Source organism: Pelobates fuscus, chromosome 11 (genome assembly GCF_036172605.1).
Source record: "Pelobates fuscus isolate aPelFus1 chromosome 11, aPelFus1.pri, whole genome shotgun sequence".
Classification (NCBI taxonomy): domain Eukaryota; kingdom Metazoa; phylum Chordata; class Amphibia; order Anura; family Pelobatidae; genus Pelobates; species Pelobates fuscus.
Window position 1 is genome coordinate 36,518,776 of NC_086327.1, and position 71,740 is coordinate 36,590,515.

The following is a 71,740-nucleotide window of genomic DNA, read 5'->3' on the forward strand; positions in this document are numbered from 1 at the left end:
ATGTAGGGCATTTAACAGGGCACTTCATACCGGAAGCTTCCCCGCAGAGTATTTAGCGGCCAGAATAATCACCCTCCCGAAACCGGGCAAGCCACCAACACACTGCCAGAATTTCCGCCCTATATCTCTCCTAAACTCAGACACCAAGATATACGCGAAAATTTTGGCCAACCGACTCAAAGACATCCTCCCCACTATAATCTCGGATGACCAAGTAGGCTTTGTACATGGGAGACAGGGATCGGACAACACACGTAAAGTAGTAGACGTTTTACAAGCGATTCACATAGATAAAACCCAAGGACTCATAGTCTCCTTAGACGCGGAGAAAGCCTTCGATCGACTAAATTGGCTATTCTTGGAGGCTACCCTCACTAAATTTGGATTTCCCCCCACATTTCTCAAAGCTATCAAAGCCCTATACAGTGGCCCAAATGCAGCGGTATCGACGTCCGGGTTCCAATCAGAGCCATTTGACATCACTAATGGTACCAGACAAGGCTGCCCCTTATCACCGCTCCTATATGTATTGGCCCTTGAACCACTTGCGGAATCAATCAGACGCAATCCAAACATACATGGTATAAACATAGGAGACAGAGAATACAAGATTAATCTTTTCGCGGACGATGTCCTACTAACACTATCCCAACCGTTGATATCACTCCCGAACCTCCAACACGAACTCCAGCATTATAGTACACAATCATACTATAAACTTAATATCTCCAAGACTCAAGCAATGGGGATAGGAATAGCGAGGGACACACTAGACAGACTGAAATCAGCATTCCACTATGACTGGAGGGAAGACTACCTTATGTTCTTGGGTATCAGACTTACTAAATCGCACAACTCGCTCTTCTCCATGAATTACCAAAAACTTTTCACGGAAATAGAGTCCACACTGAAGAAGTGGGATGGAAAGTATCTATCATGGTTGGGCAGGTGCGCAGCAGTCAAAATGATGATTCTGCCAAAAATACTTTATCTATTCAGATCGCTGCAAATTCAGGTCCCCGCTAGATACCTCAAAGCACTACAGACGACTTTACTCAAGTTTGGGTGGAGAAACAAAAAACCCAGAGTATCCTGGAAACTCCTATCTAGAAAAATAGAGGACGGAGGGTTGGGGTTCCCAGATGTGAAAGAGTACCATAGAGCTACACACTTGGCTAATATCCTGGGATGCCACCAAATGATCCAACCCCCTCAATGGCTATCTCTGGAATCCAGCAGACTAGAAGGGTCCCATTTAACATATCTCCTATGGGCACCCAAAAATAGGAGACCCCACATACCCAAGATGTTGCCGACAACCAGGCTAATGTTGTCCATATGGGACAAAAATAGGCATAGAGTATGCTCGAAACAAAAATGGTCCCCGGCAACCCCCCTGAAAACGCTGCACGCTGTGAACCCTACATTTAATTATAAACTATGGGCAGAACACAACATAACACATGTCCACCAAGTGACCCGAAAGGGATTAGTTCAAAGCTTCCATGACCTACAAACACAATTCCTGATACCAAACAAGGCCCAATTCTCATATATGCAAATGTATCACACCCTGCGCCCAGAGGGCACAGGAACACGGCCAGGACGAGGGGAGACAAAATTGACCCACTTTGAATCTAAATGCTTAGACACTAGACAACAGGGTAAATCTCTGTCTATGTGCTATAACCTACTAATTAGGGAACCACAGCCGCAGCTATGGAAATTTCAAAGAGAATGGAATAGAGATCTGGGGAGAGACCTTACACCTCAGGAATGGAGCTCGGCATTCACAGCCCATAAGGGAATGACCAGCTGTGCGTCACACATTGAAACAGCTAGAAAAGTATTGTACCGGTGGTACCTCACGCCAGATAAATTGGCACGAATGTATACTAACACAGATGGCCTATGCTGGAGATGTGGGGGACCTGATGGGGATATGCTACACATATGGTGGAAGTGCCCGCAGATACAGCCGGTATGGGAATTGGTGGGAGACATTATAACTCAAAGCACGGGCTGGGAGGTGACGCCTTCTATAGAAACATGCCTTCTACACATCCTCCCAACTATCATCCCGAAACACATACGCAAAACGATATACCTCATACACATAGCAACAATGACAATCATAGCAAAATACTGGAGAACGTCAGCAGTTCCAACTGAACTAGAACTAAAGAACCTCGTTTCCACAAACGTGGCCTATGAAAAATTCACAGGAACGCAGGGTCGAAGGAGTTGTATGAGGGCGGACTCATACACCCTTTGGCATACATACTTAGCTGATACCCAATCAGGAAATCAGAACAAAATCCATGAACCCCCTTGACGGGGAAACACACTAAACTCAGAAGACAATAACATAATCAGACGATTACTGGTTGCACAAGACGAGACCCCCAACAGGGAATCACCGATGGCTATGAATAGCCACAGGGACCAGCCCCCATGAAAAAACCATAACCGGAGACATGGGCGTACAATAATAATAATAGGAAACATAGGATGTAGACAACACTTGTATATAGTTCTTCTTGTTTTCATATTGGGATCTCACATACCGACGACCATACACCACGGGACATTCAGAGATAAAACGCAGAAATACCAAGGTTGGTAACATGGTCCATGGGGTAAGAGGCGTAATTGCAGACAAATCAATTGCATAAACAATGTAGTAGGAAAACCTGCAATGTTAAACATGTTCCCTCACCCCCACTGTGTTTTTCTTCATTCTGTATCCCCTGAAATGTTATTGTTGCTGCAAACAGAAAATAAAAACTATTAATTATAAAAAAAAAAAACACGAGCCAAGACTTAGTAAAGGGTGAAGTAGAACTGTGTTATCCAGTGTGTGGTGGCCACTCGGGTACGGGCAGAACTCTCCCAGCTACTCTGTGTCCCAGATACCGCACTTCAGCCATACCAATGTGACACTTGTCTGGCTTCAGAGTTCAGCCAGCTGCTCTAATTCGTCCGAGAACCGTCCCTACATGGGTCAGATCCTCCTCCCAGGAGTCACAATTGATAGCTATGCTGTCCAGGTACGCACGTGCAAATTCCTGGAAGCCATTGAGGAACCTATCCACCATACGTTGAAAGGTGGCTGGGACATTCTTCATCTAGAACGGCATGACCTGATATTGGAATAGGCCAAACGGGGTGACGAATGCCGACTTGGGGATAGCCTCCTCTGCCAGGTGAATCTGCTAGTAGCCCTTGCATAGGTCTGTTGTGGCGAGATACCGTCCCCAAGCTATATGATGCAATAGTTCCTCCAGGGCATGGGATAAGAGTTGGTAAGAGTCCGATCGTTCAGTTGCCTGTAGTCCACGCAGAAGAGTGTTGTTCCGTCCCGCTTCGGTACTAGGACTACAAGCCAAGTCTGAAGCCTCAATCACTCCTAGTCACAGCATTTACTGTATATCCTTCCGCATCTCTTACCGGACTGCCTCGAGAATGTGGTAGGGGTGGTTGCCTCATAGGTGCTTGTCCTGGGGTTTCCACGTTGTGTACAGCCAGGGTGATGTACCCAGGGTCTTGGGAGAAGGTCTTTCGCTTAGCCTTCAATAATTCGTGGGCCTGAACTATTTCTTTATCAGTCAGTTTGTCTCCTAGTTTGACTTGAGCGATAAGGTCAACTTGGGAGTCTCCCTCTAGCAAGTCAGGTAATGCGAGGCTGTCTAGATCCTCAGAAGCTGGGGCGCACACTGCAGTTACATCGTCCTTCCTTTTTTTGTACTCTTTAAGCATATTAACGTGGAAGGAGCAGTTTACTCTCTCATCTGCACAGCTGGCTACCACATAGGTGGTATTGCAGATATGCTCCACCACCTTGTAGGGACCCTGCCATGCCGCCTGTAATTAATCATGTCAGACCGGTTTAATATTTTGTCCAACACGGAAACTACGCAGTCGGGTACCCCGGTCATAGAAGAATTGTACCAGGGCATCTGCTACTGTCTCAGCATGGATATTGGTCAGGGTGAATGCTTCTGGAAACCGGGTAGCATAGTCCACTACGGTAAGGATATACTTCTTACCGCAGGGACTAGGCTTCAGTAGGTGTCCTTTAATATGTACCGCTACCCGGCTGAACGGTTCCCATAATGATCAGCATGGCTTGAAGCCGAGCTTTGGTGTGTCACCGTTTTTCCCCACCCGTTGGCAAACATCACAATGTCTGGCATTACTACCAGATATCTCGGGAAATCCCCGGCCAGAAGAAGTTCTGGGTTACTCTATACAAGGTCCGGCGTATGCCTAAATGTCCAACCAGGGGTACACATTATGTTCGACCCGCAGGATTCCCAGCCTCTATTTCCTGTTTCCTGTTGGTATTTCTGCACCGGGAGACAATGCACCGGGAGATTTTTCTGCACCGGGAGATATTTCTGCACCGGGAGACAATAGGGTTCACAGGTGGTCATGTATATGTGGTATTTGCCGGTTAGTGAGAAGCTAATTTCCTCCATTGTTCTAATGCTTTCTACTCTCCGTACCCAGTCCCTAATGGTAGGTGGGGCTGTTTTTTTTTTTTTTTTTTTTCCAGTGGAGGGTGATAAGCAGATTTGCTGCTTTGAGCAGATGTATGTCTAGGGTCCTAGTGTCCCTTGGTATGGAGGGAGGCAATATAAGATATAGGAGTGTTTCAGGTGGGTAGGGTATGGTGGTTCCCGTTATGATGTGTATGATACTGGAGATCCGTGACCAGAACTTTTGGTTCACCGTGCATGACCACCAGATGTGAGCCGTGTCCCCAATGGCCTCTAGTCATCTACAGCAGTTATTGGACGTGCCTGGGAATGCCCGTTTGAGTTTGGATGGGGTGTAGTGCCATCTAGCTATCTTCTTATAGTTACTTTCTTGTGTCGCTAAGCTGGTGGATGATTTTTGTGTCAGGAGGAATATTTGCTTCCAGTCATTATCTGCGAAAGATAAGTGCAGTTCTTGTTCCCAGTGTTTTTTGTAGAGTAGGTTGATTGGTTGGCTAGTGTCCTGTAGTAGGCATATGTGGTTTTGACCTGTTTCTTTTTGAGTGTGCATTGGGTGCACGTAAGTTCGAATTTGGTCAGTCCTCGGTGACCTTGTTGGGGGTATTTGTTGGTCCGCAAAAAGTGAATGAGTTGATCGTAGAGAAATTTTTGAAGGGTCGTGGGAGTTCCCTGCGGGTGTAGGGACGACAGGGGCCTAACTCCCTCATTGTCAAGGAGGTCTCGTGAAGGTAGGTATGCTGTGGTATGATATTCTCGGTATGCCGCTCCCGATTCACCAGGCTTGAAGAGCGGATTGTGAGTCAGTGGATATAGCGGTGATGGGTATGGTGATATGTCCGCCGCCAATGACTCATGTGTGACCACATTCTCAGTGTCGGAGTAATGGTCGGGTGTTGTTTGTGCATAAGGAAGGATTGGCCAGAGTTGTGCCATGGTATTTCCTGTTTCCTGTTTCCTGTTGGTATTTCTGCACCGGGAGACAATGCACCGGGGGATTTTTCTGCACCGGGAGATATTTCTGCACCGGGAGACAATAGGGTTCACAGGTGGTCATGTATATGTGGTATTTGCCGGTTAGTGAGAAGCTAATTTCCTCCATTGTTCTAATGCTTTCTACTCTCCGTACCCAGTCCCTAATGGTAGGTGGGGCTGTTTTTTTTTTTTTTTTTTTCCAGTGGAGGGTGATAAGCAGATCTGCTGCTTTGAGCAGATGTATGTCTAGGGTCCTAGTGTCCCTTGGTATGGAGGGAGGCAATATAAGATATAGGAGTGTTTCAGGTGGGTAGGGTATGGTGGTTCCCGTTATGATGTGTATGATACTGGAGATCCGTGACCAGAACTTTTGGTTCACCGTGCATGACCACCAGATGTGAGCCGTGTCCCCAATGGCCTCTAGTCATCTACAGCAGTTATTGGACGTGCCTGGGAATGCCCGTTTGAGTTTGGATGGGGTGTAGTGCCATCTAGCTATCTTCTTATAGTTACTTTCTTGTGTCGCTAAGCTGGTGGATGATTTTTGTGTCAGGAGGAATATTTGCTTCCAGTCATTATCTGCGAAAGATAAGTGCAGTTCTTGTTCCCAGTGTTTTTTGTAGAGTAGGTTGATTGGTTGGCTAGTGTCCTGTAGTAGGCATATGTGGTTTTGACCTGTTTCTTTTTGAGTGTGCATTGGGTGCACGTAAGTTCGAATTTGGTCAGTCCTCGGTGACCTTGTTGGGGGTATTTGTTGGTCCGCAAAAAGTGAATGAGTTGATCGTAGAGAAATTTTTGAAGGGTCGTGGGAGTTCCCTGCGGGTGTAGGGACGACAGGGGCCTAACTCCCTCATTGTCAAGGAGGTCTCGTGAAGGTAGGTATGCTGTGGTATGATATTCTCGGTATGCCGCTCCCGATTCACCAGGCTTGAAGAGCGGATTGTGAGTCAGTGGATATAGCGGTGATGGGTATGGTGATATGTCCGCCGCCAATGACTCATGTGTGACCACATTCTCAGTGTCGGAGTAATGGTCGGGTGTTGTTTGTGCATAAGGAAGGATTGGCCAGAGTTGTGCCATGGTATTTCCTGTTTCCTGTTTCCTGTTGGTATTTCTGCACCGGGAGACAATGCACCGGGGGATTTTTCTGCACCGGGAGATATTTCTGCACCGGGAGACAATAGGGTTCACAGGTGGTCATGTATATGTGGTATTTGCCGGTTAGTGAGAAGCTAATTTCCTCCATTGTTCTAATGCTTTCTACTCTCCGTACCCAGTCCCTAATGGTAGGTGGGGCTGTTTTTTTTTTTTTTTCCAGTGGAGGGTGATAAGCAGATTTGCTGCTTTGAGCAGATGTATGTCTAGGGTCCTAGTGTCCCTTGGTATGGAGGGAGGCAATATAAGATATTGTGGTGGAATCTCGGTAAAAATAAATTTAGTAGGCCGAGATTACCACGTGGCATGTGTACGTGCATATGCTGACGTATCGATCAGTTGGTTGCACGAGGCAAGATACGATCAGTAGTGTACGGAGCATGTGCAAGAATACAGGATGTAGTATTCCCCTCCTCCATTGTGCTGGACAAGCCATGCGGTCAAGCAGGAAGTTAATTCTTATTTGTATTGATTGGTCAAGAGAATGTGCGGGTGGAGCTTAATATGGGAGGAGTTATGTGCCTATATAAGGAGCTTGCACTATTGTCCGGGGCTCAGAACTTGTGGTATTTTGGTGACGCTAGTCCCTCTGAGTCCCGATCGGTGATCCAATAAAGAATCTCTTCCTTCCTGAAGAAACCTGTGTCCATCTCTCTGTGCTTCGCTTCCGTCAGTTTCTCCGGTATCATTTGGTGCATTGGCCGGGAAGCTCATCGTTCAACGGTAGCTGAGAGGCAGAGGCGTGAGACGGTCTATCTTTGCCCACGGCTGCACCCCTGAACTTCTGCGTGGACCTCCCTTTGTCTCGGCGCCACTGGTCTGTTGTCCAGGAGATCATCGGCCTCTACGTGAGAAGTGCTGGGGTGTCCCCGTCGATGAGTGTGAACTCAGGTTCAGGAACGAGGAGGTAAGACAACTGCTGTTTTAGACGGCAGACCCACTAGGGGTATACCGATTGTGCGGTAGGCCCATAAGGGGTTATTTGTGTATGGAATCTGCCCCCTCTGTCGGAGGGAAGGAGCGAAGGCGCACCGCTCGATCGAACGCTCTTTAGTCAGACCGTTTGATTTTGTTAGTCAGGCGGGGCTCTGGTGTAAATAGCCCTAGCCGGACACCGGTGTCTTATCTAGACTAGCGTTCTAGGGTGTATATTTTGTTCGCTAGGTCGGAGGGACCGGGAGACTAAGCGGCGTCTGTGTAAATTCGGTTCGCTAGCTCTCAACCTATCTTGGCTAAGTGGGAAGGCGTGTAAATTTGGAACCCACTAGATTTTTGATAGTAATCGACTAAGAGGCGTCTGTGTAAATTCGGTCCTCTAGCTCGCTATATGTGGTGCTTGGGCAGTGTGGCTAACCAAAACGTATGTAGATTGTTTTTGGTAGTCCATTCAAGGTACTGGCCAATAGTTTAGTTGGGAATTGTAAATGTGATAAAGATTGTTTAGTAAAGTGTATATCTTGTTAGATAGCGCGAGCTCAGCCGTCTAGCGAGAGTGTTAATAGTGTGTTGCTGTATTATAGTGCACGGTACCATAACCCTGTATATTTACTGACACTGTATATAAGTACTAATCATTGTCGTCCATTGCATGTTTAACACCATAACCACTAATAATTGTATTGTGACCTTAACTTGTGCTTTGACCTATGCTAACCGTACTGTAACCGCTATTTGTAAAAGACGATGTTACTGGGGTGTGTTATAGACGGGTAATTCATATATAGAGAATTATAGCGTGGGTGACTGTATAGTTACGCCAAAGGGCATAATATTGATTATTTAGTGACTGGTGTAACAGCTGTGTGTGTACGGGAATTCCCTGAGTGTTTATTGTGTTATTGTATACGTTTCACTTGGTAACTGTACCACGTGGTGCTGTTGCCAGAGGAAACGGGTGTGACTGTTGAATAGTACGCGTGCATAGTATTCGTTGTCAACGACGTTCCATTGATAAGTATGGGCGCGTCGCAGTCAACGATTCCGGATCCCTTAGGTTGTATGGTGAAGAATTTTAAAAAGGGATTCAAGACATGTGATTTTGGGGTTAAAATGTCTCCTGTACGTTTGGTCACTTTGTGTACTAGGGAGTGGCCTACTTTGGTTGCGGCATGGCCGCCACGTGGCAGTTTGGATCCAACTCTGGTACAGCGCTTACACGTGGCTGTATCGGGTAGGCCTGAACTTTACGGCCAGTTTCCTTATATTGATTGTTGGAGACAGGCCGTAAATGACTCGCCAAAATGGCTTCAGACATGCCACGAGGAGCAATGTCGCCTCATGGTAGCTAGGACTTGTTTGTCCACTAGGACTGGTGTTAGGCCCATTTTGGACACGCCCCCTGAGTCCGAGATCCCTTTGCCGCCCCCTTACTTTCCGTTAAGAGGAAGTGACGCAAATGCAGGAAGTCCTGCAACCCTTCCCTCATTGCCCTCATCCACTTCCGCTTCCTCCTCCAGTACAGAATCCACCCCCTCTCGTACTAAATCTCCCCTTCCGGAACCAGAGCCAATCCCCATTAGATCCGAATATCCTGATTTGGCGCCACTTCAGACTTCCGGTCAAGCTTCTTCTAGCTCGGCTCGAAGTGTTTTATTTACAACCTTTTCCCAAAACCAAGCTCCCACATCCTCATACCCTATTTCTCCCCGACTGGAACCCATAACTGACGCCCCTCCACGTAGCCCCATACAAACCCGACAACTGACCGGTACCCAACAATTAAAACATTATCAGATGCCTCTTCATCTGAATCCCGGGTCAGCCTATATCGACGCCGCAGGCCAAATGGCACATGCTGACCCAGTCTTCGTATATGTCCCGTTCACGACAACCGATCTCTTAAATTGGAAGACCCACAATTCCTCGTATACTGAGAAACCACAAGCTATGACTGATCTGTTCACCTCAATAGTACAGACACATAACCCGACATGGGCTGATTGCCAGCAGTTATTAATGACTTTATTCAACAATGAGGAAAGGACAAGAATTAATCAAGCGGCCATTAAGGCACTAGAGGATAAAGCCCGTACTTTAAACCAAGCCAATCCATCAGCATGGGCCGCAACACATTATCCCAACACCGATCCCAATTGGAATGTAAATGGTGCTGATATGGTTCAACTCAGAGCCTATAGAGACGCTATAATTGCTGGCATGAAAGCTGGAGGAAAGAAAGCCATTAATATGTCGAAGACAGTTGAGGTGATTCAGAAAAGCGATGAAGCGCCCAGTGTCTTTTATGACCGATTATTGGAGGCATACCGCTTGTATACCCCCTTTAATCCGGAAGACGCAGATAATTCCCGAATGGTGAACTCCGCCTTTGTCAGCCAAGCTTACGGAGATATTAAGCGCAAGCTACAGAAGTTAGAAGGGTTTGCAGGTATGTCTATCACCCAACTAATGGAGGTAGCGAATAAAGTATATATGAACAGGGAAACAGAAAGTAAGAAAGAGGAAGAGCGCAAGATGCGTAGAAAGGCAGACATGCTAGCGGTAGCGATCGCAGGCGTAGATAGACGGGGCCCAGATAGAGGCGATAGTAAGTGGAATGAGGAACCTCTAAGTAGAAATCAGTGCGCATACTGTAGGGAAGAAGGGCATTGGAGAAATGAGTGTCCTCGAAGAGAACAGTGTGAGAGAGACAGACCTAGGACAGGTTATGGAAACTTTAGAGGCAGAGCGAGAGGTAGAGGAGGCCCCGGAGGGAGTAATGGTAATAGAGGGAGCAATGGGAACAGAGGAAGTGTTAGGGAAGATAGGTATTTCCCAGCAGCGCAAAGGTCCCGCGATAGGGAAGGCAGGGACTTTGTAGGATTGGCTGACACGGTCATGGAGGACTATTGATACCGACCGGGCTCCATCCCCCTTGGTCGAGCGGAGCCTATGGTCGATGTATCAATAGGGGGAAAAAGGAGTGCGTTCATGATCGACACTGGTGCTGAACATTCAGTGGTGACTAATCTAGTTGCTCCTCCATCTGGAAGGACTATTACTGTAATAGGAGCAACTGGAAGAAGTGCTGAAAAACCGTTTCTTAAAAGTCGACTCTGTACATTGGGAGGCCACGTAGTAAAACATCAATTCCTTTATATGCCTGAATGTCCAGTCCAATTGCTGGGACGTGATATGCTATCAAAATTACAAGCGCAGATTACGTTCCTACCAAATGGAACAACATCCTTAAAGTTTAATGGACCTTCAGGTATTATGACATTATCCGTACCAAAGGAAGAAGAGTGGCGACTTTATACAGCGTTGACTAGCCAAAACCCTAGGAGTGATGAGTTCTTATTCAACATACCAGGAGTTTGGGCAGAGAACAACCCACCAGGACTGGCCCGCAATATTCCACCTATTAAAATTGAACTAAAACTTGGGGTTTATCCAGTAAGCCTAAGACAATACCACATCCCGCAGAAGGCTAAGAAGAACATCCAATCTTATCTGGATAAGTTCATACGGTATGGTATCCTAAAATTCTGTACTTCCCCCTGGAACACCCCATTGCTGCCTGTTCAAAAGCCCGGTACAGATGAGTATCGACCTGTGCAGGACTTGAGAGCAGTCAATGATGCGGTTGTTAGTATACATCCAGTTGTACCCAATCCATATAACCTGCTTGCTTTAATTCCGGGCGGGGCTACTTACTTTACAGTCTTAGACCTCAAAGATGCCTTCTTTTGCCTCCGAATTGCCGCAGAAAGTCAATGTATTTTTGCTTTCCAATGGGAGAACGCTGTAACGGGCTCAAAACGCCAAATGACCTGGACAAGACTGCCCCAAGGGTTTAAAAATTCACCTACCCTATTTGGTTCAGCTCTAAGTCAAGATCTACTGGATTTCGAGTCCATCCCAGGAGAGTGTGTATTGTTACAATATGTAGATGACTTGTTGATAGCAGCAGTTACAAAAGAAATCTGTCAGCAAGCAACGCACGATCTACTACACATTCTCTGGAAGGCAGGATACAAGGTGTCTAGAAAGAAGGCTCAGTTGTGTTTGCCAACTGTCAAATATCTGGGATTCCATATCTCTGAAGGTCAAAGAATTATGGGGCCAGAGAGAAAAGAAGCTGTGTGCCAAATACCGATACCCAAGAATAGAAGACAAGTGCGAGAATTCTTGGGGGCAGCAGGCTTCTGTAGGATATGGATTCCCAGCTACGCGATACTGGCAAAACCTCTGTACGCAGCTATCAAAGGTACAGAGCACGACCCCTTCTTATGGACCCAAGAACAGCAAACGGCATTTGAAGATGTGAAGAAGGCTTTGATGAGTGCCCCAGCATTAGGTCTACCTGATCACACACGACCATTCTACCTGTATGTACATGAGCAAAGAAGAATGGCTGTGGGAGTATTGACACAGTACTTGTGATCATGGCAAAGACCTGTTGCCTATATGTCTAAGCAACTGGATGCAGTGGCCAGCGGACTTCCACCTTGTCTAAGAGCCATAGCTGCAGCCGCCCTGCTAGTAGCTGAAGCTGATAAACTCACTCTGGGTCAAGAACTTTATGTACGAGTCCCACATGCAGTACAGACGTTGTTGGATTACAAAGGAAATCATTGGTTTAGTAACAGCCGTATGACTAAGTATCAAGCAATGTTGTGTGAAAACCCAAGAGTGCATTTAGAGACTGTAAACACCTTAAATCCAGCTACCCTTTTGCCACAACCTACTGAAATTCAACATGATTGTTTGGAAGTAATGGATGAAGTATTCTCAAGTAGACCAGATCTTCGTGATTTTCCCATCCAGAATCCCGATGTTCAATATTATACCGACGGCAGTAGTTATGTGAAAGAAGGGATCCGCTATGCAGGATATGCAGTAACAACAATAGATAAGGTGATAGAAGCTCGGCCACTGGCGAAAGGAACATCAGCACAAAAGGCAGAATTGATAGCACTGACACGAGCGTTACAATTGGCTGAAGGTTTAAGAGTGAACATCTACACGGACTCCAAGTATGCGTTTTTAACCACTCATGCCCACGGAGCTTTGTATAAAGAAAGAGGACTACTGAATTCAGAAGGCAAAGAAATCAAATACGCAGCTGAAATCCTACAACTATTGGAAGCAGTGTGGGAGCCGGAAGAAGTCGGTATCATACATTGTCGAGCGCATCTGAGAGGAGATGGTGATGTAACCAAAGGAAATCGGATGGCAGATAGTGCAGCTAAGCGTGCTGCTGAATCAGGAAGACAGGAATATGTGGGACATATAGCTGCTCTTATACCAACTCCACTGTCTCAATGGACTCCAGTTTATACAGCTCAAGAAGAGGAGTGGTTGAAGACTGAACCAGGAAAGTATTTGGAGAACAAGTGGTATCAGCTAGAAGATGGAAGAATAGTCATACCAGCATCACTAGCGGTAGAAATTGTCCAAAATTATCACAACGGGACACATTCTGGGAGAGACAGTACAGAAGAATCTCCCAGAAAACATTTCTACATACCAAGATTGTCCAACTTGACTCAGGCCATTGTACGAAGATGTGTAACGTGTGCTAAAAATAATGCAAGACAAGGACCAGTAAAGCCACCAGGAGTCCAGTTTATGGGGGGACTCCCCATGTCCGATTTACAAATTGACTACACAGTGATGCCTAAATCGGGTGGACATCGTTACCTGTTGGTAATTGTGTGCACCTATTCAGGCTGGGTAGAAGCATGTCCTACTCGTACAGAGAAAGCAGGAGAAGTTGTGAGATTCCTGTTACGAGAAATAATACCCCGATATGGACTACCCTGTTCTATAGGATCGGACAATGGTCCAGCTTTTGTTCATCAGTGCCTACAACAACTGACTCATATGCTTGGTATAAAGTGGAGGCTTCATACAGCATATAGACCCCAGAGTTCTGGTAAGGTAGAGAGAATGAATAGAACTATTAAGAATCAGTTGGCTAAAATGTGTCAGGAAACCCAACTTAAGTGGAACGTTCTCTTACCCATAGCTTTATTGCGAATCCGCAGTACCCCTACCAGAAGGATGGGCCTCTCTCCTTTTGAAATCATGTATGGGCGACCACCTCCCGTACTTGGTAACTTAAGGGGGGACTTGAGTCAGTTGGGAGAAGGAATTACCCGGCAGCAGGTTGTAGAGTTGGGTAAGACTATGGAGGAGGTACAGAAATGGGTACAAGATAGATTACCTGTGAATATTTATCCCCCAGTTCATAGTTATCATCCAGGAGATCAAGTGTGGATTAAAGAGTGGAATAATGTACCGTTAGGGCCCAAGTGGAGAGGTCCTTATGTTGTTCTTTTGTCTACCCCTACAGCGATAAAAGTAGCCGAAGTGACTCCGTGGATACATCACTCCAGGGTTAAACCAGCAGCAGTCGATTCTTGGCAAGTTACAGCAGATCCAGAGAATCCCTGCAAGATCCGGTTAAAACGCACGACTCAGTCGGAGTAACGAGGAACTATTGTGGATTACAAATTTTATTATTTTTGGGATTTGGTGCGTGAGTGAGAAGGCCATAATAAAGCCTGTCCGCCCACCGACGTATAGTATATAAGCCAGGGAAAGTCTCGAAGGGACTCCTGTGAAGACGAGCAGAACTCCATTCCCTGCAGCCCTTACATCCTGGAAGCTGAGGTGCCTTTGCACGGACGAAGACTGAGGATGACGGCGAAAGATGTGTTGATGATAATGTTTATTTATGTGTATTTTTATATTCAGGAAGGTAGAGGTACCGACACTCCTAGCTGTGAGGTATGCATTAAGACTACAAGAACAGGTAACCATATTTCCCAAACCCTAATTTGGCATTCACAATACGAGTGTAAAGGAGATGTATCGAGATGTAGATACCTAAATATAGACTATAGTGTGTGCCATTTAGGAATAGGAGAACCTAAGTGTTTCAGTCCAGAGTATCAACCCCGTACAATTTGGTTGACTCTCAGGAATGGAGATCCTCAGGGGACCCTAATTAATAAGACGGTGTTAGAATCCGTACATTCTTCGGGTTTTCTGCTATTTGATGCGTGTAAGGCGATATCAAGTGGTAGAAAGCCGTGGAATGTATGTGGGGATCTTAGATGGGAGAGGACGTATGGGTCTAATGATAAATATATTTGTCCCAGTAGTAAAAATAAATATGTGAGTCCTAGATGCCCAAATAGAGACTATAACTTTTGCCCATATTGGTCTTGTGTGGGGTGGGCAACTTGGGGACAGACAGTAGACAAAGACATGATAGTGACTAAGTTGCCTACCAGCCCATATTGTAAGTCTATGGAATGCAACCCAGTCCATATACTTATAAATAACCCCGATAAGTTCTTAGACAAGTGTAACGGACCGTTTCAGCATAAAAAGGGAAAAATCCGTTTAGGCGATAATCCCCTTTTCTAGAGACAGGCACAGCTACTGCAGAACACCCAAACTCCCGATCTGGATACGAAATAACACTCCGAACTGGAACAGCTGAACAAGAAAAGCATACAATCCGCTTACACTCTTGGCAGTCAGCTTACAATCCAATTCCCCCCAAGAACGAGACGAGACTTCATTTTGAGGGTTAAACAGGAACTCTAGACTGGGACACCCAGTCTGCCTTTTATTACCAACAAGTACATACAGGACACTCCCAGGGGGAGGATGAAATTAACCAATCACATGGATGTACCTCCCACACATTTCCTCCCCTTAGATTAACACTTAACACAATTATACTGTACACCTTTTTCCCCAATTCCTGGATGTACCCCAAATACATATGATACACCTCCAAAACAGGTATCCCCCGATAGCCCTTATTCAGGGGGACAACATATGCAAGAATCAGCCCATTCGGATAAATGGTTCAGGAGTTATGGGACTTTAAAGTATTGACCGACCGCATGGGTAAAGTATCCGAAAACAGTTCCATGCATTTTGGCCCTGCGGTCGGTCACAAACAGGTGAATGAAACATACGAATTACTTGGGTTATAGAGACTAAGGGGGATTCGCATGAATCCCCTAGTTCGTATGTTTCTTTCTACCGAACGGCGGGCCGTTCGGTAGTTTCCCCACGAAATCCTGGAAGTCTGGAGGTCTCAGCGGTGTTTGCCTAGTCGAGTGTCCGATTTCAGTTCCAGACACTCGACGGCAAAACACCGCTGTTCGGCAGTTAAAGATGGCCGCCGCCACGTGGTTGTTTCCCGAATGGCGGCCACCCAGAGGACACATAATACATTACATGGATTGCCAATTACCTGTTTGCAACATTGTTGCAAACGGTAATTGGAGGCACACTTATTCCTGGGTGGTCTGGTTGTTCGGTAGTCTCATTCAATATAATGAATGGAGTGATTCTACCGAACAATCAGATGAATGCTGCATATATATCACCCAGGTTAAACTTAACACATAATACATATACAATATACAGGCAGTACAATAGGATAGGCTTCACAGTCTTAAAGGGACAGTAGTCCCAAAATGTCCATTGCTGGTTTTAAAGGGCCAGTAGCAGCAATATAAATTAGTACATGCCCAAATATAGTCTTTAGAGTGCAATATGTCCAGGGGCCATAGTCAGCGGGTAGGAGGCTAGCAGCCAGGCTTCTCCAGCCCACAGTGGCGAAGTTGGTTTCGCCACAACAAGTATGGCAATTTATTTGGGTTTCAAATATACGAGACGGGTTTAGATCCTGGGACAGTATTGTTTATAGGGATAGAGACTGATACGGTATCCTCCCAAACTCATCAAGTATACCATTCCTTTTATGAAGAGATGAGCATAGATAATAAGATCCCCCATAATGCTAAAAACCTGTTCATTGATTTAGCTGAAAGTATTGCCGGTAGTCTTAATGTTACCAACTGCTATGTGTGTGGAGGTACTAACATGGGAGACCAATGGCCTTGGGAAGCAAAGGAGGTAATGTCCGGTTCTGAGGCAGTTGACCAATTAATATCTACACAAGCCGATTATCATATGAGTGTTAGAGGTAAATCTGAGTGGAGATTAAAGACCTCCATCATAGGTTATGTTTGCATAGCAAGGAAAGGAATAATGTATAACACTTCTGTAGGAGAATTAACTTGTCTAGGGCAAAATGCTTATGATGATGATAAAAAGAATACAACTTGGTGGTCGGCTTCAAATGTCTCAGAACCATCTAACCCGTTTGCTAGATATGCCAATTTAAAGGATGTGTGGTTTGATTTATCCATCACATCTACCTGGAGAGCCCCAGCAAATTTGTACTGGATCTGTGGTAAGAAAGCCTATTCGGAGTTGCCACAGGACTGGGAAGGGGCATGTGTGTTGGGTATGCTCAAACCATCCTTCTTCTTGTTACCTATTGAAACAGGTGAGACTTTAGGTGTTAAAGTGTATGATGTGAATCATAGGAAGAAAAGGGGACCCATAGAGATAGGCGCCTGGGAAGATGATGAATGGCCTCCCCAGCGTATCATAGATAATTATGGGCCAGCCACGTGGGCAGAAGATGGTACCTTTGGTTATAGAACCCCTATTTATATGCTCAACCGTATTATAAGATTACAGGCGGTGGTTGAGATTATTACTAACGAAACATCACAAGCGCTCAATCTTCTAGCGAAGCATAATACCAGGATGAGGACAGCAGTCTACCAAAATAGATTAGCCTTGGATTACCTTTTGGCAGTAGAGGGAGGTGTATGTGGGAAGTTTAACCTGAGCAATTGCTGTCTTCAAATAGATGACGAAGGGCAAGCAATAGCTGAGCTTACTAGCCATATGGTTAAACTAGCGCATGTGCCTACTCAGGTATGGAAAGGGTATAATCCAAGTAGTTGGTTTGGTAGCTGGTATGAGTGGTTTGGAGGGCTTAAGGCAGTGGTAGGTGGAGTCCTATTGATTTTAATGTTGTGTCTACTCCTGCCGTGTCTTATACCCTTAGTAGTTAGGTCTGTGCAAAGCCTGATAGAAAATATAGCAGAAAGGAAGGCTGCTGCACAGATAATGGCAATTTATAAGTATAAGGCTCTAGATCAGGGAGAACCAATGCAGGAAGATGAGTGTTGAAGATTCACATCATAAGTTAAGTCTGGTCTGGTTCAAGGTAACTTGCGGTGTATGCAAACCAAGGTTAAGTGATGCCTCAAGTAATTGTGAAATATCAAGAGGCATCAAAGGGGGGAATGTGGTGGAATCTCGGTAAAAATAAATTTAGTAGGCCGAGATTACCACGTGGCATGTGTACGTGCATATGCTGACGTATCGATCAGTTGGTTGCACGAGGCAAGATACGATCAGTAGTGTACGGAGCATGTGCAAGAATACAGGATGTAGTATTCCCCTCCTCCATTGTGCTGGACAAGCCATGCGGTCAAGCAGGAAGTTAATTCTTATTTGTATTGATTGGTCAAGAGAATGTGCGGGTGGAGCTTAATATGGGAGGAGTTATGTGCCTATATAAGGAGCTTGCACTATTGTCCGGGGCTCAGAACTTGTGGTATTTTGGTGACGCTAGTCCCTCTGAGTCCCGATCGGTGATCCAATAAAGAATCTCTTCCTTCCTGAAGAAACCTGTGTCCATCTCTCTGTGCTTCGCTTCCGTCAGTTTCTCCGGTATCAATATAGGAGTGTTTCAGGTGTGTAGGGTATGGTGGTTCCCGTTATGAGGTGTATGAGACTGGAGATCCGTGACCAGAACTTTTGGATCACCGTGCATGACCACCAGATGTGAGCCGTGTCCCCAATGGCCTCTAGTCATCTACAGCAGTTATTGGACGTGCCTGGGAATGCCCGTTTGAGTTTGGATGGGGTGTAGTGCCATCTAGCTATCTTCTTATAGTTACTTTCTTGTGTCGCTCAGCTGGTGGATGATTTTTGTGTCAGGAGGAATATTTGCTTCCAGTCATTATCTGCGAAAGATAAGTGCAGTTCTTGTTCCCAGTGTTTTTTGTAGAGTAGGTTGATTGGTTGGCTAGTGTCCTGTAGTAGGCATATGTGGTTTTGACCTGTTTCTTTTTGAGTGTGCATTGGGTGCACGTAAGTTCGAATTTGGTCAGTGCTCGGTGACCTTGTTGGGGGTATTAGTTGGTCCGTAAAAAGTGAATGAGTTGATCGTAGTGAAATTTTTGAAGGGTCGTGGGAGTTCCCTGCGGGTGTAGGGACGACAGGGGCCTAATTCCCTCATTGTCAAGGAGGTCTCGTGAAGGTAGGTATGCTGTGGTATGATATTCTCGGTATGCCGCTCCCGATTCACCAGGCTTGAAGAGCGGATTGTGAGTCAGTGGATATAGCGGTGATGGGTATGGTGATATGTCCGCCCAATGACTCACGTGTGACCACATTCTCAGTGTCGGAGTAATGGTCGGGTGTTGTTTGTGCGTAAGGAAGGATTGGCCAGAGTTGTGCCATGGTATTGTGTGTATGGGGACACGGAAGATGTTATTCTCTACATCTACCCATTGTTTGGTCGTGTTTTTGCCTGTCCAGTCATAAATCCTGGCCAAAAGTACTGCACTGTGGTATCATTCCACATCTGGCAGCCCCAGACCCCCCTCCGTCTTTGATCTTGTGAGCAGCTGATAGGCTAGCCTGGGGCGTTTGTGGGACCAAATAAATGTCGTAAATAGTTTTTGTATGGCAGCAAAGAAGGTTGTGGGTAGAGTGATCGGGAGAACTTGCAGCAAGTATAATATTCTTGGGAGAATATTCATTTTCAGGATATTTATCCTGCAAAACCAGCTGAACTGCGAAGTGTGCCATTTAGTAAGATCTTTGGTTCTAGCTTGGATTAGCAGGGGGGTGGGGGGTGGTTTCATATAGTCGTGAGATAACGGATGGTAGTGCTACCCCCAGATATGTTATATGCTCTGTTCCCCAGGAGAATGGGAAGTTTGATTGTAGATGTGTTTTGGTCGAGTTTAGTACTTTCAGTGGGAGGAGTTCACATTTACCTAGAATGGCTTGAAAGGTGAACACTTTGCTATAGAGAGACATCTCCTCCAGTATATGAGGGAGTGAGGAGCTGCGTTCGGAGGCCGTGAATAGCATGTCATCTGCAAATGCTGATATTTTGTGTTCTGCAACTCCCAATTTGAAACCCTTGATGTTAGGATTTTCTCTAACTCCCTGGAGGAATGGCTCCAGGACCAGGACGAAACGAAGAGGGGTGCCTTTGGAGATGGGTACTGGGAGTGAGAGTTGGCCGTTCACGAGTAGCCTAGCCATTGGTCTGGAGTATATAGCTCCCATCCACCTTAGCCAGTTTGGGCCAAAGCCCATCTGTTCCAGGGTGGCAAGCATCATCGACCAGTCCACCCTGTTGAAAGCCTTTTCGGCATCTCTGGAGAGTAACAGTGTCTGGGTGTTTGTGTGTTCAGAGTGATGCATGAGATTAATGAGTTTGGTGGTATTATTTTTAGCTTCTCGGCCTTGTATAAATCCAGCCTGGTCTGGGTGAATTAGCTCTGGGAGCTTGAGGCGTAGGCGGTTAGCTAGTGTTTTAGTGAACATTTTTTAAATCAATATTTTTAAGTGAGATAGGCCAATAACTCCCACATAGTGTCAAATCTTTACCTGGTTTGGGTAGAGTGCAATAGTGGCTTCCGATGTCTGTGGGGGTATGGAATTGTCTTTAAGTAGGGAGTTGAGTGCGTCTAGGAGTGGGGGTATGAGCTGGATGGAAAAGCTCTTGTAGTATTTGGCCGTGAAGACATCTGGGCCCGGGCTCTTTCCTAGTGGGAGGGAGTGTATCACTACTTCTAACTCCTCTTTAGTTGTGGGAGAGTCAAGGCTAGCATGATGTCGGCCATCAGATTTGACTCGGTCCCTTGTGGAGTCTGTATGGATGAGATAAATGTGGTTTGTCTTTGTGATTTTAGAGCTTGCGCTAATAGTCGTCCCCCTTTGCCCCCTTGGGTATAGTACCGGTGTCTGGTAAGAAGAAGACTTTTCTTGATTTGTGTTCCATTAAGGGTTGCTAGTAGTGATGTACCGAACTGTCCGCCGGCGAACAGTTCCCGGCGAAATTAGCGTGTTCGCGTTCGCCACGGCGGGCGGACACATGCGCAGTTCGATCCGCCCCCTATTCGTCATCATTGGGCAAACTTTGACCCTGTGCCTCTCGGTCAGCAGACACATTAAAGCCAATCAGCAGCACTGCCTCCCTTCCACACCCTCCAACCTCCCTCCCAGCATCCATTTTCGATTCATTCGGAAGATGCATGCTTAGTGAGAGGAGGGAAAGTTTAGCTGCTGCTGATTACATAGGGAAATTGATAGCTAGGCTAGGGTATTCAGTGTCCACTACAATCCTGAAGGACTCATCTGATCTCTGCTGTAAGGACAGCACCCCAAAAAGCCCTTTTTAGGGCTAGAACATCAGGCTGCTTTTTTTTTTTTTTTTTTTCCTGTGTAATGTAATTGCAGGTGCCTGCTTGCCAGCTTCTGTGTGAGGTTCACATTGGATACTGTGCCTATTTGCCCAGTGCCACCACTCATATCTGTTTTAACAATCGGTTAAGCTTTACATTTAAAATAAATATATTTTTTTTCACTGTAATAGAAGAGCAGTTGCCTGCCTGCCAGCTTCTGTGTGAGGTTGGATGCCTTGCCCATTTGCACAGTCAGTGCCACCACTCATATCTGTTTTAACAATTGGCTAAGCTTTAGATTTAAAATAAATAAAAAAATTTCACTGTAATAGAAGAGCAGTTGCCTGCCTGCCAGCTTCTGTGTGAGGTTGGATGCCTTGCCCATTTGCACAGTCAGTGCCACCACTCATATCTGTTTTAACAATTGGTTAAGCTTTAGATTTTAAATAAATCATTTTTTTCACTATAATAGAAGAGCAGTTGCCTGCCTGCCAGCTTCTGTGTGAGGTTGGATGCCTTGCCCATTTGCACAGTCAGTGCCACCACTCATATCTGTTTTAACAATTGGTTAAGCTTTAGATTTAAAATAAATATTTTTTTTTCACTGTAATAGAAGAGCAGTTGCCTGCCTGCCAGCTTCTGTGTGAGGTTGGATGCCTTGCCCATTTGCACAGTCAGTGCCACCACTCATATCTGTTTTAACAATTGGTTAAGCTTTAGATTTTAAATAAATCATTTTTTTTCACTGTAATAGAAGAGCAGTTGCCTGCCTGCCAGCTTCTGTGTGAGGTTGGATGCCTTGCCCATTTGCACAGTCAGTGCCACCACTCATATCTGTTTTAACAATTGGTTAAGCTTTAGATTTAAAATAAATATTTTTTTTCACTGTAATAGAAGAGCAGTTGCCTGCCTGCCAGCTTCTGTGTGAGGTTGGATGCCTTGCCCATTTGCACAGTCAGTGCCACCACTCATATCTGTTTTAACAATTGGTTAAGCTTTAGATTTTAAATGAATCATTTTTGTCACTGTAATAGAAGAGCAGTTGCCTGCCTGCCAGCTTCTGTGTGAGGTTGGATGCCTTGCCCATTTGCACAGTCAGTGCCACCACTCATATCTGTTTTAACAATTGGTTAAGCTTTACATTTAAAATAAATATTTTTTTTTCACTGTAATAGAAGAGCAGTTGCCTGCCTGCCAGCTTCTGTGTGAGGTTCACATTGGATACTGTGCCTATTTGCCCAGTGCCACCACTCATATCTGTTTTAACAATAGGTTAAGCTTTACATTTAAAATAAATAAAAAAAATTCACTGTAATAGAAGAGCAGTTAGTTGTCTGCAAGCGTCTGTGTTTCAGGCCTACTTCAGCGTTTGCTCTGCAGACCTGTGCCAGCGTGCTTTGACAGTTGCCAATCATATCTGGTGTCTCTTTAGCGTGCTTTTACAACCAAAATTTTGTTTCCACTGTAATAGAAGAGCAGTTGCCTGCCTGCCAGCTTCTGTGTGAGGTTCACATTGGATAATGTGCCTATTAGCCCAGTGCCACCACTCATATCTGTTTTAACAATTGGTTAAGCTTTCGATTTAAAATAAATAATTTTTTTTCACTGTAATAGAAGAGCAGTTAGTTGTCTGCAAGCGTCTGTGTTTCAGGCCTACTTCAGCGTGTGCTCTGCAGACCTGTGCCAGCGTGCTTTGACAGTTGCCAATCATATCTGGTGTCTCTTTAGCGTGCTTTTACAACCAAAATTTTGTTTCCACTGTAATAGAAGAGCAGTTGCCTGCCTGCCAGCTTCTGTGTGAGGTTCACATTGGATACTGTGCCTATTTGCCCAGTGCCACCACTCATATCTGTTTTAACAATTGGTTAAGCTTTCTATTTAAAAGACATAATTTTTTTTCACTGTAATAGAAGAGCAGTTGCCTGCCTGCAAGCATCTTGGTGTCAGGCCTACTTCAGCATGTGCTCTGCAGACCTGTGCCAGCGTGCTTTGACAGTTGCCACTCATATCTTGTGTCTCTATAGCGTGCTTTTACAACCAAAATTAGTTTTTCACTGTTATAGATTGAATAGCAGTTACTTGTCTTCAAGCGGGTGTCTCAGGCCTACAGTGTGTGCTCTGCAGCACTGTTCCAGTGCACATTGCCAATCATATCTGGTCTCACAGTAGCTTGCACGCATAGTACCACAAATCCCCAAAAAAATGACAGGCAGAGGCAGGCCACCCCGCAGGGGCCGTCGTGGTCGTGGTGCTGTGATTCCCTTTTGCCCTAGAATAATGACCAGTTTTCAGAAGCCACGTACCCTGAACTTGAAAAGTTCTGAGGACATAGTTGACTGGCTAACACAGGACACCCAATCTTGTACAGCCTCCGCTCGGAACCTTGACGCACCATCCTCCTCCAGCTTAGCTTCAGGCACCTCTCAAGATAGCACTCACCCGCCTGCCGCCACCACCAAAACTAGCACCACGGCCGCTTTACTTGGTATGTCAGAGGAGTTATTCACACACCCGTTTGAAGAAATGAGTGATGCGCAACCATTATTGTTAGAGGATGTAGATAACAGGGATATGTCTCAGGCAGGCAGCATTAAACACATGGAGGTACAGTGTGATGATGATGATGTTATACCCGCTGCTGCTTCCTTTTCTGAGTTGTCAGATACAAGCGAAGCGGTTGATGATGACGATGCGTCCATGGATGTCACGTGGGTGCCCGCTAGAAGAGAAGAAGAACAGGGCGAAAGTTCAGATGGGGAGACAGAGAGGAGGAGGAGGAGACCAGTTGGAAGCAGGGGGGGTCGTCGCAAGGAGCTAGTGGCACAGTCAGAAAGCATGCATCGGCACCCGGGGTCAGCCCGACAGCACGCCAATCAACGCATGCTGTGTCCACCACCAGAATGCCGTCATTGCAGAGCTCAGCAGTGTGGCATTTTTTTTGTGTGTCTGCCTCTGACAACAGCGATGCCATTTGCAACCTGTGCCAAAGGAAACTGAGTCGTGGGAGGTCCAACACCCACCTAGGTACAACTGCTTTGCGTAGGCACATGATCTCACATCACAAACGCCTATGGGATCAACACATGAGTACAAGCAACACGCCTACTCTAAGCCGCCATCCTCCTCCTGGTCCAGCATCTTCAGCCACGTCAACCACTGCTGTCCTTCTTGCCCCCTCTCAACCATCCGCCACTCCGTCTCCCGCCTTGAGCAGTTCCCGCTCATCTGCCCACAGTCATGTGTTACTGTCAAGGACATGTTTGAGCGTAAGAAGCCAATGTCACCAAGTCACCCCCTTGCCCAGCTTCTGACAGCTGGCTTGTCCGAACTATTAGCCCGCCAGCTTTTACCATACAATCTGGTTGAGTCTGAGGCGTTCAAAAAAATTGTAGCTATTGGGACACCGCAGTGGAAGGTACCCGGACGGAATTTCTTTTCACAAAAGGCAATCCCCAACTTGTACTCGATTGTGCAAAAGGAAGTCATGGCATGTCTGGCACACAGTGTTGGGGCAAGGGTCCATCTGACCACTGATACCTGGTCTGCAAAGCATGGTCAGGGCAGGTATATCACCTACACTGCGCATTGGGTAAACCTGCTGACGGCTGACAAGCAAGGAATGCGTGGCATTGCAGAGGAGTTGGTGACACCGCCACGAATTGCAGGCAGTCCTGCTGCCACCTCCTCTACTCCTCCTACTCCATCCTCTTCCATAACCTCCTCGGCTGAGTCCTCTTGTGCCGCTGCTTCTTGCTCCACATCAACGGCACCCCCCCCAGCTCCCCAGGTACTATTCCACATCCCGGATACGGCAGTGTCACGCCGTCTTGGGTTTGACTTGCTTGAAAGCAGAGAGTCACACCGGACAAGCACTCCTGTCCGCCCTGAACGCACAGGTGGAAAAGTGGCTGACTCCGCAGCAACTGGATATCGGCAAAGTGGTGTGTGACAACGGAAAAAAATTGATAGCGGCATTGAAGTTGGGCAAGTTGACACATGTGCCGTGCATGGCACATGTGTGTAATCTGATCGTACAACGCTTTGTGCATAAGTACACAGGCTTACAGGGCGTCCTGAAGCAGGCCAGGAAGGTGTGTGGCCATTTCAGGCGTTCCTACACGGCCATGGCTCACTTTGCCGATATCCAGCGGCGAAACAACATGCCAGTGAGGCGCTTGATTTGCGACAGCCCTACACGTTGGAATTCAACACTCCTAATGTTCGACCGCCTGCTCCAACAAGAAAAAGCTGTTAATGAATATTTGTATGACCGGGGTGCTAGGACAGCCTCTGGGGAGCTGGGAATTTTTTTGCCACGTTACTGGACGCTCATGCGCAATGCCTGTAGGCTCATTGCAGTGGCTCTGCACCAGACTCCCCTCCAATTGATCAAAGTTAAAGGTTTTTTCAAGTGGACTGATTACAATTACAGGGCCTCTAAAGAGTCCTGTATTGTTATTTGTCGTCACTACCTTCCCGCGTCGGGAAGATTTCTTGCACAGGGCGCCCAAAGGCCTAAGGCTGGCCCTGCGCATGGGTCAGTGGCTCTGCACCAGACTTCCCTCCAATTGATCAAAGTTAAAGGATTTCAAGTGGACTGATTACAATCACAGGGCCTCTAAAGAGTCCTGTATTGTTATTTGTCGTCACTACCTTCCCGCGTCGGGAAGATTTCTTGCACAGGGCGCCCAAAGGCCTAAGGCTGGCCCTGCGCATGGGTCAGTGGCTCTGCACCAGACTTCCCTCCAATTGATCAAAGTTAAAGGATTTCAAGTGGACTGATTACAATTACAGGGCCTCTAAAGAGTCCTGTATTGTTATTTGTCGTCACTACCTTCCCGCGTCGGGAAGATTTCTTGCACAGGGCGCCCAAAGGCCTAAGGCTGGCCCTGCGCATGGGTCAGTGGCTCTGCACCAGACTTCCCTCCAATTGATCAAAGTTAAAGGATTTCAAGTGGACTGATTACAATTACAGGGCATCTAAAGAGTCCTGTATTGTTATTTGTCGTCACTACCTTCCCGCGTCGGGAGTCGGTCATTTGCGCCCCTGCTGCCTTCCTTGCATGTGGTAGCTGTTTGTCAGGGATTTGTCAATCCATATCTGCCAAGTGACCCTATGTAGGGGGAACAGTCCCTATTCTGCTCTGTGTCAGTGTGTATCAGGGATCATTAGGATAGGTGTCAATCCATATCTGCCAAGTGACCCTATGTAGGGGGAACAGTCTCTATTCTGCTCTGTGTCAGTGTGTATCAGGGATCATTAGGATAGGTGTCAATCCATATCTGCCAAGTGACCCTATGTAGGGGGAACAGTCTCTATTCTGCTCTGTGTCAGTGTGTATCAGGGATCATTAGGATAGGTGTCAATCCATATCTGCCAAGTGACCCTATGTAGGGGGAACAGTCTCTATTCTGCTCTGTGTCAGTGTGTATCAGGGATCATTAGGATAGGTGTCAATCCATATCTGTGAGGGAGGGGATTGCAACTGGTGGCCCCTGGTGTCTTTGATCCCTGGTGCTCCAGTAAGCTCTCTCTACAATTTGCCCTGAGAGTCAGCACAGTCTGCAACTCCACCAGGTGTGAGCTGCAGATTGTGCAGTGCCTCACAATATCCAGAAGTCAGAGCATTGAAGTGGTATCCCGCGGCGACGGTCTGATTGGTCAGAGATCGCGAGACACTGCATAGTCAGCGGAGCTGCAGACTGTGCTGGCTTTCTGCTTCTCAGGACAGAGTGGAGGGACCTCGCAACCAGCGGCATACCGGGCAAGGTGTGGGGTCCTTGTACCTGACACAGTATGCCTGCCCTATGGCGAGTTAGGCCTTAGGCAGCCGCCTAAATCGCTGCTCAGTGCCGACTGCGGTCTCTCTCCCTCCAGTGTAGCATTTTCTATTTGAAGCTGGGAGGTAATGATAGTCAGTCACTTCCCAGCATCTCATGCATGTAAATGAGGCCCTTCCGCTTCCCTTCCTGCGATTGGTTGCTAAAGTCAGATGACGTAAGGAAGCGGCTGTTTAACACTAGCTCCAGCAATAGATTGGTTCCCTGTATAACGTGTCTCTAATTGGCTGCTTGTAAAGTCATCCAATCACAGAGCAGAGTGTGTTTATAAATAGCCTGTGGTAGGGGAGGAGTTTTCATCTTCTTGCATTCAATCAAGAACAAACATGTCTGGCCGCGGAAAGCAAGGTGGAAAGACCCGTGCAAAGGCGAAGACTCGCTCATCCCGAGCGGGACTTCAGTTCCCAGTCGGCAGAGTCCACCGTTTGCTGAGGAAGGGCAATTATGCAGAGCGTGTGGGAGCCGGTGCCCCCGTCTATCTGGCTGCAGTGCTGGAGTACCTGACCGCTGAGATTCTGGAGCTGGCAGGGAATGCCGCTAGAGACAACAAAAAGACCCGCATCATTCCCCGCCATCTCCAGCTAGCTGTCCGTAACGATGAAGAGCTCAACAAACTGCTGGGAGGAGTGACTATCGCCCAGGGAGGTGTCCTGCCTAACATCCAGGCTGTGCTGCTGCCCAAGAAGACCGAGAGCCACAAGCCCAAGAGCAAGTAAAGCGGACAGCTGCTGCACCTGCCTCCCTCACCTACCAAACACAAAGGCTCTTTTAAGAGCCACCCACGTTCTCCACAAAGAGCCGATTAATTGTTCTGCTGCGCGCAAACCGTTCCCTGTATCTACACACACACACACACACACACCCACACCCCACGCTGGGAGCTCATAAGCAAGCTAAAATATTAGGGCGCTTCTGTCACAGCACTGACTGAGTGACATTTGCAGTCCATATCCTGTCCAACATTCCAGCTATAGAACTAGTTAAAATCAATGGCTGCCATGCATGTCTATGATAAACGCAGCAGCAAATTAATACCAATTGGGGCAAGTGTATATAGTGTGCAGGTCCTCTTTTGTTAAGCGGGGCATCTCTACATGTCGCTCACTCTCAGGATTCCCCCCTCTCCCGCTGTCTGGAGGACATGCCGGGTGAAACCTACTATGAGCGTTCAAATCCTAGCGGCGCTACAGCTCTGTTGTCTGTGCTGCTGGATGAGTTAACGCAGCCTTAATAGCCTGGCCTCTCGGCTGAAAACATTGTTTCAATAAGTGGATGCTTTGTAACATTTCCTGCTGCTCTGTCTCCTGGAGCTCATTTGTATGGCTACTGAGCGTCCTGTGAGTGAAAGTCCTTTATCAGACGTGGCTTCTATCCCATCGAAAGAAGCGGCCTTTCTGCATGTGTAAGAGGTCAATGTCCCATGCACCCCTCCCCCTCGATAAAGCCTATACAGCTATTAATAAGTATGTTGGGAGGAATACGTCCATTACTGCCCACTGCCATTCCTTTCAACTAGTAGCGTCTATAATAAATGCTGTCAGGACAGGAAGGGTCACTAAAGGCTTAGATCCCTTCTTTGGGCGCGTGGTCTCAATAGATGGAGGAGGGGGGAGGGGATGAAGCAGTTGATTTGAGCGGGCATTTTGAATGTGGGGGAGGGGATGAGAAGCAGTTGATTTGAGCGGGTATTTTGAAATGATTTACTATTTGTTTTCAGCCAATCAGAACATACCACCCACTTGATGAACCAATGAAAACGCCGTATCGGCTATAAAGCCCAGGCTACAGCGAGCAGCGTTCATTCCCTTTCGTTTTGCTACAATGGCCAGAACTAAGCAGACAGCCCGTAAGTCGACCGGAGGCAAGGCTCCCCGCAAGCAGCTAGCCACCAAAGCTGCTAGAAAGAGCGCCCCAGCTACCGGGGGAGTGAAAAAGCCTCACCGTTACCGTCCAGGAACTGTGGCTCTCAGGGAGATCCGCCGTTATCAGAAGTCCACCGAGCTGCTCATCCGCAAGCTGCCCTTCCAGCGCCTTGTCCGTGAGATCGCTCAGGATTTCAAGACTGATCTGCGCTTCCAGAGCTCTGCTGTCATGGCTCTGCAAGAGGCTAGCGAGGCTTACCTGGTTGGTCTTTTTGAGGATACCAACTTGTGCGCCATCCACGCTAAGAGGGTCACAATCATGCCCAAAGACATCCAGCTGGCTCGTAGGATCCGAGGCGAACGTGCTTAAGTTGAAACCTGCTAACACAAAACACAAAGGCTCTTTTAAGAGCCACCAAATCTGCACTCGAACGAGCTCCAACACATTCATAAAAACGTGTCTTTTAGCCTGTGACTTTGAGCGGGCTAGCTACGGAGCCCACACACTACAATGCTCAAATGTCCCCACATATCCCATTTTCACGTCAGGCAACGATGTAGCCATCATCTCTGCTGGTCTATTTCACTGGCGATTTTACAATAACTTCACTATTTAGAATCCATCGTGTGGAGAGGCAGCAGGAAAGACTACTTTTTCGCTTAGAGGAGAATACATAGTTAACACAGGAGTGCATATGCAAAGCTAGTAACAATGTTTCTATTTAAGTGGCTGCAAGCATGTATTAAATGTAGGCAACAGTAACAATACACCAAAACCAGAGCTTTCTTGACAGTGTGTGTGTACGTACTTGCTCATATTTTTTTACATCCCCTACCATTAACAGAAGGCGGCTCCAAATCCTCCGATGGTTCAAAAAATGCGGTCTACAAATACAGTGTTTAGCAACCTTTCCCGTCTAGATGTTTGGGAGCAGCCTCTACTACTATCTCCTTCTCGGTGTATCTATGTAGATAGCAGGCAATTTATCAGGTGTGGAAGGGGTTAAAGTGATTAGGTTCAGTCTTTTAGTGAAAAAGTGGGTGGCCCTGAAAAGGGCCTTTGGGTTAATGGGGTGTGCGGTAAAGTCAAGCCCGAGTTTTAACCTCCGAAGCCATAGAGAGTGCGGCCCTGGCGCTTAAGAGCATAAACTACGTCCATGGCGGTGACAGTCTTCCTCTTGGCATGCTCGGTGTAAGTGACGGCGTCCCGGATGACGTTCTCCAGGAATACCTTCAGCACCCCGCGAGTCTCCTCATAGATGAGGCCGGAAATACGCTTCACGCCTCCCCTGCGAGCAAGGCGACGAATTGCAGGCTTGGTAATGCCCTGGATGTTGTCACGAAGAACCTTCCTGTGACGCTTAGCGCCACCTTTTCCGAGACCCTTTCCTCCTTTGCCTCTGCCAGACATGGTTCTGCTCTTCTTTCTGCACGAACGATATGAGATGCTGTGCAAAGCTCTTCCTTATATACTCCTCGGACGGACCGTATGGGGACCTGCAGCAAAGGAGGCGGGCGTTTTAAACACGCCCCTTCACTTTTTTTTTTTCCTCTCAATAATATGCTTAACCCTCTCCTTCCGTGCTCGAAATGGTTCTGGCTTTTAAAACCAAAGCTGTTTATGCTTCAAAAGATTTCACAATCGTGAAGTCTTTTGAAGTATAATCATTTTATCATGTCTTTAGTGTTTCTTTGATAGTCGGCTTAGCTACTGCACAAGGTATCATTTCTTGGGCTTTATCACTCTTTGAATATCGAAATAAGCGCCCGTTTCACACGTGGAGAGAGGACGAGGACATTCCCTTTTATTATCACCATGTACAAAATCGCAATCCCTAAAATATGTTCTGCTTTATTATCTTACTGAAAAAGGCAATAACATTAAATCTAGTCTGGAAGGACACTGTGTGATATTCTATATATTATATGCGTTTCTCACTAAAACTGGCCTTTCGCAATTTAATGAAGAAACACCCTCAGTATCTTAGAACGGAGGGAATTTCTAAGCCAAAAAAAATAAAAAATCAACGCTCCAGTGTAGCACTGGTATACGGGGACTTAGCCACACCGACAAGATACATTCCTGTGTAATCTTTTCGAGCACTAGATGCTGGGATTACAGGATTCATTAGGTTATTCCTGACTTTAGAATGAGGGATGGAGGGGGAACGATATGTGTGACATGACACCAAAACAAACACGTTGCCATCACTGATATATAGCTCTGAAATGAGAATGTGGTGGCTCTTACAAGAGCCTTTGGGGTTTGGAAAATAAAATTAAATGCGAGCAAGGCTTATTTCTTTTTGGGAGCTGCCTTTTTAGCCTTTGCAGGACTCTTTGCGGCTTTGGGTTTGGCTGCCTTTTTGGCAGGGCTCTTCACGGTCTTCTTAGCCGGGCTTTTCACTACCTTCTTGGGCTTGGCGGCTTTGACTTTCTTCGGACTTTTGGTGGCCTTTTTAGCGGAGGCGGCCGGCTTTTTGGCCTTTTTCGGGCTCTTTGCAGCTACCTTCTTAGGTTTGGCTGGAGACTTGGTGGCTTTCTTCGGGGCAGGCTTCTTGACTTTAGCCGGTGCCTTTTTCTTGGTAGCCTTGTCCTTGCTCTCCGCCTGCTTTTTGTTGAGCTTGAAGGAGCCGGAAGCTCCGCTTCCTTTGACCTGGACGAGAGTGCTTTTAGTCACCAAGCCCTTGAGAGCCAGCTTGAGGCGGCTGTTATTCTTTTCCACATCATAACCAGAAGCAGCCAAAGCCTTCTAAAGAGCTGCCAGGGACACCCCGCTGCGCTCTTTAGAAGCGGACACAGCTTTGACAATGAGCTCGGACACGCTAGGACCGGAGGGCTTAGCGGCTTTCTTGACACCGGCTGCTTTCTTGGGCTGCTTCTTCTTGGAGGCGCTTTCTACCGCAGGTGCGGCGGCGGGAGCTGGGGCGGCTTCAGACATGGTCACTATTCTCTATGAAGATCAAGCAATAATACGCGCCCGCAGCAGCCTCCAAATTATACATCTCCAGCTAGCATCTTATTGGCTGATCTAACCACGCTCTGATTGGATACAGTCTTATGACACACCCTCCACTGTCCCTACTCCATCTTTTCACACTCTGCTCTCACGCTGTGTTTCCGAATGGATAAAACGAATACATTTAGGTAAAATAAGAGGACGGAGGTCGATGCCATCTATCGTGGAATGTACTAAACTATCTAACCAAGAATTCATTAGCAGCTCCATGGGTCCCGAGGGTTGTCACGATCTAGCAGAGCCGGTGAAAGCTGACACATCTCCTTTGGGATGAGCCTGATGTTCTCCACAAACATTACTGTGATAACTATTAAAAGAATATATTCCAAGGTTTTCTTTCTCACTCTTATGCAAGAAAGGGAAGGGGCCTGTGTTATCAAGGTGGGTTGAAGCTCGTGTCGTAAAGAAACAGAGAAAGGGGATTTTGATCCTCGTTTGTTCAGACAGGTAGCTCAGGTAGGATGTAGTAAGATCATAGCAGAAGAGCTCTTAGTCGTGGCAATTTTTAAATTACATAATTACATAATTGTATGTTATATATCTATGTTTACCCTCTAACAACAATTAAGACCAGTTATATTAAAACACACACACTGTGCTCTCCAGAAATCCTTTATGAAGCCTGGTGTAGGTCTGGCACAGTAAACAACAGCAATGAGTTCCGCACTCTAGGGACTTTTTCCAAAACATCAAAAACATTTCAATGCTATTTCAAATCATGATAAAAACATGACAGCAAACATTGTCCTGATTTTAGCACCAAATTAGGAGCTAACATGTTGATCTGTGTGGCGGACCACCAGGGTATCACCTTCATGGATTCCCTTTCCCGTTGTATTAGCTAGTACAGCTTTCCACAAATACATTTGTCTAAACGTAATGCTGGGAGTCAGTGGCGTACACACGACCCATGGGGCCCCGGTGCTAAAATTGATCCGTGCCCTTCCCCCCGCACTTACTCTGCGCGGGCCGGGGTCGCAACAGATGGCGGCAGGCTCCGGGTTGCAGGGCTGCGACCCCTGTGACCGCGGTATGTACGCAAGTGTATGCAGATACACATACACTTAAAGGACCACTTTAGACACCCAGATCACTTCAGCTCAATGAAGTGGTCTGGGTTCCAGGGCCCTCTAGTTTAACCCTGCAGCTGAATACATAGCAGTTTCAGAGAAACTGCTATGTTTCACTGATGGTTAATCCAGCCTCTAGTGGCTGTGTCACTGACAGCGGCTAGAGGCGCTTCCGCGATTCTCCCTGTGAAAATCACAGTGAGAAGACGCTCGACGTCCATAGGAAAGCATTGACTAATGCTTTTCTATGGGCGGTTTGAATGCGCGCGCGGCTCTTGCCACGCATGCGCATTGGGAGCTGAGAGGCAGGTCGGGGCGGAGGGATCCCCAGCGCCAAGGGAGTCCGGCGCTGGAGAAAGGTAAGTGATTAAGGGGTTTAAAACACACACACACTCTCACGAACAGACGCATACACACTAGCTAACAGACACACAAATTTACTGCCAAAGACACACTCAGTGACAGACAGAGACACAGACATACACACTCACTTACAAAACACACACTCTCACTGACAAACACACACTCACTAAGACACCTAAGACTCACTAGACTCACTAACCTAAGACTCACTAGACTCACTAACAGACTCACTAACAGACACACACAAACTAGCACACTCAGTAACAGACACACACACTCACTCACACACAGACACACACACTGACACTCACTAACAGACACACACTCAATAACAGACACACACAACTAACACACAGTAACACATGCAAACAAAAACTAACACACTCACTGACACTCACTAGCAGACACAGTAACACACACACTGGCACAAAAATGTGCACTAACACACACAGACACACACACACACTGTAGCACTAACACACATACACACGTTTTTTTGTGTGGTTTTTTTTTCAGATTTAATCCCGCAGCCTCCCTTTCCAGTCCAGTCCAGGGGCTGCCCGGCGGCCGGTCCTGCTGGCTCGTGAGGGAGCACTGTCCCCTGAGCGCTCTCTGCCCAGCTCCCTCGCACATTTTTACTGATGCCGGAGCCAGAATATAACTTCATATTCCGGCTGCAGCATAAGTGCGGGGCGCGCAAGGGAGCTGATCAGAGAGCGCTCAGGGGAGAGTGCTCCCTCGCGCGCGCGCCCGGTAACACCAGGGCCGGCCTCGGGGGCCCTGATGTGGCCAGCTCCTTGTCCCCCCAGTAGAAGAGTCTGCCCACACTGGCGTACATACCGAGTCGCTAGGTGGCCGGGCCCCCTGGTGGGCCGGGCCCAGTCGCAGCTGCAACCCCTGCGACCGCGGTATGTACGCCAGTGCTGGGAGTAGATCTGGTTTATTCAGGCAAGGCACACAGAATTTATACACAGACCCCCAGCATGGGGTCTCCATTCATGGACACACAATCCCGCGAGTCTCCTCATAGATGAGGCCGGAAATACGCTTCACGCCTCCCCTGCGAGCAAGGCGACGAATTGCAGGCTTGGTAATGCCCTGGATGTTGTCACGAAGAACCTTCCTGTGACGCTTAGTGCCACCTTTTCCGAGACCCTTTCCTCCTTTGCCTCTGCCAGACATGGTTCTGCTCTTCTTTCTGCACGAACGATATGAGATGCTGTGCAAAGCTCTTCCTTATATACTCCTCGGACGGACCGTATGGGGACCTGCAGCAAAGGAGGCGGGCGTTTTAAACACGCCCCTTCACTTTTTTTTTTTCCTCTCAATAATATGCTTAACCCTCTCCTTCCGTGCTCGAAATGGTTCTGGCTTTTAAAACCAAAGCTGTTTATGCTTCAAAAGATTTCACAATCGTGAAGTCTTTTGAAGTATAATCATTTTATCATGTCTTTAGTGTTTCTTTGATAGTCGGCTTAGCTACTGCACAAGGTATCATTTCTTGGGCTTTATCACTCTTTGAATATCGAAATAAGCGCCCGTTTCACACGTGGAGAGAGGACGAGGACATTCCCTTTTATTATCACCATGTACAAAATCGCAATCCCTAAAATATGTTCTGCTTTATTATCTTACTGAAAAAGGCAATAACATTAAATCTAGTCTGGAAGGACACTGTGTGATATTCTATATATTATATGCGTTTCTCACTAAAACTGGCCTTTCGCAATTTAATGAAGAAACACCCTCAGTATCTTAGAACGGAGGGAATTTCTAAGCCAAAAAAAATAAAAAATCAACGCTCCAGTGTAGCACTGGTATACGGGGACTTAGCCACACCGACAAGATACATTCCTGTGTAATCTTTTCGAGCACTAGATGCTGGGATTACAGGATTCATTAGGTTATTCCTGACTTTAGAATGAGGGATGGAGGGGGAACGATATGTGTGACATGACACCAAAACAAACACGTTGCCATCACTGATATATAGCTCTGAAATGAGAATGTGGTGGCTCTTACAAGAGCCTTTGGGGTTTGGAAAATAAAATTAAATGCGAGCAAGGCTTATTTCTTTTTGGGAGCTGCCTTTTTAGCCTTTGCAGGACTCTTTGCGGCTTTGGGTTTGGCTGCCTTTTTGGCAGGGCTCTTCACGGTCTTCTTAGCCGGGCTTTTCACTACCTTCTTGGGCTTGGCGGCTTTGACTTTCTTCGGACTTTTGGTGGCCTTTTTAGCGGAGGCGGCCGGCTTTTTGGCCTTTTTCGGGCTCTTTGCAGCTACCTTCTTAGGTTTGGCTGGAGACTTGGTGGCTTTCTTCGGGGCAGGCTTCTTGACTTTAGCCGGTGCCTTTTTCTTGGTAGCCTTGTCCTTGCTCTCCGCCTGCTTTTTGTTGAGCTTGAAGGAGCCGGAAGCTCCGCTTCCTTTGACCTGGACGAGAGTGCTTTTAGTCACCAAGCCCTTGAGAGCCAGCTTGAGGCGGCTGTTATTCTTTTCCACATCATAACCAGAAGCAGCCAAAGCCTTCTTCAGAGCTGCCAGGGACACCCCGCTGCGCTCTTTAGAAGCGGACACAGCTTTGACAATGAGCTCGGACACGCTAGGACCGGAGGGCTTAGCGGCTTTCTTGACACCGGCTGCTATCTTGGGCTGCTTCTTCTTGGAGGCGCTTTCTACCGCAGGTGCGGCGGCGGGAGATGGGGCGGCTTCAGACATGGTCACTATTCTCTATGAAGATCAAGCAATAATACGCGCCCGCAGCAGCCTCCAAATTATACATCTCCAGCTAGCATCTTATTGGCTGATCTAACCACGCTCTGATTGGATACAGTCTTATGACACACCCTCCACTGTCCCTACTCCATCTTTTCACACTCTGCTCTCACGCTGTGTTTCCGAATGGATAAAACGAATACATTTAGGTAAAATAAGAGGACGGAGGTCGATGCCATCTATCGTGGAATGTACTAAACTATCTAACCAAGAATTCATTAGCAGCTCCATGGGTCCCGAGGGTTGTCACGATCTAGCAGAGCCGGTGAAAGCTGACACATCTCCTTTGGGATGAGCCTGATGTTCTCCACAAACATTACTGTGATAACTATTAAAAGAATATATTCCAAGGTTTTCTTTCTCACTCTTATGCAAGAAAGGGAAGGGGCCTGTGTTATCAAGGTGGGTTGAAGCTCGTGTCGTAAAGAAACAGAGAAAGGGGATTTTGATCCTCGTTTGTTCAGACAGGTAGCTCAGGTAGGATGTAGTAAGATCATAGCAGAAGAGCTCTTAGTCGTGGCAATTTTTAAATTACATAATTACATAATTGTATGTTATATATCTATGTTTACCCTCTAACAACAATTAAGACCAGTTATATTAAAACACACACACTGTGCTCTCCAGAAATCCTTTATGAAGCCTGGTGTAGGTCTGGCACAGTAAACAACAGCAATGAGTTCCGCACTCTAGGGACTTTTTCCAAAACATCAAAAACATTTCAATGCTATTTCAAATCATGATAAAAACATGACAGCAAAAATTGTCCTGATTTTAGCACCAAATTAGGAGCTAACATGTTGATCTGTGTGGCGGACCACCAGGGTATCACCTTCATGGATTCCCTTTCCCGTTGTATTAGCTAGTACAGCTTTCCACAAATACATTTGTCTAAACGTAATGCTGGGAGTCAGTGGCGTACACACGACCCATGGGGCCCCGGTGCTAAAATTGATCCGTGCCCTTCCCCCCGCACTTACTCTGCGCGGGCCGGGGTCGCAACAGATGGCGGCAGGCTCCGGGTTGCAGGGCTGCGACCCCTGTGACCGCGGTATGTACGCAAGTGTATGCAGATACACATACACTTAAAGGACCACTTTAGACACCCAGATCACTTCAGCTCAATGAAGTGGTCTGGGTTCCAGGGCCCTCTAGTTTAACCCTGCAGCTGAATACATAGCAGTTTCAGAGAAACTGCTATGTTTCACTGATGGTTAATCCAGCCTCTAGTGGCTGTGTCACTGACAGCGGCTAGAGGCGCTTCCGCGATTCTCCCTGTGAAAATCACAGTGAGAAGACGCTCGACGTCCATAGGAAAGCATTGACTAATGCTTTTCTATGGGCGGTTTGAATGCGCGCGCGGCTCTTGCCACGCATGCGCATTGGGAGCTGAGAGGCAGGTCGGGGCGGAGGGATCCCCAGCGCCAAGGGAGTCCGGCGCTGGAGAAAGGTAAGTGATTAAGGGGTTTAAAACACACACACACTCTCACGAACAGACGCATACACACTAGCTAACAGACACACAAATTTACTGCCAAAGACACACTCAGTGACAGACAGAGACACATACACACTCACTTACAAAACACACACTCTCACTGACAAACACACACTCACTAAGACACCTAAGACTCACTAGACTCACTAACCTAAGACTCACTAGACTCACTAACAGACTCACTAACAGACACACACAAACTAGCACACTCAGTAACAGACACACACACTCACTCACACACAGACACACACACTGACACTCACTAACAGACACACACTCAATAACAGACACACACAACTAACACACAGTAACACACGCAAACAAAAACTAACACACTCACTGACACTCACTAGCAGACACAGTAACACACACACTGGCACAAAAATGTGCACTAACACACACACACACACACACTGTAGCACTAACACACATACACACGTTTTTTGTGTGCTTTTTTTTTCAGATTTAATCCCGCAGCCTCCCTTTCCAGTCCAGTCCAGGGGCTGCCCGGCGGCCGGTCCTGCTGGCTCGTGAGGGAGCACTGTCCCCTGAGCGCTCTCTGCCCAGCTCCCTCGCACATTTTTACTGATGCCGGAGCCAGAATATAACTTCATATTCCGGCTGCAGCATAAGTGCGGGGCGCGCAAGGGAGCTGATCAGAGAGCGCTCAGGGGAGAGTGCTCCCTCGCGCGCGCACCCGGTAACACCAGGGCCGGCCTCGGGGGCCCTGATGTGGCCAGCTCCTTGTCCCCCCAGTAGAAGAGTCTGCCCACACTGGCGTACATACCGAGTCGCTAGGTGGCCGGGCCCCCTGGTGGGCCGGGCCCAGTCGCAGCTGCAACCCCTGCGACCGCGGTATGTACGCCAGTGCTGGGAGTAGATCTGGTTTATTCAGGCAAGGCACACAGAATTTATACACAGACCCCCAGCATGGGGTCTCCATTCATGGACACACAATCCTGGACACACTTTGATGGACTGCATGGTACCCTGACTGGGCACCTCTGCCAAGCTTGCTTCCTAGCTATCACTGGGACACCAGTAGTGCTATAGCCCCTACCCACTGCAGCTTGGCTGGGGTCTATCCAAACTTTCCTAACCTGTAACAGGGTCCTAGTGATTAAGCTCTCTTGCACAGAGTATAGCTGTCTCACCCAAACATGAGCCCAGCAAGAGTGCGGCTTGGAGTGGGCAAAGATGGCCGCCAACACGTGACCAAGTGTGTCCCAGACTCCAGGGATCCCATTGCCCTGGCATTTGAACGCTTTTGGGAGCAATACTGGGAACAAGCTAAACAGAGCCAAACAAGACCCACGGCTGCAACAAGCCCTCCACAGAACGGGGACAAACCACCACAGCCAGGGCGGAAAGCTGGCGCTACACAAGCGGGGAAGCGGAGGAGGAAGCCGCACAAAGCGTCCCGACACAGAGCTGACAAGCGGGTGCACTCATCTCCGTACCCCTTACATGCCTACCAAACAGCGGGGACCGCCAACAGCCTCTAAAGCGGCTCCTACATCGGAGAAATCGGAGACGCAGCGGGCCCACCCGAAGGTAGTCACCCATCATGCACTGCCCAACACCCGATATGACCAGCACCTTGGCACAGACCTGCTGCACTCTCCCAGACGGGGAACAGGCTGAGGGTCGGACCGGCCCTGGGACAGCATGACTGTTGAGAGACGTACTCACAAACTGCTACTACACCCTGGACATTAACTGTCCCTCTTGGCGAACACGAGTACTAGCCCTTATGCATACTGCTGGCCTGTGAGGGTGACTTTATCCCAACACGAGCTTGTTATAGATAGAAGCAGCATTATCTATTTTTTTTTTTTTTTTCGTTTTATTACTCCATGGCACAGATACATCTATGCCGGCTAATTGCATGTCATTACTTAACTTAGCCTGATTACAGCCAGGCTACCAACATGCTTACTAATGTAGAAAGGTACTGCTGGGGATATCTCACCTCTATTAACGTGCTTACCAGGTGGTTTTATAGCTCACCGGTTTAACATTGTAGTCTAACCTGTTTTCAATGTTGTAAATTCTCTGATATATAGCTGATAACAATCTAACCTGGATAACCTAGTTTAACGCTGTTATTGATAATATTATTAGATATAACTCTTTGTCATGCGATAATAATCCATAAAACTGTGCTATGTTTTAATGCCTAACCAATGTAAATCTATGTATGACGCTCTGCATGCTCTAGCTGTTGTGGCATTGTGTGCTTTATGTGATTTTTCATGCACAAATAAAATAAAGAATTTAAAAAAAAACACGAGCCAAGACTTAGTAAAGGGTGAAGTAGAACTGTGTTATCCAGTGTGTGGTGGCCACTCGGGTAGGGGCAGAAGTCTCCCAGCTACTCTGTGTCCCAGATACCGCACTTCAGCCATACCAATGTGACACTTGTCTGGCTTCAGAGTTAAGCCAGCTGCTCTAATTCGGCCGATAACCTTCCCTACATGGGAAATCTTCCTCCTATGAGTCACAATTGATAGCTATGCTGTCCAGGTACGCACGTGCAAATTCCTGGAAGCCATTGAGGAACCTATCCACCATACGTTGAAAGGTGGCTGGGACATTCTTCATCTAGAACGGCATGACCTGATATTGGAATAGGCCAAGCGGGGTGACGAATGCCGACTTGGGGATAGCCTCCTCGGCCAGGTGAATCTGCTAGTAGCCCTTGCATAGGTCTGTTGTGGCGAGATACTGTCCCCATGCTATATGATGAAATAGTTCCTCCAGGGCATGGGATAAGAGTTGGTAAGAGTCCGATCGTTCAGTCGCCTGTAGTCCACGCAGAAGAGTGTTGTTCCGTCCCGCTTCGGTACTAGGACTACAAGCCATGTCTGAAGCCTCAATCACTCCTAGTCACAGCATTTACTGTATATCCTTCCGTATCTCTTACCGGACTGCCTCGAGAATGTGGTAGGGGTGGTTGCCTCATAGGTGCTTGTCCTGGGATTTCCACGTTGTGTACAGCCAGGGTGATGTACCCAGGGTCTTGGGAGAAGGTCTTTCGTTTAGCTTTCAATAATTTGTGGGCCTGAACTATTTCTTTATTAGTCAGTTTGTCTCCTAGTTTGACTTGAGCGATAAGGTCAACTTGGGAGTCTCCCTCTAGCAAGTCAGGTAATGCGAGGCTGTCTAGATCCTCAGAAGCTGGGGCGCACACTGCAGTTACATCGTCCTTCCTTTTTTTGTACTCTTTAAGCATATTAACGTGGAAGGAGCAGTTTACTCTCTCATCTGCACAGCTGGCTACCACATAGGTGGTATTGCAGATATGCTCCACCACCTTGTAGGGACCCTGCCATGCCGCCTGTAATTAATCATGTCAGACCGGTTTAATCTTTTGTCCAACACGGAAACTACGCAGTCGGGTACCCCGGTCATACCATACTTTCTGTCACCCCTTGTCAGCTTGGAGGTTCTCTTTTACCAACTTAGCCAACTGTTCCATGTGGTCACAGAGTTTTAGCACATTCCCCCATCCCAATGCACTGTGATGAGGTCCTCGTAATCTTCTCCCATATAATAGTCCAAAGCAGTTCCTGCGGTACCTCCCAATATGCACATAAGAAGTGCGGTAGGAGTCGCTCCCAGTCTCGGCAAGCAGTGTTCTGTTGAACCGCTCGCAGATATATATATATATATATATATATATATATTTTTTTTTTTTTTTTTCTGCCGGTTATAAGGAGAACTCAGAATGGATTTTACTGAGACTACCTAGAAATCCCAAAGCTGACCTAAAACGGATCAAGCAGTGTCTGTTCGGCTTTTTTTCCTTTTTCCTTTTTTTTTTAGAAATTGTTTATTTTAAAATTCTTGCAAATGTAACAATTGATACTTCAAAAATGTGTATAACATTGCTGCTTTAGTCATAATGTCTAGTACAAAGTTCACATTCAGTAACAGAAATACTTGTAGTCGACATAGAGGGGAAGTGAAGACCAAAAATAATAAGGGCGTTGATATTCAAATAGATTCGCTGGTAGTTCAAGGTCTCATATTATCTCCAGCTGGGTGTCACTATCGGTCTGTTTGACTGGTGTTCATGAAGTTACACTAGGGTTCCCAGGAGGTCATGTATATGTGGTATTTGCCGGTTAGTGAGAAGCTAATTTCCTCCATTGTTCTAATGCTTTCTACTCTCCGTACCCAGTCCCTAATGGTAGGTGGGGCTGTTTTTTTTTTTTTTTTCCAGTGGAGGGTGATAAGCAGATTTGCTGCTTTGAGCAGATGTATGTCTAGGGTCCTAGTGTCCCTTGGTATGGAGGGAGGCAATATAAGATATAGGAGTGTTTAAGGTGGGTAGGGTATGGTGGTTCCCGTTATGAGGTGTATGAGACTGGAGATACGTGACCAGAACTTTTGGTTCACCGTGCATGACCACCAGATGTGAGCCGTGTCCCCAATGGCCTCTAGTCATCTACAGCAGTTATTGGACGTGCCTGGGAATGCCCGTTTGAGTTTGGATGGGGTGTAGTGCCATCTAGCTATCTTCTTATAGTTACTTTCTTGTGTCGCTAAGCTGGTGGATGATTTTTGTGTCAGGAGGAATATTTGCTTCCAGTCATTATCTGCGAAAGATAAGTGCAGTTCTTGTTCCCAGTGTTTTTTGTAGAGTAGCGACAAAAAAAGGCAAAAGTGTACCTATGTATATTGAGTGGTTGCTCAAAAATACGTTAATGCGGAGAGAGCTAAGGTGAGCTATACACAGAGTATTCAACTGTGGGACAACGTCTACCTTAGGTACGATGCTCAGCAAAAAAGAAAAGAAAAAGAAAAATAAATAAATTTTATTAATAAATATAAAACCACAACGTGCTAGTGTACAAAACTGTAAACCTAAGTTAGTGTTAACCAAAAAAACCAACATAGGTGTAGTAAGTGAAAGAAATTAAAAAGAGAGAGCAATCTCTTCCAGGAACTCTATCTTATTTATATATAGTAAGGAATATCAGGACTTATTGAGTTTATTCTAGGCCGCTGGGTAGGTGTGTAGAAGACCTCAAAACCTTCTTGCGGTAACACCCGGGAGATACGTATATTGTAGGCCCATATAATAAGGTTGCGTCCTTAATTGTGAATATATAGGTAAAGATAGACCGAGGGAACAGGCACTTTAGCACCGTGCCCGCGGGAAAATAGTGGCGGTCACAGTTGTATACACACTGTTACTGTGTAGCTAAATTAGTAATTTATTAGCGGTCTAGTTGTAAGATACTTGGTGACCGTAGGATTGTCCATATGATATCTGCAGCCTAAAGTCGTTGATAGTCAAATATTACATAAATTGTCGGCTGTTTGTATAATTAACGGACTCCTCACATGGACACTAATAAAGTGCTGTACACAGTGCAGTGGTTGTAATGACTTAGTGCGGAAACCAAGCAAAATCTATGAGCGGTCTAGTGAAAGGAACCGCCACTCCCCGTGCCTTCGAGGGCACCTAACACCCAACCCGCTCGAACAAACAAAGTAGACTGAGTATATAAAAATTAGCTTAGTATGGTTACTAGAGCGGAGTTAGTCAGTCGTCTTATGAGGAGAGAAATTTGCTAGTCCCCGTGCCTTCATGGGCACCTAACAGTAATCCCACTAAGTCGTTTAAGACTGTCTTAGTTAATCAAAGTAGATAATTAATTTCAAAAGTCATTATCGCTAGGTGAGAAGGCTGGTCTGCCTGAGTGGCCAAGTTATTCTGCCATCGCCCTGGAGGACTGTGCCTTCGAGGGCACCTAAATGCTAACACCCCTGGAAGAGATGTCTATCCTCAGTGTAGCGAGGATCTGATAAGAACTTCTAACTGATAGTGCGCTGCCTAACGGCTCGAATGGGCACACAAGCCTTCGAATGTAGGAGAAATTCAATATAGTTAGAGAGTAGCGTGGTCGCTGGTTACAGTGCTTAACACTAAATCATAGGAGAAGCACTGGAGGACACCCTGACGCGCGCGTTTCGCCCGACCTGGCTCGTCAGAGGGGAACCGGCCGGTACACTGCGTCTGGTTTAAATATGGAGGAAAGGATTCCTATTGGGTGAGAAGGACCATCGTCTGATAGGTGAATTCTCATTCCGTCATTAGTCATCGTCTGAACGAAGAGTTCAATTTCACTCCTTTCATACACCAATGAACAACCTATAAGAAACTTTTGCCTTAAGCATAGAACATGACACACACGGGCACCATCCTTTGGAGGTCTATTCCACTAGAACCGGGCCAATATGTATATATACACAACTTGATCGGTCCATGCTTATACGAAATTTAACAGATTTTTTAGCCCATTCTCTCACCAGAGGTACAGTCTAGTGGGTAGCAGAATATGATATAATTACGCTGCAGCCCCATCAACATCGAGTTATAACTAAATACAGGCACCCATCAGGATGTCTGCCCCATGTACTGGCAATTTCAGCATATTCAACACTATTAGAATCCCTTGTTCCTATCATCAAACCCAGCGCTGAAGGGGTTAAGCGACTCCGCGAATAAGCCCCGCCCACTCACTCCGTCACTAATGACGGAATGAGAATTCACCTATCAGACGATGGTCCTTCTCACCCAATAGGAATCCTTTCCTCCATATTTAAACCAGACGCAGTGTACCGGCCGGTTCCCCTCTGACGAGCCAGGTCGGGCGAAACGCGCGCGTCAGGGTGTCCTCCAGTGCTTCTCCTATGATTTAGTGTTAAGCACTGTAACCAGCGACCACGCTACTCTCTAACTATATTGAATTTCTCCTACATTCGAAGGCTTGTGTGCCCATTCGAGCCGTTAGGCAGCGCACTATCAGTTAGAAGTTCTTATCAGATCCTCGCTACACTGAGGATAGACATCTCTTCCAGGGGTGTTAGCATTTAGGTGCCCTCGAAGGCACAGTCCTCCAGGGCGATGGCAGAATAACTTGGCCACTCAGGCAGACCAGCCTTCTCACCTAGCGATAATGACTTTTGAAATTAATTATCTACTTTGATTAACTAAGACAATCTTAAACGACTTAGTGGGATTACTGTTAGGTGCCCATGAAGGCACGGGGACTAGCAAATTTCTCTCCTCATAAGACGACTGACTAACTCCGCTCTAGTAACCATACTAAGCTAATTTTTATATACTCAGTCTACTTTGTTTGTTCGAGCGGGTTGGGTGTTAGGTGCCCTCGAAGGCACGGGGAGTGGCGGTTCCTTTCACTAGACCGCTCATAGATTTTGCTTGGTTTCCGCACTAAGTCATTACAACCACTGCACTGTGTACAGCACTTTATTAGTGTCCATGTGAGGAGACCGTTAATTATACAAACAGCCGACAATTTATGTAATATTTGACTATCAACGACTTTAGGCTGCAGATATCATATGGACAATCCTACGGTCACCAAGTATCTTACAACTAGACCGCTAATAAATTACTAATTTAGCTACACAGTAACAGTGTGTATACAACTGTGACCGCCACTATTTTCCCGCGGGCACGGTGCTAAAGTGCCTGTTCCCTCGGTCTATCTTTACCTATATATTCACAATTAAGGACGCAACCTTATTATATGGGCCTACAATATACGTATCTCCCGGGTGTTACCGCAAGAAGGTTTTGAGGTCTTCTACACACCTACCCAGCGGCCTAGAATAAACTCAATAAGTCCTGATATTCCTTACTATATATAAATAAGATAGAGTTCCTGGAAGAGATTGCTCTCTCTTTTTAATTTCTTTCACTTACTACACCTATGTTGGTTTTTTTGGTTAACACTAACTTAGGTTTACAGTTTTGTACACTAGCACGTTGTGGTTTTATATTTATTAATAAAATTTATTTATTTTTCTTTTTCTTTTCTTTTTTGCTGAGCATCGTACCTAAGGTAGACGTTGTCCCACAGTTGAATACTCTGTGTATAGCTCACCTTAGCTCTCTCCGCATTAACGTATTTTTGAGCAACCACTCAATATACATAGGTACACTTTTGCCTTTTTTTGTCGCTATGTTACTTTTGGGGTTACCCCCCGTTCTCTAAAAAGTGTATATCCCCTCTGGCTCTTTTTCACTCCCTGCTGTCCTTTTTCATTTTCGGTTTTAATACCATTATAGAGCCTGGACAAGTCGACTATAGACTATGTCAACTTTCCTAACAAGTGTGGTGAATCCTGATCCTGGAACCACTGATGTTAATAATGTCTTCTCACTAAACCCACTTAACACAATACCCAGTAACGATATTAGTGAAACATTCTTCCTAATTCAAAAACTGTACCAACAACAGATAAAAGGTTATTGGGAACTAGTGAGCCTTAAACAGTATATAGACCAAAAACTGGTACCAAGGGGCCTCAGACCCGAGATCCCTCTCCCTGACAAAGTCACTACCGAAGAGCAGACTCAAGAATGGAATAACATTCTATTAGAATGCTCAGCAAAACTAATGCAATTTTTAATCAAACTCGAGTCACAAAATCTAGAGACCACTAATCAAAATCTAGAAAAAGAACTACTAAACGTAAGAACGTTCAAGGACCAATCGGAGTTTCCTCTGATGGAAAACAAACTCCAGAATAACTTAGATTCGTTCAAGAAACACATTAAAGAGAAAAAAACATTTGAAATTTGTCAGAGATCATAAAGATTTCCAAGCGGGGAACATCTTTCGCTCAAAAAGAAAATTTCGAACACGCTCCTTCAGCAGAAACAGCTCCACATCTGGCAATACTGACTGGACTGATTCTGATTCAGGCTCATCCAGATCTAACAGCAACCAAAGGAATAGAGACTATTCTAATCAGAATAGAGGCAGAAGCATTCTAAAAAAGCCCACAAGAGTAGTAACTTTTCCAGGGACAAATAGAGCAGAGAATCCAGATTCCATCAACCAAGTAGACAGGACAATAAAACCACCTTCACTTCCTTTTTTAGAGGACGATTGGCCCCTCCCACAAGGGGGCAGGCTAAGGGACCGGAAAAAATGGGGGTACAAATCGGACAAAAGAACCAATGCGACCCAAGAGTGAATGATGATAATCAAATAATTAACCTATCAACCTTCAAACTTGAAAAACACCACCTCTCACTCCTCAACAAAGGTCTATCTTTTGTACCCACACCAACCTCAAAAAAATTTGACTGGGTTAAAGATACCAATCTGTTTGGCAGGAAACTGGCCCTAAATGTAGTCCACAAAAGAAAAAACCAGAAACTAGCCAAAGAGGCTGGCCTCTCTATCACTGACTACCAACACTACAAAACACTCCTATCTTTACTAGATGAGCAGGATCCTATCCAACCACTCACCAGTCTAAAACCTGAAAGTTGGTTCACCCCCAACCTTAAGGAAGTATCCAGCGTTGATCTATTCATCAAAATGACCACCAACGAAATTGAATCTCTACAGACCCCCACCAGACAGGACGACAACCTCACCACAGCAGAAAGAAAAGCCCTGTTCGAACTTAGTCACGATTCAAATCTGGTCATCAAAGCTTCTGACAAGGGTGGTAATATCGTCCTGCTAGACAAGAGTAGATACATCAAGATTTGTATGGAACATCTACAGGATACTCAGCATTATAGCCATCTTCCACATGACCCTACCACGGAATACTTGACTGAACTTAAAAACATCTTGGATACAGCAGAATCGGATGGCATTATCAGTAAGGATGAACACAGATTCATTATCCCAAATACGACTCCAACAATAGCCACGTTCTACTGTCTCCCTAAGATCCACAAGAACCCGGACAATCCTCCTGGTAGGCCAATCATTTCTGGGAATGGCTCTCTTACTGAGAGAAGCAGCCAATTTCTAGAAAAACTGTTACATCCCTTGGTGGTCACACTAAAATCACACCTGAAAGACACCAAACAAACACTGTTACTACTCGAGGATTTAGAAGTCCCCCCTTACTGTATGTTGGGTAGCCTGGACGTGGTAGCCCTGTACAACAATATTCCACACAACATTGGCATCTTAGCCACGTCCTACTTTCTAAAGAAAACTCCAGGATTTACATCGGCACAAAGTGATTTTATTATAGAACTACTGGAATTTGTATTAATGCACAACTTCTTTGTCTTCAATGGCCAACACTACCTGCAACTTAAGGGGACTGCTATGGGGACAGCGTGTGCTCCCAGCTACGCCAACCTATACTTAGGGTGGTGGGAGGAGACCATCTTGCCAACCGTCACCAAAGACCAGTATGACACATGTATCTACAGCTGGCATAGATACATTGATGACATACTGGTCTTTTGGTTAGGTTCTGTGGAAGAATTTCTCAATCTGGTAAGAGACCTGAACAATAATACCATAGGCCTCCAACTTACCCACGTGATTGACTCGGAACATCTGGTATTCCTAGACCTAAACATAAAAATCCTGGAAGATGGAAAAGTAGAAACTGAACTATTTAGAAAAGACACAGCAACCAATAGCCTGCTCCACTGGAGAAGCTATCACCCAATAAAGCTGAAGTCAGGCATACCTTTTGGCCAGTATCTGCGCGCAAGACGCAATTGCTCGACCGAAACAAGCTTCCTACTGGAAGCGAGTAAACTGAGAACTATGTTTAAGCAGAAAGGATATCCAAATAGAGTCTTAAAACGCGCCTTTCAACGAGCATTATCAATAGACAGAAGCGTAAGCATAAGAACCAATAAACCAAAGCTGGAAACAAAAATTACTCGTTGCATAGGCACCTGTGATCTATATTGGGACAAAGTAAGAAGTATAATGGCACACAACTGGCCGATACTCCAACATGACATAGACCTTGGTGAAAATATTGGCAGCTATCCTCAGATTACTGCACGTAGGGCAAAAAACCTGAGAGACGTTTTGAACCAACCAGACCATCGCAATCCACATGGCTTACGCAGACTACTGGAACCTACCGCTGCGGACACTGCAAGGCATGCAAATACATTAAACCCACTAAAATCGTTACAAGCTCCATAACAAAAAAAGAATATAAAACTAAGGAGTTTATTAATTGTAGCTCGACGAGAGTAGTGTATTTGATCACGTGCAGCTGCAGTATCCAATATGTGGGAAAAACTTATCAACAACTGAAACGCAGGATATTACAACATATCTGCTCTATTACTAACCCAAACATCTCCACTCCAGTATCGAACCACGTCCGCAATTTTCATCAGGGTGACCCAACACACCTTACATTCCAGGCACTGGAAAGACTAACTTTAAACTCCAGAAAAGGGAACTTTAACAAAATTCTCCTGATGAAAGAGTCCAGATGGATCTATGCCTTAAAAACACTAACACCTGACGGTCTGAACGAAGAGTTCAATTTCACTCCTTTCATACACCAATGAACAACCTATAAGAAACTTTTGCCTTAAGCATAGAACATGACACACACGGGCACCATCCTTTGGAGGTCTATTCCACTAGAACTGGGCCAATATGTATATATACACAACTTGATCGGTCCATGCTTATACGAAATTTAACAGATTTTTTAGCCCATTCTCTCACCAGAGGTACAGTCTAGTGGGTAGCAGAATATGATATAATTACGCTGCAGCCCCATCAACATCGAGTTATAACTAAATACAGGCACCCATCAGGATGTCTGCCCCATGTACTGGCAATTTCAGCATATTCAACACTATTAGAATCCCTTGTTCCTATCATCAAACCCAGCGCTGAAGGGGTTAAGCGACTCCGCGAATAAGCCCCGCCCACTCACTCCGTCACTAATGACGGAATGAGAATTCACCTATCAGACGATGGTCCTTCTCACCCAATAGGAATCCTTTCCTCCATATTTAAACCAGACGCAGTGTACCGGCCGGTTCCCCTCTGACGAGCCAGGTCGGGCGAAACGCGCGCGTCAGGGTGTCCTCCAGTGCTTCTCCTATGATTTAGTGTTAAGCACTGTAACCAGCGACCACGCTACTCTCTAACTATATTGAATTTCTCCTACATTCGAAGGCTTGTGTGCCCATTCGAGCCGTTAGGCAGCGCACTATCAGTTAGAAGTTCTTATCAGATCCTCGCTACACTGAGGATAGACATCTCTTCCAGGGGTGTTAGCATTTAGGTGCCCTCGAAGGCACAGTCCTCCAGGGCGATGGCAGAATAACTTGGCCACTCAGGCAGACCAGCCTTCTCACCTAGCGATAATGACTTTTGAAATTAATTATCTAATTTGATTAACTAAGACAATCTTAAACGACTTAGTGGGATTACTGTTAGGTGCCCATGAAGGCACGGGGACTAGCAAATTTCTCTCCTCATAAGACGACTGACTAACTCCGCTCTAGTAACCATACTAAGCTAATTTTTATATACTCAGTCTACTTTGTCTGTTCGAGCGGGTTGGGTGTTAGGTGCCCTCGAAGGCACGGGGAGTGGCGGTTCCTTTCACTAGACCGCTCATAGATTTTGCTTGGTTTCCGCACTAAGTCATTACAACCACTGCACTGTGTACAGCACTTTATTAGTGTCCATGTGAGGAGTCCGTTAATTATACAAACAGCCGACAATTTATGTAATATTTGATTATCAACGACTTTAGGCTGCAGATATCATATGGACAATCCTACGGTCACCAAGTATCTTACAACTAGACCGCTAATAAATTACTAATTTAGCTACACAGTAACAGTGTGTATACAACTGTGACCGCCACTATTTTCCCGCGGGCACGGTGCTAAAGTGCCTGTTCCCTCGGTCTATCTTTACCTATATATTCACAATTAAGGACGCAACCTTATTATATGGGCCTACAATATACGTATCTCCCGGGTGTTACCGCAAGAAGGTTTTGAGGTCTTCTACACACCTACCCAGCGGCCTAGAATAAACTCAATAAGTCCTGATATTCCTTACTATATATAAATAAGATAGAGTTCCTGGAAGAGATTGCTCTCTCTTTTTAATTTCTTTCACTTACTACACCTATGTTGGTTTTTTTGGTTAACACTAACTTAGGTTTACAGTTTTGTACACTAGCACGTTGTGGTTTTATATTTATTAATAAAATTTATTTATTTTTCTTTTTCTTTTCTTTTTTGCTGAGCATCGTACCTAAGGTAGACGTTGTCCCACAGTTGAATACTCTGTGTATAGCTCACCTTAGCTCTCTCCGCATTAACGTATTTTTGAGCAACCACTCAATATACATAGGTACACTTTTGCCTTTTTTTGTCGCTATGTTACTTTTGGGGTTACCCCCCGTTCTCTAAAAAGTGTATTTCCCCTCTGGCTCTTTTTCACTCCCTGCTGTCCTTTTTCATTTTCGGTTTTAATACCATTATAGAGCCTGGACAAGTCGACTATAGACTATGTCAACTTTCCTAACAAGTGTGGTGAATCCTGATCCTGGAACCACTGATGTTAATAATGTCTTCTCACTAAACCCACTTAACACAATACCCAGTAACGATATTAGTGAAACATTCTTCCTAATTCAAAAACTGTACCAACAACAGATAAAAGGTTATTGGGAACTAGTGAGCCTTAAACAGTATATAGACCAAAAACTGGTACCAAGGGGCCTCAGACCCGAGATCCCTCTCCCTGACAAAGTCACTACCGAAGAGCAGACTCAAGAATGGAATAACATTCTATTAGAATGCTCAGCAAAACTAATGCAATTTTTAATCAAACTCGAGTCACAAAATCTAGAGACCACTAATCAAAATCTAGAAAAAGAACTACTAAACGTAAGAACGTTCAAGGACCAATCGGAGTTTCCTCTGATGGAAAACAAACTCCAGAATAACTTAGATTCGTTCAAGAAACACATTAAAGAGAAAAAACATTTGAAATTTGTCAGAGATCATAAAGATTTCCAAGCGGGGAACATCTTTCGCTCAAAAAGAAAATTTCGAACACGCTCCTTCAGCAGAAACAGCTCCACATCTGGCAATACTGACTGGACTGATTCTGATTCAGGCTCATCCAGATCTAACAGCAACCAAAGGAATAGAGACTATTCTAATCAGAATAGAGGCAGAAGCATTCTAAAAAAGCCCACAAGAGTAGTAACTTTTCCAGGGACAAATAGAGCAGAGAATCCAGATTCCATCAACCAAGTAGACAGGACAATAAAACCACCTTCACTTCCTTTTTTAGAGGACGATTGGCCCCTCCCACAAGGGGGCAGGCTAAGGGACCGGAAAAAATGGGGGTACAAATCGGACAAAAGAACCAATGCGACCCAAGAGTGAATGATGATAATCAAATAATTAACCTATCAACCTTCAAACTTGAAAAACACCACCTCTCACTCCTCAACAAAGGTCTATCTTTTGTACCCACACCAACCTCAAAAAAATTTGACTGGGTTAAAGATACCAATCTGTTTGGCAGGAAACTGGCCCTAAATGTAGTCCATAAAAGAAAAAACCAGAAACTAGCCAAAGAGGCTGGCCTCTCTATCACTGACTACCAACACTACAAAACACTCCTATCTTTACTAGATGAGCAGGATCCTATCCAACCACTCACCAGTCTAAAACCTGAAAGTTGGTTCACCCCCAACCTTAAGGAAGTATCCAGCGTTGATCTATTCATCAAAATGACCACCAACGAAATTGAATCTCTACAGACCCCCACCAGACAGGACGACAACCTCACCACAGCAGAAAGAAAAGCCCTGTTCGAACTTAGTCACGATTCAAATCTGGTCATCAAAGCTTCTGACAAGGGTGGTAATATCGTCCTGCTAGACAAGAGTAGATACATCAAGATTTGTATGGAACATCTACAGGATACTCAGCATTATAGCCATCTTCCACATGACCCTACCACGGAATACTTGACTGAACTTAAAAACATCTTGGATACAGCAGAATCGGATGGCATTATCAGTAAGGATGAACACAGATTCATTATCCCAAATACGACTCCAACAATAGCCACGTTCTACTGTCTCCCTAAGATCCACAAGAACCCGGACAATCCTCCTGGTAGGCCAATCATTTCTGGGAATGGCTCTCTTACTGAGAGAAGCAGCCAATTTCTAGAAAAACTGTTACATCCCTTGGTGGTCACACTAAAATCACACCTGAAAGACACCAAACAAACACTGTTACTACTCGAGGATTTAGAAGTCCCCCCTTACTGTATGTTGGGTAGCCTGGACGTGGTAGCCCTGTACAACAATATTCCACACAACATTGGCATCTTAGCCACGTCCTACTTTCTAAAGAAAACTCCAGGATTTACATCGGCACAAAGTGATTTTATTATAGAACTACTGGAATTTGTATTAATGCACAACTTCTTTGTCTTCAATGGCCAACACTACCTGCAACTTAAGGGGACTGCTATGGGGACGGCGTGTGCTCCCAGCTACGCCAACCTATACTTAGGGTGGTGGGAGGAGATCATCTTGCCAACCGTCACCAAAGACCAGTATGACACATGTATCTACAGCTGGCATAGATACATTGATGACATACTGGTCTTTTGGTTAGGTTCTGTGGAAGAATTTCTCAATCTGGTAAGAGACCTGAACAATAATACCATAGGCCTCCAACTTACCCACGTGATTGACTCGGAACATCTGGTATTCCTAGACCTAAACATAAAAATCCTGGAAGAAGGAAAAGTAGAAACTGAACTATTTAGAAAAGACACAGCAACCAATAGCCTGCTCCACTGGAGAAGCTATCACCCAATAAAGCTGAAGTCAGGCATACCTTTTGGCCAGTATCTGCGCGCAAGACGCAATTGCTCGACCGAAACAAGCTTCCTACTGGAAGCGAGTAAACTGAGTACTATGTTTAAGCAGAAAGGATATCCAAATAGAGTCTTAAAACGCGCCTTTCAACGAGCATTATCAATAGACAGAAGCGTAAGCATAAGAACCAATAAACCAAAGCTGGAAACAAAAATTACTCGTTGCATAGGCACCTGTGATCTATATTGGGACCAAGTAAGAAGTATATTGGCACACAACTGGCCGATACTCCAACATGACATAGACCTTGGTGAAAATATTGGCAGCTATCCTCAGATTACTGCACGTAAGGCAAAAAACCTGAGAGACGTTTTGGTCCATAGCCATACTGAACCAACCAGACCATCGCAATCCACATGGCTTACGCAGACTACTGGAACCTACCGCTGCGGACACTGCAAGGCATGCAAATACATTAAACCCACTAAAATCGTTACAAGCTCCATAACAAAAAAAGAATATAAAACTAAGGAGTTTATTAATTGTAGCTCGACGAGAGTAGTGTATTTGATCACGTGCAGCTGCAGTATCCAATATGTGGGAAAAACTTATCAACAACTGAAACGCAGGATATTACAACATATCTGCTCTATTACTAACCCAAACATCTCCACTCCAGTATCGAACCACGTCCGCAATTTTCATCAGGGTGACCCAACACACCTTACATTCCAGGCACTGGAAAGACTAACTTTAAACTCCAGAAAAGGGAACTTTAACAAAATTCTCCTGATGAAAGAGTCCAGATGGATCTATGCCTTAAAAACACTAACACCTGACGGTCTGAACGAAGAGTTCAATTTCACTCCTTTCATACACCAATGAACAACCTATAAGAAACTTTTGCCTTAAGCATAGAACATGACACACACGGGCACCATCCTTTGGAGGTCTATTCCACTAGAACCGGGCCAATATGTATATATACACAACTTGATCGGTCCATGCTTATACGAAATTTAACAGATTTTTTAGCCCATTCTCTCACCAGAGGTACAGTCTAGTGGGTAGCAGAATATGATATAATTACGCTGCAGCCCCATCAACATAGAGTTATAACTAAATACAGGCACCCATCAGGATGTCTGCCCCATGTACTGGCAATTTCAGCATATTCAACACTATTAGAATCCCTTGTTCCTATCATCAAACCCAGCGCTGAAGGGGTTAAGCGACTCCGCGAATAAGCCCCGCCCACTCACTCCGTCACTAATGACGGAATGAGAATTCACCTATCAGACGATGGTCCTTCTCACCCAATAGGAATCCTTTCCTCCATATTTAAACCAGACGCAGTGTACCGGCCGGTTCCCCTCTGACGAGCCAGGTCGGGCGAAACGCGCGCGTCAGGGTGTCCTCCAGTGCTTCTCCTATGATTTAGTGTTAAGCACTGTAACCAGCGACCACGCTACTCTCTAACTATATTGAATTTCTCCTACATTCGAAGGCTTGTGTGCCCATTCGAGCCGTTAGGCAGCGCACTATCAGTTAGAAGTTCTTATCAGATCCTCGCTACACTGAGGATAGACATCTCTTCCAGGGGTGTTAGCATTTAGGTGCCCTCGAAGGCACAGTCCTCCAGGGCGATGGCAGAATAACTTGGCCACTCAGGCAGACCAGCCTTCTCACCTAGCGATAATGACTTTTGAAATTAATTATCTACTTTGATTAACTAAGACAATCTTAAACGACTTAGTGGGATTACTGTTAGGTGCCCATGAAGGCACGGGGACTAGCAAATTTCTCTCCTCATAAGACGACTGACTAACTCCGCTCTAGTAACCATACTAAGCTAATTTTTATATACTCAGTCTACTTTGTCTGTTCGAGCGGGTTGGGTGTTAGGTGCCCTCGAAGGCACGGGGAGTGGCGGTTCCTTTCACTAGACCGCTCATAGATTTTGCTTGGTTTCCGCACTAAGTCATTACAACCACTGCACTGTGTACAGCACTTTATTAGTGTCCATGTGAGGAGTCCGTTAATTATACAAACAGCCGACAATTTATGTAATATTTGACTATCAACGACTTTAGGCTGCAGATATCATATGGACAATCCTACGGTCACCAAGTATCTTACAACTAGACCGCTAATAAATTACTAATTTAGCTACACAGTAACAGTGTGTATACAACTGTGACCGCCACTATTTTCCCGCGGGCACGGTGCTAAAGTGCCTGTTCCCTCGGTCTATCTTTACCTATATATTCACAATTAAGGACGCAACCTTATTATATGGGCCTACAATATACGTATCTCCCGGGTGTTACCGCAAGAAGGTTTTGAGGTCTTCTACACACCTACCCAGCGGCCTAGAATAAACTCAATAAGTCCTGATATTCCTTACTATATATAAATAAGATAGAGTTCCTGGAAGAGATTGCTCTCTCTTTTTAATTTCTTTCACTTACTACACCTATGTTGGTTTTTTTGGTTAACACTAACTTAGGTTTACAGTTTTGTACACTAGCACCTTGTGGTTTTATATTTATTAATAAAATTTATTTATTTTTCTTTTTCTTTTCTTTTTTGCTGAGCATCGTACCTAAGGTAGACGTTGTCCCACAGTTGAATACTCTGTGTATAGCTCACCTTAGCTCTCTCCGCATTAACGTATTTTTGAGCAACCACTCAATATACATAGGTACACTTTTGCCTTTTTTTGTCGCTATGTTACTTTTGGGGTTACCCCCCGTTCTCTAAAAAGTGTATTTCCCCTCTGGCTCTTTTTCACTCCCTGCTGTCCTTTTTCATTTTCGGTTTTAATACCATTATAGAGCCTGGACAAGTCGACTATAGACTATGTCAACTTTCCTAACAAGTGTGGTGAATCCTGATCCTGGAACCACTGATGTTAATAATGTCTTCTCACTAAACCCACTTAACACAATACCCAGTAACGATATTAGTGAAACATTCTTCCTAATTCAAAAACTGTACCAACAACAGATAAAAGGTTATTGGGAACTAGTGAGCCTTAAACAGTATATAGACCAAAAACTGGTACCAAGGGGCCTCAGACCCGAGATCCCTCTCCCTGACAAAGTCACTACCGAAGAGCAGACTCAAGAATGGAATAACATTCTATTAGAATGCTCAGCAAAACTAATGCAATTTTTAATCAAACTCGAGTCATAAAATCTAGAGACCACTAATCAAAATCTAGAAAAAGAACTACTAAACGTAAGAACGTTCAAGGACCAATCGGAGTTTCCTCTGATGGAAAACAAACTCCAGAATAACTTAGATTCGTTCAAGAAACACATTAAAGAGAAAAAACATTTGAAATTTGTCAGAGATCATAAAGATTTCCAAGCGGGGAACATCTTTCGCTCAAAAAGAAAATTTCGAACACGCTCCTTCAGCAGAAACAGCTCCACATCTGGCAATACTGACTGGACTGATTCTGATTCAGGCTCATCCAGATCTAACAGCAACCAAAGGAATAGAGACTATTCTAATCAGAATAGAGGCAGAAGCATTCTAAAAAAGCCCACAAGAGTAGTAACTTTTCCAGGGACAAATAGAGCAGAGAATCCAGATTCCATCAACCAAGTAGACAGGACAATAAAACCACCTTCACTTCCTTTTTTAGAGGACGATTGGCCCCTCCCACAAGGGGGCAGGCTAAGGGACCGGAAAAAATGGGGGTACAAATCGGACAAAAGAACCAATGCGACCCAAGAGTGAATGATGATAATCAAATAATTAACCTATCAACCTTCAAACTTGAAAAACACCACCTCTCACTCCTCAACAAAGGTCTATCTTTTGTACCCACACCAACCTCAAAAACATTTGACTGGGTTAAAGATACCAATCTGTTTGGCAGGAAACTGGCCCTAAATGTAGTCCACAAAAGAAAAAAACAGAAACTAGCCAAAGAGGCTGGCCTCTCTATCACTGACTACCAACACTACAAAACACTCCTATCTTTACTAGATGAGCAGGATCCTATCCAACCACTCACCAGTCTAAAACCTGAAAGTTGGTTCACCCCCAACCTTAAGGAAGTATCCAGCGTTGATCTATTCATCAAAATGACCACCAACGAAATTGAATCTCTACAGACCCCCACCAGACAGGACGACAACCTCACCACAGCAGAAAGAAAAGCCCTGTTCGAACTTAGTCACGATTCAAATCTGGTCATCAAAGCTTCTGACAAGGGTGGTAATATCGTCCTGCTAGACAAGAGTAGATACATCAAGATTTGTATGGAACATCTACAGGATACTCAGCATTATAGCCATCTTCCACATGACCCTACCACGGAATACTTGACTGAACTTAAAAACATCTTGGATACAGCAGAATCGGATGGCATTATCAGTAAGGATGAACACAGATTCATTATCCCAAATACGACTCCAACAATAGCCACGTTCTACTGTCTCCCTAAGATCCACAAGAACCCGGACAATCCTCCTGGTAGGCCAATCATTTCTGGGAATGGCTCTCTTACTGAGAGAAGCAGCCAATTTCTAGAAAAACTGTTACATCCCTTGGTGGTCACACTAAAATCACACCTGAAAGACACCAAACAAACACTGTTACTACTCGAGGATTTAGAAGTCCCCCCTTACTGTATGTCGGGTAGCCTGGACGTGGTAGCCCTGTACAACAATATTCCACCCAACATTGGCATCTTAGCCACGTCCTACTTTCTAAAGAAAACTCCAGGATTTACATCGGCACAAAGTGATTTTATTATAGAACTACTGGAATTTGTATTAATGCACAACTTCTTTGTCTTCAATGGCCAACACTACCTGCAACTTAAGGGGACTGCTATGGGGACGGCGTGTGCTCCCAGCTACGCCAACCTATACTTAGGGTGGTGGGAGGAGACCATCTTGCCAACCGTCACCAAAGACCAGTATGACACATGTATCTACAGCTGGCATAGATACATTGATGACATACTGGTCTTTTGGTTAGGTTCTGTGGAAGAATTTCTCAATCTGGTAAGAGACCTGAACAATAATACCATAGGCCTCCAACTTACCCACGTGATTGACTCGGAACATCTGGTATTCCTAGACCTAAACATAAAAATCCTGGAAGATGGAAAAGTAGAAACTGAACTATTTAGAAAAGACACAGCAACCAATAGCCTGCTCCACTGGAGAAGCTATCACCCAATAAAGCTGAAGTCAGGCATACCTTTTGGCCAGTATCTGCGCGCAAGACGCAATTGCTCGACCGAAACAAGCTTCCTACTGGAAGCGAGTAAACTGAGAACTATGTTTAAGCAGAAAGGATATCCAAATAGAGTCTTAAAACGCGCCTTTCAACGAGCATTATCAATAGACAGAAGCGTAAGCATAAGAACCAATAAACCAAAGCTGGAAACAAAAATTACTCGTTGCATAGGCACCTATGATCTATATTGGGACCAAGTAAGAAGTATAATGGCACACAACTGGCCGATACTCCAACATGACATAGACCTTGGTGAAAATATTGGCAGCTATCCTCAGATTACTGCACGTAGGGCAAAAAACCTGAGAGACGTTTTGGTCCATAGCCATACTGAACCAACCAGACCATCGCAATCCACATGGCTTACGCAGACTACTGGAACCTACCGCTGCGGACACTGCAAGGCATGCAAATACATTAAACCCACTAAAATCGTTACAAGCTCCATAACAAAAAAAAATATAAAACTAAGGAGTTTATTAATTGTAGCTCGACGAGAGTAGTGTATTTGATCACGTGCAGCTGCAGTATCCAATATGTGGGAAAAACTTATCAACAACTGAAACGCAGGATATTACAACATATCTGCTCTATTACTAACCCAAACATCTCCACTCCAGTATCGAACCACGTCCGCAATTTTCATCAGGGTGACCCAACACACCTTACATTCCAGGCACTGGAAAGACTAACTTTAAACTCCAGAAAAGGGAACTTTAACAAAATTCTCCTGATGAAAGAGTCCAGATGGATCTATGCCTTAAAAACACTAACACCTGACGGTCTGAACGAAGAGTTCAATTTCACTCCTTTCATACACCAATGAACAACCTATAAGAAACTTTTGCCTTAAGCATAGAACATGACACACACGGGCACCATCCTTTGGAGGTCTATTCCACTAGAACCGGGCCAATATGTATATATACACAACTTGATCGGTCCATGCTTATACGAAATTTAACAGATTTTTTAGCCCATTCTCTCACCAGAGGTACAGTCTAGTGGGTAGCAGAATATGATATAATTACGCTGCAGCCCCATCAACATCGAGTTATAACTAAATACAGGCACCCATCAGGATGTCTGCCCCATGTACTGGCAATTTCAGCATATTCAACACTATTAGAATCCCTTGTTCCTATCATCAAACCCAGCGCTGAAGGGGTTAAGCGACTCCGCGAATAAGCCCCGCCCACTCACTCCGTCACTAATGACGGAATGAGAATTCACCTATCAGACGATGGTCCTTCTCACCCAATAGGAATCCTTTCCTCCATATTTAAACCAGACGCAGTGTACCGGCCGGTTCCCCTCTGACGAGCCAGGTCGGGCGAAACGCGCGCGTCAGGGTGTCCTCCAGTGCTTCTCCTATGATTTAGTGTTAAGCACTGTAACCAGCGACCACGCTACTCTCTAACTATATTGAATTTCTCCTACATTCGAAGGCTTGTGTGCCCATTCGAGCCGTTAGGCAGCGCACTATCAGTTAGAAGTTCTTATCAGATCCTCGCTACACTGAGGATAGACATCTCTTCCAGGGGTGTTAGCATTTAGGTGCCCTCGAAGGCACAGTCCTCCAGGGCGATGGCAGAATAACTTGGCCACTCAGGCAGACCAGCCTTCTCACCTAGCGATAATGACTTTTGAAATTAATTATCTACTTTGATTAACTAAGACAATCTTAAACGACTTAGTGGGATTACTGTTAGGTGCCCATGAAGGCACGGGGACTAGCAAATTTCTCTCCTCATAAGACGACTGACTAACTCCGCTCTAGTAACCATACTAAGCTAATTTTTATATACTCAGTCTACTTTGTTTGTTCGAGCGGGTTGGGTGTTAGGTGCCCTCGAAGGCACGGGGAGTGGCGGTTCCTTTCACTAGACCGCTCATAGATTTTGCTTGGTTTCCGCACTAAGTCATTACAACCACTGCACTGTGTACAGCACTTTATTAGTGTCCATGTGAGGAGTCCGTTAATTATACAAACAGCCGACAATTTATGTAATATTTGACTATCAACGACTTTAGGCTGCAGATATCATATGGACAATCCTACGGTCACCAAGTATCTTACAACTAGACCGCTAATAAATTACTAATTTAGCTACACAGTAACAGTGTGTATACAACTGTGACCGCCACTATTTTCCCGCGGGCACGGTGCTAAAGTGCCTGTTCCCTCGGTCTATCTTTACCTATATATTCACAATTAAGGACGCAACCTTATTATATGGGCCTACAATATACGTATCTCCCGGGTGTTACCGCAAGAAGGTTTTGAGGTCTTCTACACACCTACCCAGCGGCCTAGAATAAACTCAATAAGTCCTGATATTCCTTACTATATATAAATAAGATAGAGTTCCTGGAAGAGATTGCTCTCTCTTTTTAATTTCTTTCACTTACTACACCTATGTTGGTTTTTTTGGTTAACACTAACTTAGGTTTACAGTTTTGTACACTAGCACGTTGTGGTTTTATATTTATTAATAAAATTTATTTATTTTTCTTTTTCTTTTCTTTTTTGCTGAGCATCGTACCTAAGGTAGACGTTGTCCCACAGTTGAATACTCTGTGTATAGCTCACCTTAGCTCTCTCCGCATTAACGTATTTTTGAGCAACCACTCAATATACATAGGTACACTTTTGCCTTTTTTTGTCGCTATGTTACTTTTGGGGTTACCCCCCGTTCTCTAAAAAGTGTATTTCCCCTCTGGCTCTTTTTCACTCCCTGCTGTCCTTTTTCATTTTCGGTTTTAATACCATTATAGAGCCTGGACAAGTCGACTATAGACTATGTCAACTTTCCTAACAAGTGTGGTGAATCCTGATCCTGGAACCACTGATGTTAATAATGTCTTCTCACTAAACCCACTTAACACAATACCCAGTAACGATATTAGTGAAACATTCTTCCTAATTCAAAAACTGTACCAACAACAGATAAAAGGTTATTGGGAACTAGTGAGCCTTAAACAGTATATAGACCAAAAACTGGTACCAAGGGGCCTCAGACCCGAGATCCCTCTCCCTGACAAAGTCACTACCGAAGAGCAGACTCAAGAATGGAATAACATTCTATTAGAATGCTCAGCAAAACTAATGCAATTTTTAATCAAACTCGAGTCACAAAATCTAGAGACCACTAATCAAAATCTAGAAAAAGAACTACTAAACGTAAGAACGTTCAAGGACCAATCGGAGTTTCCTCTGATGGAAAACAAACTCCAGAATAACTTAGATTCGTTCAAGAAACACATTAAAGAGAAAAAACATTTGAAATTTGTCAGAGATCATAAAGATTTTCAAGCGGGGAACATCTTTCGCTCAAAAAGAAAATTTCGAACACGCTCCTTCAGCAGAAACAGCTCCACATCTGGCAATACTGACTGGACTGATTCTGATTCAGGCTCATCCAGATCTAACAGCAACCAAAGGAATAGAGACTATTCTAATCAGAATAGAGGCAGAAGCATTCTAAAAAAGCCCACAAGAGTAGTAACTTTTCCAGGGACAAATAGAGCAGAGAATCCAGATTCCATCAACCAAGTAGACAGGACAATAAAACCACCTTCACTTCCTTTTTTAGAGGACGATTGGCCCCTCCCACAAGGGGGCAGGCTAAGGGACCGGAAAAAATGGGGGTACAAATCGGACAAAAGAACCAATGCGACCCAAGAGTGAATGATGATAATCAAATAATTAACCTATCAACCTTCAAACTTGAAAAACACCACCTCTCACTCCTCAACAAAGGTCTATCTTTTGTACCCACACCAACCTCAAAAAAATTTGACTGGGTTAAAGATACCAATCTGTTTGGCAGGAAACTGGCCCTAAATGTAGTCCACAAAAGAAAAAACCAGAAACTAGCCAAAGAGGCTGGCCTCTCTATCACTGACTACCAACACTACAAAACACTCCTATCTTTACTAGATGAGCAGGATCCTATCCAACCACTCACCAGTCTAAAACCTGAAAGTTGGTTCACCCCCAACCTTAAGGAAGTATCCAGCGTTGATCTATTCATCAAAATGACCACCAACGAAATTGAATCTCTACAGACCCCCACCAGACAGGACGACAACCTCACCACAGCAGAAAGAAAAGCCCTGTTCGAACTTAGTCACGATTCAAATCTGGTCATCAAAGCTTCTGACAAGGGTGGTAATATCGTCCTGCTAGACAAGAGTAGATACATCAAGATTTGTATGGAACATCTACAGGATACTCAGCATTATAGCCATCTTCCACATGACCCTACCACGGAATACTTGACTGAACTTAAAAACATCTTGGATACAGCAGAATCGGATGGCATTATCAGTAAGGATGAACACAGATTCATTATCCCAAATACGACTCCAACAATAGCCACGTTCTACTGTCTCCCTAAGATCCACAAGAACCCGGACAATCCTCCTGGTAGGCCAATCATTTCTGGGAATGGCTCTCTTACTGAGAGAAGCAGCCAATTTCTAGAAAAACTGTTACATCCCTTGGTGGTCACACTAAAATCACACCTGAAAGACACCAAACAAACACTGTTACTACTCGAGGATTTAGAAGTCCCCCCTTACTGTATGTTGGGTAGCCTGGACGTGGTAGCCCTGTACAACAATATTCCACACAACATTGGCATCTTAGCCACGTCCTACTTTCTAAAGAAAACTCCAGGATTTACATCGGCACAAAGTGATTTTATTATAGAACTACTGGAATTTGTATTAATGCACAACTTCTTTGTCTTCAATGGCCAACACTACCTGCAACTTAAGGGGACTGCTATGGGGACGGCGTGTGCTCCCAGCTACGCCAACCTATACTTAGGGTGGTGGGAGGAGACCATCTTGCCAACCGTCACCAAAGACCAGTATGACACATGTATCTACAGCTGGCATAGATACATTGATGACATACTGGTCTTTTGGTTAGGTTCTGTGGAAGAATTTCTCAATCTGGTAAGAGACCTGAACAATAATACCATAGGCCTCCAACTTACCCACGTGATTGACTCGGAACATCTGGTATTCCTAGACCTAAACATAAAAATCCTGGAAGATGGAAAAGTAGAAACTGAACTATTTAGAAAAGACACAGCAACCAATAGCCTGCTCCACTGGAGAAGCTATCACCCAATAAAGCTGAAGTCAGGCATACCTTTTGGCCAGTATCTGCGCGCAAGACGCAATTGCTCGACCGAAACAAGCTTCCTACTGGAAGCGAGTAAACTGAGAACTATGTTTAAGCAGAAAGGATATCCAAATAGAGTCTTAAAACGCGCCTTTCAACGAGCATTATCAATAGACAGAAGCGTAAGCATAAGAACCAATAAACCAAAGCTGGAAACAAAAATTACTCGTTGCATAGGCACCTATGATCTATATTGGGACCAAGTAAGAAGTATAATGGCACACAACTGGCCGATACTCCAACATGACATAGACCTTGGTGAAAATATTGGCAGCTATCCTCAGATTACTGCACGTAGGGCAAAAAACCTGAGAGACGTTTTGGTCCATAGCCATACTGAACCAACCAGACCATCGCAATCCACATGGCTTACGCAGACTACTGGAACCTACCGCTGCGGACACTGCAAGGCATGCAAATACATTAAACCCACTAAAATCGTTACAAGCTCCATAACAAAAAAAAATATAAAACTAAGGAGTTTATTAATTGTAGCTCGACGAGAGTAGTGTATTTGATCACGTGCAGCTGCAGTATCCAATATGTGGGAAAAACTTATCAACAACTGAAACGCAGGATATTACAACATATCTGCTCTATTACTAACCCAAACATCTCCACTCCAGTATCGAACCACGTCCGCAATTTTCATCAGGGTGACCCAACACACCTTACATTCCAGGCACTGGAAAGACTAACTTTAAACTCCAGAAAAGGGAACTTTAACAAAATTCTCCTGATGAAAGAGTCCAGATGGATCTATGCCTTAAAAACACTAACACCTGACGGTCTGAACGAAGAGTTCAATTTCACTCCTTTCATACACCAATGAACAACCTATAAGAAACTTTTGCCTTAAGCATAGAACATGACACACACGGGCACCATCCTTTGGAGGTCTATTCCACTAGAACCGGGCCAATATGTATATATACACAACTTGATCGGTCCATGCTTATACGAAATTTAACAGATTTTTTAGCCCATTCTCTCACCAGAGGTACAGTCTAGTGGGTAGCAGAATATGATATAATTACGCTGCAGCCCCATCAACATCGAGTTATAACTAAATACAGGCACCCATCAGGATGTCTGCCCCATGTACTGGCAATTTCAGCATATTCAACACTATTAGAATCCCTTGTTCCTATCATCAAACCCAGCGCTGAAGGGGTTAAGCGACTCCGCGAATAAGCCCCGCCCACTCACTCCGTCACTAATGACGGAATGAGAATTCACCTATCAGACGATGGTCCTTCTCACCCAATAGGAATCCTTTCCTCCATATTTAAACCAGACGCAGTGTACCGGCCGGTTCCCCTCTGACGAGCCAGGTCGGGCGAAACGCGCGCGTCAGGGTGTCCTCCAGTGCTTCTCCTATGATTTATTTTTTTTTTATTTATTTTATTTTTATTTCGTTTTTGCGCATTGAGCATATTGAATTACAAACTGTGGTTAGACAATAGTCTTAAAAAGGAAAAATAACATTATCCATAATACATAAGACATATTACATAATACATAATACATAATACATAATACATAATACATAATACATAATACATAATGCTTACATACACGTCGTTGGTAATACAATTGTGGTTGCTTGTGGTACAAAACCGATGCATTTGTTATTTCATTATATGGTGGGTGTACCCGTGGGATATCCTGGTCTAGGATTGAACCCTTTATATTTCTAGGTTAGTTTGAGCCCAACATAAAGGAGTTCCATGGGTACCAGATTGATTTATTTATATTAGATTTGCCTAAGGAGGACATCCTCAAATCCTCCATTCTGCGGATTGTTTCAATTTTCTGAAACCATTCTCTCCTTGATGGTCTCGTGTTGGTTTTCCAGAATCCTGCAACAACTAGTTTAGCTGCAGTCAGCAAATAAAAGATTAAGGAGTTTTTAAATTTAGATATCGACAAGGGAGTATGATAGAATAAGAGTGTCTCAGGACTAAAAGGTAAACGGATACCGCTTGTCAGTTCCGTGACTCTCTGCACTTCTCTCCAAAATCCCTCCACCTTACTACATTCCCACCAGATGTGTTTGTAGGTGCCCTTTACTGTTGTGCATCTCCAACAATGAGAAGACACGTTTGGGTCGAATTTGTTAATATCCACAGGAGTGGTGTACCATTGGGCCAGGAATTTGTAGTTTATTTCTTGTAGTGCTATGCTAGAGTGGGATTTCATCATTTTATTGAAGATCAGTGTCCATTGAGACTCTTCCACTGGGGAGAGGAACCATGTGTTATTTCGTATCGTGTACCATGGGAGATTACCATTAGTGTTTTTCTGTAACATGTGATAACATGTGGAAATTGTTTTCGTTCTAGGTGGAGAAGAACACATATTTTCAAAGCGAGTGGGCTCTCTAGGTTGCCATGTAAGGAGCCCTTCAGTAGACAGAAAATGTTTTATCTGGATGTATTGGAAAGTTTGTGTCAACGTGGGGTGTGTTAATTCTTGGAAAGTGTTTAGTGGTAGAACGCCACTTGATGACATCAGGTCTTGTAGCGTTAGGCCTCTATCCCTGGATTTAGGTATTATATTGGCCAGATATGGAAGCTCGTTTCCCAGGGGGAATTTTGGATTTTGTGATATTGGGTAAAACGGGGAAGGTGTTGGTGAAAAGTCAGGATATGTATATATCTTTTTCCACGTATGTAGAGTGGTCGATATTGTGGGTAAATCTCTAGCTAACCCTCCCTTGCTTCCCGATATAATCCAGGGGAGGGATTTCAGAGGAGTTTGTATTTGAGATTGTTCTATGTATACCCATGCTTTTGTATTGCCCTCTTTGGACCATTCCAGGATCCTTCCTAGGTGTACAGCCTTGTGATAGTTTTGTATGTTGGGGCAACCCAGGCCTCCTCCCGTCTTAGGTTTGGTCAATAGGCTAAAAGCAATTCTCGGACGCCTGTGCGCCCAAATAAATGAGGTGAGCATAGATTGGATGGTTCTAAAGAAAATATTGGGGATATGTATTGGAATTGTGTTCAGAAGATATAGAATTCGTGGGAGGATGTTCATGGAGATAATGTTTATTCTCCCCATCCATCTGAAGTGCGGTCTGTCCCACCTATCCAGATCTTTTCGGATTGTTGTTATGAGATCGGGGAAGTTTTCTTTGTAAAGTGTTTTGTGTGTTTTGGTGATATTGATCCCTAGGTATCTAATAGAATGGGGGGCCCACTGAAACGGATAGATTTGTTTTAATTTCTCAACTTGATTTAGAGGCGTGTTGATGTTAAGAATCTCGCATTTGTCAGTGTTAATTTTGAAGTTGGAAAGTGAGCTGTATTCTTCCATTGTTTTTGTTAGGTGAGGTAGGCTAAGCAAGGGATTCTCAATCGTGAAAAGTAAGTCGTCAGCGAAAGCCGAGACTTTGTATTCTTGTTGTTGCACTTTAATACCTCTAATGTCTGAGAGGTGTCTGACTGCCTGAAGTAGGGGTTCTAGTGTTAATATAAAGAGCAGAGGGGACAGGGGGCACCCTTGTCGTGTCCCATTGCTTATGGTGAAGGGTTTGGAAAGTTGTCCATTAACTTTAAGTCTGGCTGTGGGTTTTGAGTAAATCGCTCTTATCCATTGAATCCATCTTTTGCCGAAACCTAGTGTCTCAAGTGTGTTGAACATAAATGTCCAGTTTACCCTGTCAAATGCCTTTTCGGCGTCTATTGACAGGAGTAGTGTTGGGTGTGGGTTATGTTTTGTAGCGTAGATTAAGTTTATGATTTTAGAGGTATTGTCCTTTGCCTCTCTGGCTGGGACAAAGCCTGCTTGGTCGGGGTGTATCAAATCCTGGAGAAAGGGCTTAAGTCTGGTCGCTAACATTTTTGTGAATAATTTTATATCCACGTTTATTAGGGATATTGGTCTGTAACTTGCACATTTTTCTATATCCTTTCCTGGCTTGGGTAATAGTGTAATGGTTGCCTCTAGAGCTTGGCTCGGAATATGTTCATGGTGAGGAATAGAATTTAATGCCTCAAGTAGGTGGGGGGTGAGTTCCTGTCGGAACATTTTGTAGTAGGAAGCCGAGAAACCATCAGGTCCTGGGCTTTTGTTATGCGGTGTTTGTTTGATTGCTATGTTGAGTTCTTCTGTTGTGAATGGTTCTTCTAGAGATTTTGTTGCTGCTAGAGGGAGGATTCTGTCAAATTTGTTTTCTAAATAGTGTTTAATATCGTTGGAGTTGTTTTTTTGTTCCTTTAAATTATATAGGGAGGTGTAATATTCATGGAAGGTGTCAGCTATATCTTCTGTCGTGTGGGCGTATGAATCGTCTGATCGCTTGATTTTAGGAATATACGTGAGTGTTTGTTTTTGTTTCAAGGCATTTGCCAGGAATTTTCCGCATCTATCCCCTTGGGCATAATGTAGCTGTTTAGTCCAAAGGATTGATCTTTTCGCGTTATCTTGTAGAAGAGATTTAAGATCAGTTCTCAGGGCCAGCAGTGTGCGGTAGGTTGCTTCTGTCATATCTGTTTTATGTGAGCTTTCTATTTGTGAAATTTGGTCTTGTAGGTCATCAATTTGTTTGTGTTTTTCCCGTTTGATTTGGGCACCCCATTTGATCAGTTCCCCCCTGACTACTGCTTTATGTGCTTCCCATTGTGTATATGCGGTAGTGTCTGAGGTTTTGTTTTCTTTGAAATAAAACTTTAGCACTTTGTTGATTGAATCTTTAACCTTTTTTGTTTGTAGTAAATTGGGGTTGAGTTTCCAGGTCCCTTTGGGGCGGGGGAGAGATGGTATGGTCAATGTGAGGTGTATTGGTGAGTGATCAGACCACGTCATCGGTCCAATGGATGTGTCAGAAACTAGGCTCAGATCTCTGTGTCCTACTAGAAAATAATCGATTCTGGAATAAGCTTTGTTGGGAATGGAATAGTAAGTATAATCCTTAGTTGTTGGGTGGAAGACCCTCCAACAGTCGGATAGTTGATGAGTCTTGATAATATGCTGCATTTGGATCCTAGATGCATTGAGATGTGTGCTCTGGGTGGAGGTACTGTCCTTTTTGGCGTCTAGGGAGACATTAAAGTCTCCCCCTATAATTAGTATACCGTTTGCAGGTTGTTTGATTTTTGCCATGATTTTTCTAAGCGTCCCGCACTGGTGTTTATTTGGGAGGTAAATGGCTACTAGTGTGACAAATTCTGTCCCTATGGTTCCTTGTAATATAATGTATCTCCCTGTGTCATCTGTTATGTGGGAGGAATAGGTGAAGGGGATGTGCTTGCCTATTAGTATAGCCACCCCTCTTGATTTGCTGAGATTATAGTTATTATAGTATATGTTGGGGAAGTTTGGATGTTTAAGTTTAGGAGCGTCAGGGCCCTTGAGATGTGTTTCTTCAAGAAACGCTATGTCTGTTTTATTCTTCGTTAACTCGGTTAGTACCATTTTTCTTTTCTCGGGGGTATTCAGCCCTCTGACATTCATAGAGCATATACGGAGGGAGCCCATGGTTGGGTGAATTCCTTTACACAACTTCTATATTTAAACGGTGTATATGTTGGAGCTGGGTGGCCAGGTGAGTTTGTGCTATGTGTATTAAACCCACGGAACTGGGAGGATTTCGTACGTGTGTGTATGTAAGCAAAGAGAGGCCAATATTTGGCCGAACGGAACAGAGTATTATAAACAAGATAAACAAATATCAATAACTATATACAAATCGATTTCTTAAGTGTGTCGAGTTTGACGTACTACGAGAAGATGTTCAGCAAAGGGTTTGAACCTTCTCGTGTGATTATAGAGGTTTACTTTCTACGCGCTACTGAAGCAGCCGGGGGGTCAGTCTTGTGTTAGACCTCTATCAAGGAGACGGTACCAGGCCTGGGAGTTACCAGCAAATATAACTGGTACAGGAAGTGATTAATTTTATGATGTGATTTTCTTTAATTTAGTGGGTACCGCTCAGTGCCCTAGTGGGCTGTTGGCTGTGTCCTGAGGGGACACTGGCACTTTCTAGTTGTTGTTGGTTCGTTTTCTAGTGGGATTGCGTGTTTAATGACGCCTTAGCTGCTAAGTAGCATCCCTAGTGGCGAATTAAAGACGCATTACGTTCATAACTGGTCTAATTCTAATTTAGGGCTTATTTACTGTTCAAATGGTTAGTTTTAGAATGGAGGGGCAGCGTGTGTTGTGTCTGTTGCATTATAGGATATGCCGCCTGTTAGGATATCGGGTGTTTTCAAATACATTGAGTGAATATACAGCATGCATGCATTTGATACAACAGTACAGTTTAGAAGGCTAATATAATAGTTACTATCACATTATTCATATATTTGTAGATCAATTCAAACATGTGGTAGTCGTTTTTCATAGTTACCCTTTCCCAGACTGAGGGTTAAGCTTGTGTGGTAATAAAGTTCTACCGTGTCTCTCGGTTATAGTGTAGAGTCTTTTGTCCCTATTCTTGTGCAGTTTTATCAGTTTATCTTCCTCGGGGTCATCTGGTGTTTTCTTGATCGCAGAAAGGGCGAGTCTGGTGGTGACTTCCATGAGGCTCTTTTCCGTGTGTCCGCGGCTGGGATGGTTTGTCTTGGGTTTTGTGGCCTCAGTTTTTCTGGTTCGGACACATCATACCAATCCGGTATATCTATATTAGGCAGTCCTAGTCTGTGTGTAAAGGTGTCCACATCTGCAGCCGACGTTAAAGTAGCTTGGATGCCCTGGTGAGAGGCTGTGAGGGAGAAGGGGAAACCCCAGCGGTATTTGATATTTGCTTGTTGCATGGCCATGGTGAGGGGCCTTAGGGTTCTCCTACCCCTTAAAGTCATCCATGCCAGATCTGGTAAAATCAATATTTTCGAATTATTGAAGGTTATGTCTGTAGTGTCTCTGGCGTTTCTCATTATAGCCTCCTTTTCTGTGTAGTAATGTACTCTGCAGAATATGTCTCTGGGGGAGTCCTGTGGTAGGCCTTTGGGCCTTAGCGCCCTGTGGGCTCTGTCCAGTATAATTGGGGTGTCTTCAGGTCTCTGTAAAATTTTGTTAAACAGGGATTGGAGTATTTGTGACAGGTTTTCAGAGTTTCCCTGTGATTCTGGAAGCCCTCTGATTCTGACGTTATTCCTCCTCCCCCTGTTGTCTAAATCTTCTGTATTTTTCATGGTAAACATAATTTTAGAATCAGTTTTCATTTGGCTTTGTTCTAGTTGAAGGATTCTGACTAGCATCTGGTCTCTGTCTTCCTCTAGGTCCCCCACCCTAGTGTTCACTTGCCTGATATCTGCCGACAGCGTGGAGACTTGGTCTTGAACGGCGGATTCCAGCTTAGATATCATTCCAGCCAGCTCTTCTCTTGATGGTAAGTGCTTGAGTGTTTCTCTGATGCTAGCTAGGCCATCTGATATTTCGTTGGCTGGAGTGGGGGCCTCCGGGGCTGTGCATTGTCGAGATGCCTCGTGTGTGGAAGCGGGTGCCGCCATCTTGTCTGCTAGGCCTTCTCCGAGGATTTTTACCGTGTCTCGGAAGTATTTATCGAGGCCGGTAGAATTTTTCGGGTTCTCGGGGTTGAGGGTGCTCGTGGACGGGTCGGTTTTCCTTTTGTTGCCCATTTAGTGCCTGGGGATGTGTTTATTAGCCAGTTCTTTTTTCGCCGGTCGGGAGCTCCAAGCAAGTGCGACCGCTCACATCGAGTATCAAGCCACGCCCCCCTTCTCCTATGATTTAGTGTTAAGCACTGTAACCAGCGACCACGCTACTCTCTAACTATATTGAATTTCTCCTACATTCGAAGGCTTGTGTGCCCATTCGAGCCGTTAGGCAGCGCACTATCAGTTAGAAGTTCTTATCAGATCCTCGCTACACTGAGGATAGACATCTCTTCCAGGGGTGTTAGCATTTAGGTGCCCTCGAAGGCACAGTCCTCCAGGGCGATGGCAGAATAACTTGGCCACTCAGGCAGACCAGCCTTCTCACCTAGCGATAATGACTTTTGAAATTAATTATCTACTTTGATTAACTAAGACAATCTTAAACGACTTAGTGGGATTACTGTTAGGTGCCCATGAAGGCACGGGGACTAGCAAATTTCTCTCCTCATAAGACGACTGACTAACTCCGCTCTAGTAACCATACTAAGCTAATTTTTATATACTCAGTCTACTTTGTTTGTTCGAGCGGGTTGGGTGTTAGGTGCCCTCGAAGGCACGGGGAGTGGCGGTTCCTTTCACTAGACCGCTCATAGATTT

The 71,740-nt window shown here is 45.0% G+C and overlaps 4 protein-coding genes and 1 pseudogene across 4 annotated transcripts; 2 read left to right on the plus strand and 3 right to left on the minus strand.

Annotated features, from left to right (window-relative positions):
• Positions 1–27,123: 27,123 nt before the first annotated feature.
• On the plus strand, positions 27,124–28,571 carry LOC134576787 (histone H2A-beta, sperm-like). The gene is made up of 2 exons (XM_063435489.1): positions 27,124–27,423; positions 28,515–28,571. The coding sequence occupies exons 1-2, from the start codon at positions 27,124–27,126 to the stop codon at positions 28,569–28,571; spliced, it is 357 nt and encodes a 118-aa protein (XP_063291559.1).
• A 47-nt stretch (positions 28,572–28,618) lies between these two features.
• LOC134576788 (histone H3) lies at positions 28,619–29,029 on the plus strand. Its single transcript, XM_063435490.1, has one exon. The coding sequence runs from the start codon at positions 28,619–28,621 to the stop codon at positions 29,027–29,029; it is 411 nt and encodes a 136-aa protein (XP_063291560.1).
• Positions 29,030–29,758: 729 nt separating this feature from the next.
• LOC134576789 (histone H4) lies at positions 29,759–30,070 on the minus strand. The gene has a single exon (XM_063435491.1). It carries the CDS (start codon positions 30,068–30,070, stop codon positions 29,759–29,761), a length of 312 nt encoding a protein of 103 aa, XP_063291561.1.
• An 885-nt stretch (positions 30,071–30,955) lies between these two features.
• LOC134576791 (histone H1B-like) lies at positions 30,956–31,600 on the minus strand (annotated as a pseudogene).
• Positions 31,601–35,178: 3,578 nt separating this feature from the next.
• On the minus strand, positions 35,179–35,823 carry LOC134577873 (histone H1-like). Its single transcript, XM_063436785.1, has one exon. It carries the CDS (start codon positions 35,821–35,823, stop codon positions 35,179–35,181), a length of 645 nt encoding a protein of 214 aa, XP_063292855.1.
• Between the last annotated feature and the right edge of the window lie 35,917 nt (positions 35,824–71,740).

Excerpts from the sequence above, each read along its gene's own strand:
- LOC134576787 (XM_063435489.1), top strand. The coding sequence starts at position 27,124 with ATGTCTGGCCGCGGAAAGCAAGGTGGAAAGACCCGTGCAAAGGCGAAG. Across the intron at positions 27,424-28,514 it reads TCAACAAACTGCTGGGAGGA|CCAATCAGAACATACCACCC; the intron begins GTGACTATCGCC and ends ATTTGTTTTCAG.
- LOC134576788 (XM_063435490.1), top strand. The coding sequence starts at position 28,619 with ATGGCCAGAACTAAGCAGACAGCCCGTAAGTCGACCGGAGGCAAGGCT.
- LOC134576789 (XM_063435491.1), bottom strand. The coding sequence starts at position 30,070 with ATGTCTGGCAGAGGCAAAGGAGGAAAGGGTCTCGGAAAAGGTGGCGCT.
- LOC134577873 (XM_063436785.1), bottom strand. The coding sequence starts at position 35,823 with ATGTCTGAAGCCGCCCCATCTCCCGCCGCCGCACCTGCGGTAGAAAGC.